This window comes from Muntiacus reevesi, chromosome 2, assembly GCF_963930625.1.
Source record: "Muntiacus reevesi chromosome 2, mMunRee1.1, whole genome shotgun sequence".
Taxonomy (NCBI): Eukaryota; Metazoa; Chordata; class Mammalia; order Artiodactyla; family Cervidae; genus Muntiacus; species Muntiacus reevesi.
In genome coordinates this window covers 277,349,491-277,411,592 of record NC_089250.1, presented here as the reverse complement: position 1 = coordinate 277,411,592, position 62,102 = coordinate 277,349,491, and the positions used below count along the sequence as shown (strand labels likewise).

General features: G+C 45.5%; 4 protein-coding genes across 4 annotated transcripts; 3 read left to right on the top strand and 1 right to left on the bottom strand.

Annotated features, from left to right (window-relative positions):
• Window positions 1-1,642: 1,642 nt before the first annotated feature.
• On the top strand, window positions 1,643-6,422 carry LOC136157671 (killer cell immunoglobulin-like receptor 2DL5A). The gene is given in 6 exon segments (XM_065919486.1): window positions 1,643-1,676; window positions 1,899-1,938; window positions 3,247-3,527; window positions 5,411-5,569; window positions 5,572-5,709; window positions 6,364-6,422. Coding segments are annotated over 6 exon segments (711 nt in total).
• Window positions 6,423-14,802: 8,380 nt separating this feature from the next.
• Window positions 14,803-26,793, top strand: FCAR (Fc alpha receptor). The gene is made up of 5 exons (XM_065919485.1): window positions 14,803-14,836; window positions 15,703-15,738; window positions 18,579-18,863; window positions 23,624-23,911; window positions 26,570-26,793. Exons 1-5 carry the CDS (start codon window positions 14,803-14,805, stop codon window positions 26,791-26,793), a joined length of 867 nt encoding a protein of 288 aa, XP_065775557.1.
• Window positions 26,794-34,844: 8,051 nt separating this feature from the next.
• NCR1 (natural cytotoxicity triggering receptor 1) lies at window positions 34,845-39,215 on the top strand. Its single transcript, XM_065926823.1, has 7 exons — window positions 34,845-34,890; window positions 34,973-35,008; window positions 35,185-35,469; window positions 37,549-37,827; window positions 38,086-38,133; window positions 38,658-38,705; window positions 38,813-39,215. The coding sequence occupies exons 1-7, from the start codon at window positions 34,857-34,859 to the stop codon at window positions 38,977-38,979; spliced, it is 897 nt and encodes a 298-aa protein (XP_065782895.1). The 5' UTR covers window positions 34,845-34,856; the 3' UTR covers window positions 38,980-39,215.
• A 6,632-nt stretch (window positions 39,216-45,847) lies between these two features.
• On the bottom strand, window positions 45,848-58,881 carry LOC136157669 (NACHT, LRR and PYD domains-containing protein 7-like). The gene is made up of 7 exons (XM_065919484.1): window positions 57,308-58,881; window positions 56,690-56,860; window positions 53,204-53,374; window positions 51,403-51,573; window positions 50,553-50,723; window positions 48,227-48,394; window positions 45,848-46,257 (listed from the first exon to the last, which is right to left on the bottom strand). Exons 1-7 carry the CDS (start codon window positions 58,879-58,881, stop codon window positions 45,954-45,956), a joined length of 2,730 nt encoding a protein of 909 aa, XP_065775556.1. The 3' UTR covers window positions 45,848-45,953.
• Window positions 58,882-62,102: the final 3,221 nt, after the last annotated feature.

Sequence of the window (62,102 nt, the reverse complement as noted above, 5' to 3'; positions counted from 1 at the left end):
TTACAAGACGGAAACAGACTTGTAGACTTAGAGAACAAACTTAGAGTTAGCAGACGGGAGCAGTAGGGGGACAGATAGATTGGGAGTTGGGGATTGACACGAGCACACTGCTATGTTTAAAATAAAATGCTTTCCATGAAAAACTAATGATGCTATTTGGCAAAATAAAAAGATGAATTATACTGTTTGATATAGCCAGTATGGTGCCGCTAACCATATGAGGCTGAATGCATGCATGCTAAGTCAATTCAGTCATGTCCGACTCTTTGCAACCCATGGACCGTAGCCGCCCAGGCTCCTGCGTCATGGGATTCTCCAGGCAAGAATACTGGAATCAGTTTCCATTCCCTTCTGCAGGGGATCTCCTCGACCCATCGAACCCGGGTCTCGCATGTCTCTTGCAATGACAGGCGGATTCTTTACCACTGAGCCACCAGGAAGCCCCCTCAGCTTTTTAAAAAGAACAAAGTCCTGTCTTTTGAGAACATGGATTGACTTGGAGAGCATTATGCTTAGTGAAATAAGTCAGACAGGGAAAAAGAAATGCTGTATGTTTTCACTTATATGTGGGATCTAAAAATCAAAATAGGGATTTCCTTGATGGTCCAGGGACTAAGACCCCCATTGCAGGGGGTCAACTTTCAATCCCTGGTCAGGGAACTAGATCCCACAAGCTACAACTAAAAAGGTACCATGTTCCACAACTCAGATCTGATGCAGCCAGATAAACAAAAATAAGTATTAAGAAAATAAAAATAAATGAACAAATATAACAAAAGAGAATCAGACTCACAGACTCAAAGAAGAAGCTAGTGGTTACTGGAAGGTAGAAGAGAGAGGGGTGGGTGTGAGGGGCAACAAAGCATGTAGAGTGGATTAAGAAAAATCAATAACCATTTATAAAATAAATAAGTCACAGGGTTATAATGTCCTGCATAGGGGATACAGTCAATATTTTATAATATTTTGTACTGTGTGTAATCTATGAAAATACTGAATCACCCTGTAATACACCTGTAACTAATATAATATTGTAAGCCAACTAAACATAATCTTTTTTAATTGTAACATATTCAAAGAACTTGACAGTGCATACATACAGAGAAAAGAAGATACAATATAGGAAAATCCATAAACTAAAAAAGAAATCATGAAATTAGCATTTCAATAAAGACATTTTTACTGCAGATGTCATAGAGATAGTTGAACATTAAAGATAAAATATAATGCTTAGAAATTTTTTAATGTAAGAATGAAATAAGAAATTCTATGAAAATCATATCAAGAGTGAAAACAGAAAATAATTCAGTGCATCAGAGTCGTAGCAGATTAGATACTGCAGCATACATTTTTGGTAAACTTGAAAACGTAGCCACAGGTGGGTTGGGTCAGAGGTTGTGGTTCAAGTTTGTTAAACAATCTGAAGAGACAGTACTGGTCTGAAAATGTTCCAGTAAGCCCAGTTCCTCCCTCAGTCTGGGCCCCCACACACTGCCTTTTTTAAGGTAAGAAGAGACTGTGTGAGTCACCTTTCCGTCCTGTGGTCAGCCTGCACATGACATTAGTTTGGGTGTCATCATAGCATCCGGTGTACTCTTCAGGCCTGCTGAGCTGCTGCCTCCCGCTCAGCAGAAGCAGCACCATGCTGTCCGCCATCGTCAGCCTAGCATGTCTTGGTGAGTCCTGGAAGGGAATGAAGCCTGGTGCAAATATTGACCTGGAGTGCTGGGTCCTCTTAACAGAGAGCCCTGCCTCCACGGGGGCAAGGTGAACCTTGATGGTTGGGTTCAGCAAGGCTGAGCACCGTCCTTGCCAATGAGGCCTATAGAACAGGCCAGGGGAGTAGGAGGCCAGGTCTGACATGAGATGGATCATCCATCATGAGTCATTCTTTCCAGGGTTCTTCTTGATCCAGAGCATCTGGGCACAGGAGGGTGAGTCTTTCCCCCAAACCATGGTTGCCATCCACCTCAAGGAAGACTCTCCTGTAATAAGAGGGGGCATGGCAGAGAAGGTAGGGTGACAGGTCAACCATGGGAAGTCATAACCATATAAGGGTGAGTCTTTGGAAGTAGAAAATGGGAGCCCAGGGTGGCTCGGATGGTAAAGAATCTGCCTGCAGTGAGGGAGACCTGGGTTCGATCCCTGGGTCGGGAAGACCCCCTGGAGAAGGAAGTGGCAACCCGCTCCAGTGTTCTTGCCTGGAGAATTCCACGGATAGAGGAGTCTGGTGGGCTATAGTCCATGGGGTCACAAACAGTCAGACACGACTGGTTGACTAACACGTTCAGGGAAATCTAGTCCCCAGTTCTGGTCCAGAGACCCTCCCCGAAACACTCTTCCCCCTGCTGAGTCAGGCTCTATGGGCACCTACAGGAGGCTGTGATGGTCAGAGCTGCGGTGACTGGAGGGACTGGTGCTCTCTGTAGACTGAGGGAAGACAGCAGGGCCAGGGACAACAGACCCTTGGAGGACAGTGTGATGACTCAAGCTCTCCAGCAGTTCCATGGGGTGGGCATTGCGGAGAACTGCTGCTGCTGTCCTCCATTCAGAAGACGGGGAGAACCATACGCCCTGCCCCCTGAGATTCCAGAAGGTTCTACCACAGGCTCCATCACGTCCTGCATTTCTCATGTAAGCTGACATCATTCCACCCACACAGGTTATTCTTCCATTGGGTGTCTACTCCGTCTTGTTTTATAAAACGAATTTTACATGATCAACACCCAGGAAGTCTGGAAGTCTGCTCAAAATTCTCAGGCTTCCCCAGTAGCTCAGTGGCAAAACGAATTTTACATGATCGACACCCAGGAAGTCTGTAAGTCTGCTCAAAATTCTCAGGCTTCCCTGGTAGCTCAGTGGCAAAGAATCTGCCTGCAATTCAGGGGCTGCAGGCAATGTGGGTTCAATCCTGGGGTTGGAAGATCCCCTGGAAGGAAATGGCAACCCACTGCAGTATTCTTGCTTGGAGAATCCCCATGGACAGAGGAGCCTGGAGGGCTACAGTCCATGGGGTCACAAGAGTCGGACACGACTGAGCACACACACATACTCAGAATTCTCAGCAGACATTTTTCATGTAGGAGGTGCTGTCTCTGTGGTGTGGGAATCTCCATGGAGCATGGGTTCCCCTGGTTTGAAAAGGAGCCTTAGAGATGTGGGAATGGGGAGGGTCCTCTGAGCCCAGCGAGGGGAATGGGTTCCCCATCTTCTACTGCAAACCATGCATTCTTCTCCCCCACGTAGTCACGACAAGCCCTCACTGTCAGCCTGGACTAGCCCTGTGGTTCCTCAAAGACAGCATGTGACTCTCCGGTGCCACTCCCCTCTCGGATTTGACAGGTTCCGGCTGCACAAGGCTGAGAGAACCGATGTCCCTGAGCTCCAGGGTGTCACATTCTGGAAGGAGTCCCTGATGGGTACTGTGACCGAGGCACACGCAGGGACCTACAGGTGTCATGGTTGCTACAGTCGCCTCCCCACTGCATGTTCAGCACCCAGCGACCCCCTGGAGATTGTGCTCACAGGTCAGAGAGCTCTTGTCCAGACAGGCCACCTGTTGTCCCAGTCTCCTGGATCCCAGAGTTTTCTGGTGGGAGTGTGAGTCAGGGTCCAGTCAGAACAACAGGAAGTGCTCCAGGCATTCTAGATAAAAGGATATTTAACAGAGGAGATTGGGTCCCGCAGCAGGCAGAACGATGGCACCCCTAAAAATGCCCACATCCTAATACCCCAAATCTATGACTAGTATATCCCATTCCAAGGGAAATGCGGTTGCATGTTGAACTTAGGTTGGTAAGCAGGTGACCTTGAGACGGGGAGGTTTTCCTGCAGATGTTTCTGTGCTTTAAGTCTCTCCCACTCTGAGTGGTCAGCCCCTCAATGACCCTCTGGACACAGTGATCACAAGTGAGAATGTCAAGACCTGGCATACCGACTGGATGTATCAGGACTTCGAAGCCCCAGTTGGTGGTGTGGGAGAGGAGAAAATGGTGCTTTTTACAGAGAGAAACCGACTTGGTGAGAGTTGCATCCGAGAGACAAAGAAAGAGGAGAAACAAGTACAGACCACCTGTTACAACAGAAAAGACAGGTGCAGGGGCAGAGACAGAGGAACTCAGAGATGGAGATAAAGAGGGAAGTGAGAGATGCAGACAGGCGGGCAGGTAGCAGAGAGGGTGCCTTCCACCCTGACTTTGCTCAGAGACCAGGAGCAGTTTAGGAGCTTGGTTTCCATTTTAACGCTACACTCTCTTCTCTATTCAAAGAACCCAAGGATATGCCACGTATCTGCCCAGGACTTCATGACCGATTGGTCTGTCTCAGGCTGTTTCCCCAGGAGCCCTGTGTCCTCATGCCCCAGGTGATGCACAGATACTGTGTCCACTCTGATGTGACTTCCTTCCAGGTGGTTGAGTCACACTCTGCCCCAGGACACCAAGGTCCCTGGTGACAGAACCAAATGCCAGCTCCTGTATGTAGTGTGTTTCATGGGTTCTCATGCTGTATGCTCAGGCCCAACGTGCAAGCTCACACCAAACGTTGTAAGATTATGGAGGTCAAAGCCCACAGAGAGATGGAATCAGAGAGAAAACAGTCAATGAAAAGCAGAGCCAGAAACACAGGTGCTGTGCGTACACATGGAAAATAAGCCAGAGGGACTGGGGGCAGTGGGAGAAACGTTAAAAAAATAAAGGTAAATAGAAAGAAAAAAGGATAGAGAGAATTAATGAGAAAGGAGGGAGGGGACAGAGAAGCCCTAAAAATCAGAGACCTGGGAAGGGGGATGGGCAAAAAGACCGAGAAAGACCGTGATGTAGGGATGGAAAATAGAGATTCCGAAAGAGACCCAGAGAGACAGAGAAGCAGAGGAAGTCATGGAAGTGGGAATAGATGATAGGTAAATAGATAGATAGATAGATAGATAGATAGATAGATAGATAGATAAAATGATGGATGAACGTATACATAGATGATAAAATGTGTAGATAGTTACATACATAGAAAACTAGATAGATGGTGGAATGATGGATGGATATATAGATAGATGATAAGATGGATAGATAGGACTGCAGATGGAGGTAGAGACAGATAATAAGACAGATAGATGGATAATGCTGAAAGATAGAGACGAGATAGAGAATGCGAGTCTCAGAAGGAAAGAAGACAGATCAAAGCAACCAATCCAAGGAGAAGTAGAGAGATTAAAAAAAAATACAAGAAGGAAAACAATTAGGAGGGAGGCCATTTCAGAGACCTAGAGAGAGAAAGTAGGAGAGAGAGGGGAGAGAAGAAGAGTGAGAGCAAGAGAGAGTTGAGAAGAACCGCAAGTGTGAATTCTCGGTTCAGGGGTGAAGGACATGGGATTCGGGAAGAGCCTCTCTCACTAAACTGCCTCTCCTCCTTCCAGGTCGGTCCGAGAAACCTTCTCTCTCAGCCCAGGGTGGGGCCGTGGTGAGGTCAGGAGAGAACGTGACCTTGCTCTGCAGCTCCCAGCGCACCTTTGACCAGTTCCATCTGCTCACGAAAGGGGAGAACCTTGGGCGCTGGCTCTCTGGAGGGCGGGGCCCCCCGGGGCACTCCAGGCTGAGTTCCCTCTGGGTCCTGGGACCCCAGCCCACAGCGGGGCCTACAGGTGCTACGGCTCCTTCACTCGCTCTCCCTACGCGTGGTCAGACCCCAGCGACCCCCTGCTCCTGTCTGTCACAGGTGAGGACCCTCCTGATTCAAATTAAAATTTTTTTCATAATTTTATTTATTTATTTTTGGCTGCAGTGGGTCTTGTGGCTGCATAGGCTTTTCTCACGAGCAGGGGCTCCTCTCCAGCGGCGGTGCACAGGTTTCTCATTTGTGGCGGCTTCTCTTGCTGCGGAGCACGCGCTCTAGGGTGTGCGGGTTTCAGTCGTTGCTGCAGGCGGGCTCGGTACTTGTCGCTCCCGGGCTCTGGAGCGCAGGCTCGGTAGTTGTGGGGCATGAGCTTAGTTACTCCTCGGCATGTGGGATCTTCCTGGATCAGGGATCAAACCCCTGTCTCCTATATTGGCAGGCGGATTCTTAACCTCTGAGCCCCCAGGGGAGCCCTGATTCTTTTAATGTTTTGGTTTTCTGACCTCGAGACCTATGGGATCTTTGGTACCAGTGATGGAACCCACACCCCCTGCACTGGAAGGCCAAGTCTTAACCACAGGGCCACCAGGGAAGGCCACCTCTCCGCATCTTGAAGCTCAGGGAGGCAGTCAAGTCCCCAGGGATTAGGGGAAGGGCTGCTAAGACACTCGGGACCTCAGCATTAGATGACAAAGAAGCTTCCATGAAGTGAAAGGCAGCCTCCTTCCCTCGTCTCTCTCCTATTCCTCTTTCTAGGAAACTCTTCAAGTAGTAAGCCATTACACACAAAGCCAAACTCCAACAGCGGTGAGTAACTGGTTCCTCTGATCTCTGTTTGCGGAACCCTGGGAGGGAGACACTCCTGAATAGATCATGGACTCAGCTGGGCTCCCAGGTGGCTCAGTGGTAAAGGACCTGCATGCCAAGGCTGGAGACACAGGTTTGACCCCTGGATCAGGAAGATCCCAGGAGGAGGAAACGGCAACCCACTCCAGTATTGTTCAGTTGCTAAGTTGTGTCTGAGTCTGCAACCCCACGGACTGTAGGATGCCAGGCTTCCCTGCCCTTCACTATCTCCTGGAGTTTGCTCAGACTCGCTTGGGTATTCTTGCTGGAGAACCCCACGGGCAGAGGAGCCTGGCGGGCTACAGCCCATGGGGTCAAAAAGAGTCAGACACGACCGAGTGACGGAGCCTGCACGTGTTGACTCAGCCACCTCTCCAGCTCTGTGCTCTTGGGCTTGTCATCCGCCCTGTCTGAGCCCCAGATTCTCCCGCATCAGAATGGGGTTCGGGTCTGTGCGCGGTCCAGTTCGGTTCAGTCGCTCAGTCGTGTCTGGCACTTTGCGACCCCGTGGATTGTTGTCCAGTTAGGACTCAGTATTTTTTTTATTGAAGCAAAGCTGACTTAGTGTTGTGCTGATCTCTGCCATACAGTGAAGTGACTGAGTTATACACATACGTACATTTTTCCCAGCGAGGGCTCTTAATCTCTAATTTCCTGCAGCTGAGGTCTCCTCCAAGCGAGGAGGATGAGAATAAACCTGACCACCCCCACCCCACCCCCACCAGGAATAATACCACGACTAACCTCTCCACAGTGCTAACTGGAGATGAGAACTGTGAAGGCTTGAGGAAGGGAAAAGAAGGCAGCAGCTGGTGGGGGCAATGGCCCAGTTCTTTGAGAAGTTCTGTTTGCCAAGAAATGAGCACTGGGACTTCCCAGGTGGTCCAGTGGTTAAGAATCCGCCTTCCTTCAGTCATAAAAAGGAACGCATTTGAGCCAGTTCTAATAACATGGATGAACCAAGAGCTGGTTATACAGAATGAAGCCAGTCAGAAAGAGAAAAGCAAATTTCGTATATCAATGCTTATATATGGAATCTGGAAAGGTGATACTGATGAACCTATTGACAGGTGGGAATAGAGACGCAGACACAGAGAACAGACTTTGGACACAGCAGGGGAAGGAGAGGGTGGGACGAATTGAGAGTGTCATTGAAGCATAGCCAACACCATATGCAAAATAGACAGCTAATGGCATGTTGATGTGTAACGCAGGGCGCAGCCAGGTCTCCGTGACAACCCAGAGGGGAGGGATGGTGTGGGAGGTGGGAGGGAGGTTCACCAGGGAAGGGACATACGCGTGCCTACGGCTGATTCATGTTGACGAATGGCAGAAAACAACACAACATTGTAAAGCAATTATCTCCGATCAAAAGTAAATTTTAAAAAATAAATCAATACATTTGGATATATATACAAAAAGAGAACCCCTCTTCCAGTGAAGAGGGTGTGAGTTCGATCCCTGGTTGGGAAACTGAGATCCCACATGCCTCATAGCCAAAAAAGCAAAACATAAAACAGAAGCAATATTGTAACAAATTCAATAAAGACTAAAAAATGATCCACATCAAAAAAAAATTTTTTAATCTTTTAAAATAAAAAGAAATGAGCTCTTGTCTGTCAGGATAAAACCAAAAGCTCTCAGTAGCACAAAAGCTACAGTAAGACAGAACTGAATCCATCCACGTCTATGGTTCCTTCATTAACGTACTCTTTTAAGTACTGTTCCAGTTTAAGTTCTTACTCGTTAAGTACTCGTTTAAGTAACGCACAATATGCATTGTGCGTTCATTTCCTATTGCTGCTTCAACAAATTTCCACAGGCTCAGGGGATAATAATACCATGGTATTTTAAAGTATTTACAGTTCTATAAATGGGAAGTCTGAAATAGGTAAAAGTTAAAATGTTAGTTGCTCAGTGGTGTTTGACTCTTTGTGACCCCATGGACTGTAGCCTGCCAGGCTCCTCTGTCCATGACTATTGTAGTGGGTTTCCATGCCCTCCTCCAGGGGATCTTCCTGAACCAGGGATCGAACCCAGGTCTCCCACATGGCAGGCAGATTCTTTACCATCTGAGCCACCAGGGAAGCCCTCTAAAATGAACAGGTGACACGGGGCTAAACTCGGGGCAGGGGGATTGCATTCCTTCTGGTGGTTCTGGGTAAGAATCCATTTCCTTGCCTGTTCCAGCTTCTAGAGGCTTCTTACATTTCCTACATCTCATGGTCGCTTCCTCCATCTTCACAGTTACAGTGATTGGTCATGTCTACCTGACATCGCCTCACTCTGACCCTCTTTCTTTCATCACATCTCTCTCTCCAACTCTCTTCTTGTCCCTCCCTCTTTCTCTTGTAAGAACTTTGTGATTACACTGGAATCGTCCAAATAATCTAGGATAATCTCCCTATTTTAAACCTTTTTAAAAAAATTGACTGTTCCACGTTGGATCTTAGTTTCCCTGACCAAGGATCAAACCTGCACCCCCTGCATTGGAAGCCTGGCATCTTAGCAGCTGGTAGTGGTGGTTTAGTCACTCAGTTGTATTCAACTCTGCAACCCCATGGACTATAGCCCGCCAGACTCCTCTGTCCATTGGATTCTGCAGGCAAGAATACTGGAGTGGGTTGCCATTTCCTATTCCACAGGGTCTTCCCCACTCAGGGATCAAACCCATGTCTCCTGCATTGGCATGCAGGTTCTTTACCACTGAGCCACCCGGGAAGCCCGTCTTATAAAACACTAGAATGCCAAACATACTTGGGTTCAAACCATCATTAGTCTACTTTGGTAAGATTACCTTTTTGACTCTCTATTTTATCCACGACAGAGCCAGATTGAACCTCTTCACCTTGAGGCTCTCTATGAGGATGGGATCAAATCAAAAAGGTGAAAACATTACTCCCCCCACCACCACCCTGCACAGCCCAGGTCCTGGATCAAAGAAAGTGCTGTATCTTCACCCCAATTCCAATTGTAAGTGTAGACGCAGATAGATTCTGGGAGTTGAATGCCAATGTTCTTTTTTGTTATTTTATGTCTTTATTTATTTTTGGCTGCACTGGGCCTTTGTTGCTGTGTGCGGGCTTTCTCTAGTTGCAGCACGCAGGCTTCAGTAGTTCAGTAAGGGCTTAGTCGCTCTGTGGAATCTTCCTGGCCCAGGGATGGAACCCATGTCCCCTGCATTGGCAGGTATATTCTTAACCTGGACCACCAGGGAAGACCGCTAGTATTCTTTTGAGTGAGTTCAGATCTTGGACTCAGAGGTGGGAAACAACAAACCTCCCAATCAACTTTCCTCCTAATTTCCAAAAGACTGGTTTTGTTGGTCGGGGGATGGACAACAAAGTTTATCAAACTGATAAACTCCTAGAAATCATTATATATTTAATCAATGAATTAATTCCTCCAACAGTTTTCTATGGAGGCATAGCCTATTCTAAGTCTCTAAACAAATATTAGTGAAGAAAACTTCATCATGTTGTGGATCTTGGTCCAGTGGGAGATGCCAACATGTAAGACCATTGAATGCTATCTATAGGAGAGAAAGGGGCTTCCCAGATGGCACAGTGGTAAATAATCCACCTGCCAAGGCAAGAGACGCAGGTTCGATCCCTGGGTTGGGAAGATCCCCTGGAGGAAGAAATGGCAACCCACTCCAGTATTCTTGCTTGGAGAATCCCATGGACAGAGGAACCTGGCAGGCTACACTCCATGGGGTCTCAAAGAGTCAGACAGGACTGAGCAACTGAACACACACATATCTACCCATCTATCTATTTATCTATCATCTCCCGTCCCTGTTGTTATTGAATTTTCATCTGCATAAAATTATGTAATCTGTGTTTTCATGATCAGATGTTTACATTGTATGTCTGAGATATAATCATACATTTACGTCTGAGTCTATTTTTTCTCTTCACTCCTATGTAGGAATCCATTGTATGAACATGTCACATTTGTGCATCCAGTCCTGGTGAGTCTCCCAAACTCTGATGTCTTAATTTCATGTACTCTTTTATCCTGTTGGAATCTTCCGGATTTGTTGCTGTTCAGTCGCTCAGTCGTGTCTGACTCTTTGCAGCCCTACGGACGGCAGCATGCCAGGCTCCTCTGTCCTCCACTATCTCCCAGAGTTTGCTCAAGTCCATGTCTATCCTCCGTATAGATCTACACATGTCTCCTGGGATCTGAGAGGTCATGCACAGGCAGGCCTGGGCATCCTCAGATGAGAGACCCCTGACTGCCGGAAAGGGCCCTGCTGGCACTACCAATGTGGGGTGTAACTCACCACCTTCGCAGCCACCACCTCACCCGTGGACCCTGTGTCTCTATTCTTTATTGATAATTACCCCAAGGCTCAAAACAAGGAGCTCCAATACGAAAGGGTAACTGTATCTGGATGATGCTGGAAGAACAGAATAGTAGAAGAAAGTAAGGCATCAGAGTTTAGGAGATGTTTTTTAAAAAGTCCTTCAAACATATTAACCAATGGGTTATGCAAAAAAAGAAAAAGACAAGAGTTTTGGAAGGATGTTAAATTTCCATGTGGGTTTGCTGACAGCATTATGAATAAGTATGACAAAGTCATTTCTTTCTCCAGACTGCAAAGTCCTCATTGTTGTCAGAGCAGCAAGGGACTCCTGCAGGAGCTGGAAGGAAAGAGAAGTGTGTCTAGGCTGGGTTTGTTTCTGAGAGTACGTGTGTTGGGGCGGGACTTGGATGTTCAGACTCTAGGTCACATCAGATTAAAGGAATTCTTTGGGGATTTGTGCCTGGAAATACATTCTAGGGAGCTTCCCCTGGGCTGATCTTTGTGTGGGGCCCATGTCCTGTAGAACCTTATAACACATCCCAAGAAAGGGATGTGGGATGCTGCGGAGTGCACAGAGGTTTGTGATATCTCTGGTTCTTCAGCCTGTACGTGTCAGCAGATGCCACAGACAATGGTTCTCAGCTGGGGCAACGTTGCCCATAGGGGCCATTCACTGTTGTCTGAAGACAGTTTTTGCTTGTCATGACCATGGGGGAGGCTGCCGGAGCACCTGTGGGTAAAGGCAGGGATGCTGCTCAGTACCCTCAATGCAAGAACAGCCCACCACCCCCAAGAGAGAATCATCGTCTAGCCCCAGATGTCAGGAGTACCGAGGTTGAGACGCCCTTATCTAGGATGTAGTGTCTGTGCCTCTCTCAGTATTATAGAGCCAGCAGGTCAGTGTACCATAAACCCCTACAACATGGAGCACATCCTGGGATAGGCTCATTTTTTACAATGAGAAAGCCATAATTTTGTTTGCTTGTTAAAATATATTTGTTTGTTTATTTATTTATTTGACTGTACCAGGTCTTCGTTGCTCATGAGGGATCTTAGTTTTGGCATGTGAGATCCAGTTCCCTGACCAGGGGTTGAACCCAGGCAACCCCTGCATTGGGAGTGCAGGGTCTTAGTCACTGGACCACCAGAAAGTCCCCAAAGTCATATTTTATCGGATGAATGGATAGATAGATGTGCATGCATATATATACATATACATATGTTGCTGTTTTTTAGTCACTGAGTTGGACTGTTCAGTTCAATCACTCAGTCGTGTCTGACTCTTTGCGACCCCACAGACAGCAGCTTGCCAGGCCTCACTGTCCATCACCAACATGCAGAGTTTACTCAAAACTCATGTCCCTCGAGTCGGTGATGCCATCCAGCCATCTCATCCTCTGTCGTCCACTTCTCCTCATATCTTCAGACGAGATCAGGCGCATTCAGGGTGGTATGGCCGTAGACCACTTCTCCTCATATCTTCAACCTTTCCCGGCATCAGGGTCTTTTCCAATGAGTCAGTTCTTCACATCAAGTGGCCCAAGTATTGTAGTTTCAGCTTCAGCATCAGTCCTTCCAATGAACACCCAGGACTGATCTCCTTTAGGATGGACTGGTTGGATATCCTTGCAGTCCAAGGCACTCTCAAGAGTCTTCTCCAACACCACAGTTCAAAAGCATCAATTCTTTGGTGCTCAGCTTTCTTTAGTACTCTTGCCTGGAAAATCCCATGGACGAAGGAGCCTGGTAGGCTGCGGTCCCTGGGGTCACTAAGAGTTGGACACAACTGAGAGACTTCACTTTCACTTTTCACTTTCATCCATTGGAGAAGGAAATAGCAACCCAATCCAATATTCTTGTCTGGAGAATTCCAGGGACGGGGGAGCCTGGTGGGCTGCCGTCTATGGAGTCGCACAGAGTTGGACACGACTGAAGCGACTTAACAGCAGCAGCTTTCTTTATAGTCAAACTCTCACATCCATACATGACTACTGGAAAAACCATAGCTTTGGCTACAGTTGGACTGTATATATATTCACATTTGTAAGAGGAATACATACATGGAAATATACACATACATATATATCATATATAAAACATATATCTTAAGATATATACATCTTAACCCATACTTCCCTTTATTCTTTGGTATAAATATCAAAATATACCTAGAAAAGCATCTTTAAACACTTCTCAAAACTCTCAACTTGATTTTCAGGAACCCGTGCTGGGCTCACCCCCAGGTGAAGAGTACTCTCTAGCACACAACCAGATGCAGACATATACTCTAATCTGGGATAAATTACCTTTAAAAAATGCAACAGAGGGGACTTTCCTGGTGGTCCAGTGGTTAAGAGTCTGCCTTCCAATGCCACTGAGTCCCACATGCTGCAACTACTGAGCTGGAGCTTTAGAGCCTGTGAGCCACAAAAATAGATTCCATGTGCGGCAACTAAGAACTGGCGCAGCCAAAAAATAAAAATAATTTTTTTAAATGCAAAACAGGAAAGACCCTAACTGGTCATTCTCTGTCTGTATCTCTGAGGTCAGTGCATGACTCAGTGATAAAGAATCCATCTCCAAGCAGGAGATGCATATCCAGTCCCCAAGTTGGGAAGACCCCCTGGAGAAGGAAATGGCAACCCACTCCAGTACTCTTGCCTGGAGAATCTCCATGGACAGAGCAGCGTGGCCTGCCACAGTCCATGGGGTTGCAAAAGAGTCAGACATGACTGAGCAACTAAACAACAATAATGTATAGCATGGTGAGAATAATTAACAATATTGTATTCTATATTTAAAAGTTGCTGAGAGGGACTTCCCTGGTGGTCCAGTGGCTAAGACTCTGAGCTCCCAATGCAGGGGGCCCAGGTTTGACCCCTGGTCAGACAACTAGATCCCACATGCTCTGATTAGGAGTTCACATGCCACAACTAGAAAGATTCCACATACCACAACAAAAATCAAAGATCCCACATGCCACAACTAAGACCTGGTGCAGCTCTTCAATGAATAAATAAAGCTTTTTGAAGTTGCTGAGAGAGTAAATCTTAATGTTCTCACCACAAAAAAATAATATTTTAAAAAATAGAAGAAAAGGAAATGGTATTATGCAAGCTGGTGGATGTATTATCTAATGCCACAATGAACATCACTGTGTAGCAAGGAAGTGGATCAAGTCAACCTGTGGTGCACCTTAAACTCACGTGATGTTATGTCAATGACATCTCAATAAAGTTGAAAAAAAAAGCGATGTCTTGCAATGAAAATGAGACAGACAGTAGAAAGATTGATGTGAAATATTTGACTTCTTATACTTGAAGAACTAGTGATAGCCAGGTAGGTGTCTGTAGCCAAATTTATCTATCCATCCATGTATCTGTTTATCTGTCTACCTACCTACCTGACTATCTATCTAATCTATACTCTCTATCAATCCATCATCTATTCATAGACTACAGGTTTAGATATAGATCAGATATAGGAGGCTCATTCTTCAGACATGCATGAAAAAAACATTCCTCTACATGCCGCCATTGAGATAATTCCCAACATAAGAGTACACTGCCTGCCTGATCAAGACCAAATGGGTATATTTGGTCCATGAATTCCGTGGAGGCTATGTGGATCCATAGCCATCAAGACCACATGGCTTTGGACTGATGGATCAACGAAGGAAAATCTCTGTCTGTTTGGCACCCATTTAATAATTTTCTGACCCCAGCCCTTCCCCTGGGATGTGTGATCTTGTCTGAAGGAGGATTTGAGCCCCGTTCAACACTGGTGGAAGAAAATACTCACTTCTCATCTGAAATATAAACAGGAAGGTTGATCTTCTCTTAGACTCCACCTCAGGGCCCCCGAGAATGAAGTTCTTTGGGAAGGAAGCATTCTTCTGGGGCAATAAGTGTAGAAATTCTCTGGCGAGGACCTCTGAGTTCATACTTCCTGTGGGTCTCACTGTCTCGTGAAATTCTGTCATCTGTTGATGCTCACTGCCAAGAGGCTAAGTGGGCTGAGGCTGGCCGTGCAGAACCATGGCCCCCAGAGATACCACCTTCTTCTGTCTCGGTGAGTCCCCAAATGCAGGTGGGTTAGAGGGGAAGATAGGGGGGAATCCGAAATAGTCAAGGTTTCTCTTAACTGATGACTCAGACAGTAAATAATCTGCCTGCAATGCAGGAGACCTGGGTTCAATCCTTAGGTTGAGGAGATCCCCTGGAGAAGGGAATGGCAACCCACTCCAGTATTCTTGCCTGGAGAATTGCATAGACAGAGGAGCCTGGTGGGCTACTGTCCATAGGGCGGCAAAGAGTCAGATGCTACTGAGCAACTAACATTTTCACTTTCTCTTAACATAAGAACTCAGTGATTTCAGTGGCTGCCAAGAAGACTCTGCTCTCCTGAGTGGAGAGGTGGTCTTTTCCCAGGTGTGTGTCTGCCCAAGCCCATGCTGGCTTGTAAGGCTCAGTGGTCCCGCTGTCAAATTGGCCTTGCCGGGTTCGTTCAGCCCATGCCATGCTGTCTGGCAGTGCACAATGGTTCCAGAGTTCCTGCAGAGGAGAGCCTTAGGGGCTGGAATCTGGAAGATAAAACTAAAAATGGGCCTTGTTTTCTGTTGAAGAGAACAAATGGCACCTGTATGTCTTTATGTTGTTGTTGTTCAGTTGCTCAGTCGTGCCTGACTCTTTGTGACCCCGTGGACTGCAGCACGCCAGGCTTCCCTGTCCTTCATTATCTCCCAGAGCTTGCTCAGACTCATGTCCACTGAGTCAGTGATGCCATCCAACCACCTCATCCTCTGTTTCCCCCTTCTCCTCTTACCCTCAATCTTTCCCAACATCAGGGTGTTTTCCAGTGAGAGTCTTTCTGTTGAGTAATTTGTAATAACGGTTGGAAATTGGCGGGTGGAGTTTTCATGAATGTCTCTCTTCCAGTGCTCTGTCTTGGCCAGAGGATTCAGGCCCAGGATGGTAAGTGTTTCTCTAAGTCTCCTCCAATCCCCTTGCATCCTCACGGCAACTCTAGGATAGAAGAGTCTGAAGCTCAAAGGGATTCCAATTTTATTTCCTGTTCTGTTGATTGCTATCTCTGCTGCATTCCTTTCGCACAACTTCTACCTCACTTTGGAATCTTTGGATCCCTCAAACTCATGCTCAGACCAGGATTTAGTCTTTGCCTCCAGTAGGCTGACTGGCCATCCAAGATGCGTGTTTTACTGAATGTTCACAATGGCAGGGATGAGGAAGTCAGGAACCACCTTCCATTTCCCAATGTTCTTCCTACATCAAATGTTCTCACAACCTAACTCTGCAGTCCATCCACTTTTCTTCATTTAAGGGGACACTGTCTTAGAGAACTTTATGTAAGTGGCTTCAACTCTCAGAACCAATTTCTTTGTCTATAAAGGTGGCTCAGATGGTAAGGAATCTGCCTGCAATATGGGAGACCTGGGTTGAACCCTCGGGTCAGGAAGATCCCCTGGAAAAGGGAATGGGTACACCACTCCAGTATTCTTGACTGGAAAATCCCATGGAAAGAGGAGACTGGTGGGCTACAGTCCATGGGGTTGCAAAGAGTCCAACATGACTGAGAGGCTAACATTTTCACTTTCAAAAGAGAAATAAAAATAACAATGAAAGCAGATTGGATCATGGGAGGGTGGGATCATTGTGATCCAGTTGTTGGGATTAATCGAGATAAGGCATATGAATTATGTACATGGTAAGTGTATTAGCTGTGATGGGTTTCCCAGGTGGTTCAGCGGTAGGTAAAGATATGCCTGATGATGATGGTGGTGATCATGAGGGAAAAAAGTCTCTGAACTCTATGAAGGGCCCAGTCTCCACTTTCCTTGATTCATTGAAGTGTGTGAAGTCACTCAGTCATGTCTTACTCTTTGCGACCCCATGGACTGTAGCCCACCAGGCTCCTCTGTCCATGGGATTCTCCAGGCAAGAATACTGGAGTGGGTTGCTATTTCCTTCTCCAGGGGATCTTCCCAACCTAGGGATCAAACCCGGGTCTCCCGCATTGCAGGCAGACGCTTTATCCTCTGAGCCACCAGGGAAGCTACCATTAGTTTCTTTTAAAAAATTATTTATTTGTTTGGCTTCTCTAACTGCTTTAGGAGACAGCTTTCCCCATATGCTGAGGAAAGAGCAGAGAATCTGGGGTGAGATAGCCCTAGTTTCCAAACCAGGTTGGAGCACTCTGCAGTTTGTGATCTTGAGCACCTGGCATGGTTTCTCCAAGCTTCAACACCCTCACGCTAGGGTGAAAAGCAGAATTGCATGTGGATAAGGGTTACCATGACAACAAAACACCAAGCAAACCGCCTGGCAGACTAGGGGGCACTCTCCCGCGCTCTTAGTCACTCAGTCGTGTCTGACTATTTGCGACCCCATGGACTGTTGCCCATCAGGCTCCTCTGCCCATGGGATTTCTCAGGCAAGAATACTGGAGGGGGTTGCCATTTCCTTCTCCAGGGGACCTTCCCGACCCAGGGATCGAACCCAGGTCTCCCACATTGCAGGCAGATTCTTTACCGTCTAAGCCTTCAGGGAAGAGGGTAGAATTAATGTGTATGGGGTCTGCTTTGAGGGCAATGAAAATGGAATAGACAGAGATGATGATTGCACAAGATTGTGAACGTACTAAGCTCCACTGAATTGTATACTTTCAACAGGGTTAAGTTTATGTTATATAAAGTTCACCTTGATAAATAAATAAATATATATATATATGTATGTATGTATGTATACACACACACACACACATATATATAAAGGAAGGAATTTTGTTCCTCAAAAAATCTTTCAATTCCTCAAAAACCTAAATGCCCAATCCAGCAATTCCACTTCTATACATGTAACAAGAGAAACTAAAGAACAGATTCTAACAAGATACTTGTACCTCCATGTTCATAGCAACTTTATTCACAATAGCCAGAAGGTGGGAAAAACTCAAATGTCCACTGACCTGAATGTATAAGCAAAATGTAGTGTATACGTACAGTGGATTATTATTCAGCCATAAAAAGGAAACATATTCTGATACATGCTACAACGTGGATGAATCTTGATGACATTGCACTAAGTAAAAAAAAAAAAAAAAAACACCAGACACAGAAAGGCAAATACTGTTTATTCCACTGATACAAGGCGTCTAGAATAGGAAAATTCATAGAGACAGAAAGTCAATTAGAAATGACAAGGGCCTAAGAAAACAGTGAAGAGTTATTGCTTAGTGGTTTTAGGGGTTTGTTTGGAATCCTGAGAAAGTCCTGGAAATAGATGCACAATAGGGTTGAGTTGCACAATATGGTGAGTATAGGGCCTTCCCCTGTGGCCCAGTGGTTAAGACTTCACTTTCCAATACAGGGAATACAAGTTGGACCCCTGGTCTGGGAGTTATGATCCCACATGCCTTGTGACCAAAAAACCAAAACATAGAACAGAAGAAATATTGTAAAAAGTTTAATAAAGACTTTAAAAATACTCCACATCTATCCATATCTATACCTATACCTATATCTATATCTATATCTGTCTATCTATCTATATATGCACACACACATAGTGAGTGTAATTAAGGCCACTTAACTGTGTACTTAGAAATGGTTTAAATGATAATTTTAATCTTTACATAACACATTTCATTTTTGCCACAATTAGAAGTTATCCCAAAAAATTTTGAAGAAGGAGCTATAAGTCTGTCACACCCTTCATTTAGTTGTTCACCTCACAGAAAAAGAAAGATGTATGGTTTCTCCAAGGCAGGCCACCTGAGTCTGGGCCCTGTTTTCTTTTAGGGAACTTTCCCATTCCTAGCATATCTGCTATGCCCAGTTCTGTGATTCCCTGGAATGGGTCGGTGAAGATCTTGTGCCAGGGAACCCTTGAGTCTTACCTGTACCAGCTGGAGATCCTGGAAAACCTCACCTACAGAGTGGTGGAGAAGAAGCTGGGATTTCAGGAGGTGGCAGAGTTCGTCATTAACCACATGGATACAAACACCGCAGGGCGTTATCAGTGCCGGTATGGGAAAGAACACCGCTGGTCAGCGCCTAGCGAAGCCCTGGAGCTGGTGGTGACAGGTGAGGCCCTGTGCAGGTCTCTGACCCTCAAGTCTTTTTCTTTTCTTAGTTTTTCAGAGATGTTATTTTTAGAAGTTTCAAATTTCCAGGGAAATTAAAGTGATGTAACAGACAGTGCCCATATACCTTAAACCCAGTTTCCCCTACTCCTTTTTTTTCCCCCATTTATTTTTATTAGTTGGAGGCTAATTACTTTACAATATTGTAGTGGTTTTTGTCATACATTGACATGAATCAGCCATGGGTTTACATGTATTCCCCATCCCGATCCCCCCTCTCACCTCCCTCTCCTCCCAATTCCTCTGGGTCTTCCCAGTGCACCAGGCCCGAGCACTTGTCTCATGCATCCAGCCTGGGCTGGTGATCTGTTTCACCCTAGATAATATACATGTTTCAATGCTGTTCTCTCAAAACATCCCACCCTCACCTTCTCCCACAGAGTTCAAAAGTCTGTTCTGTACATCTGTGTCTCTTTTTCTGTTTTGCATACAGGGTTATCGTTACCATCTTTCTAAATTCCATATATATGTGTTAGTATACTGTATTGGTCTTTATATTTCTGGCTCACTTCACTCTGTATAATGGGCTCCAGTTTCATCCATCTCATTAGAACTGATTCAAATGAATTCTTCTTAACGGCTGAGTAATATTCCATGGTGTATATGTACCACAGCTTCCTTATCCATTCATCTGCGGATGGGCATCTAGGCTGCTTCCATGTCCTGGCTATTATAAACAGTGCTGCGATGAACATTGGGGTGCACGTGTCTCTTTCAGATCTGGTTTCCTTGGTGTGTATGCCCAGAAGTGGGATTGCTGGGTCATATGGCAGTTCTAGTTCCAGTTTTTTAAGAAATCTCCACACTGTTCTCCATAGCGGCTGTACTAGTTTGCATTCCCACCAACAGTGTAAGAGGGTTCCCTTTTCTCCACACCCTCTCCAGCATTTGTTGCTTGTAGACTTTTGGATAGCAGCCATCCTGACTAGCGTGTAATGGTACCTCATTGTAGTTTTGATTTGCATTTCTCTGATAATAAGTGATGTTGAGCATCTTTTCATGTGTTTCTTAGTCATCTGTATGTCTTCTTTGGAGAAATGTCTGTTTAGTTCTTTGGCCCGTTTTTTTATTGGGTCATTTATGTTTCTGGAATTGAGCTTCAGGAGTTGCTTGTATATTTTTGAGATTAATCCTTTGTCTGTTGCTTCATTTGCTATTATATTCTCTCAGTCTGAGGGCTGTCTTTTCACCTTGCTTATAGTTTCCTTTGTTGTGCACAAGCTTTTAAGTTTAATTAGTTCCCACTTGTGTATTTTTGCTTTTATTTCCAATATTCTGGGAGGTGGGTCATAGAGGATCCTGCTGTGATTTATGTCGGAGAGTGTTTTGCCTATGTTCTCCTCTAGGAGTTTTAAAGTCTCTGGTCTTACATTTAGATCTTTAATCCATTTTGAGTTTATTTTTGTGTATGGTGCTAGAAAGTGTTCTAGTTTCATTCTTTTACAAGTGGTTGACCAGTTTTCCCAGCACCACTTGTTAAAGGGGTTGTCTTTTTTCCGTTGTATATTCTTGCCTCCATTGTTGAAGATAAGGTGTTCATAGGTTCGTGGATTTATCTCTGGGCTTTCTATTCTGTTCCATTGATCTATATTTCTGACTTTGTGCCAGTACCATACTCTTGATGACTGTGGCTTTGTAGTATAGTCTGGTCAGACAGGTTGATTCCTCCAGTTCCATTCTTCTTTCTCAAGATTACTTTGGCTATTGGAGGTTTTTTGTATTTCCATACAAATTGTGAAATTATTTGTTCTAGATCTGTGAAAAATACCATTGGTAGCTTGATAGGGTTTGCATTGAATCTATAGATTACTTTGGGTAGTATAGCCATTTTGACAATATTGATTCTTCCAATCCATGAACACGGTATATTTCTCCATCTGTTTGTGTTGTCTTTGATTTCTTTCATCAGTGTTTTATAGTTTTCTATGTATAGGTCTTTTGTTTCTTTAGATAGATATACTCCTAAGTATTTTATTCGAAACTCTCGCTGTTTGCAGATGACATGATCCTCTACATAGAAAACCCTAAAGACTCTACCAGAAAATTACTAAAGCTAATCAACAAATATAGTAGAGCTGCAGGATATAGAATTAACACACAGAAATCCCTTGCATTCCTATACACTAACAATGAGAAAACAGAAAGAGAAATTAAGGAAAAAATACCATTCCCCTACTCTTAACACATTGTTGATCAAAGGCTTATCAATAGGTCTTTTGTTACCCAAACGTTATTGACTGCAGACATATTGACACATTTTTAGTGAGTGATACAATTAACATCACCGGTGCAAAGTTGTTAGAGGTTAGAATTGATCAAGGATTCACTCAACAACTTATGACTGACGTTATCATTCACATTTTGCTTCATTAGGTTTTCATTCTAACCTTGTGTATATTATAAATGCAAGTTTATTACTGTAAATTTTTCAAAAATGATGCACCAAGAAATTTTGAGTGAAGAATTTTTCGGTGCATTTTATGCAATTACTTTCTCTGTTTGTCTAAGCAACACATATACTAGTGTCTCAGAAGATGATAGTTATTCAGCATAAAGTTCTGATTCAGACAAGGTGAATATTAGATCAGCAAAAAAGACAAAACAAAACAAAACAAAACAAAAAAAACCTTAGTGATTGATTCTGATGTAGAAAGTGAAAATGAAACTCATGGTGCTGGAGAACTTTATAGGTGTGTCAGTTGTAACTATTAAATGTAAAAACCTGCAAAGTCTTATGAAATAACAGAATTAATTTCTGACCTGCCAAAATAAAAATCTCTGGCTCCTTTGTCCATGGATTTTCCCAACCAAGAATACTGGAGTGGGTTGCCATTTCCTCCTCCAGGGGATCTTCCCAGTCCAGGTATCCAATCCTGGTCTCCTGTATTGACAGGCAGATTCCTTACTATCAGAGCCACCAGAGAAATCTCCTATGATTCCCTAAGTGGTTAGCAATTAAAATATCTTCATTTTCTTAAGAAATCCCTTTCAACCACACCTGATTTTATGTAATTGAGGTGACTTTTGGAAAGCACCTAAGGATCTGAGCTGGTTGCCAGGTGAACCAACCAAGTAATTGGTGGGTTAGAATGCTCAGCCCCGCCCCACCCCCACCTGACCTCCAGGGAGGACAGAGAGGTGGGAGGTTGAATCCGTCCCCAAAGGCCAATGATGAAATAATCAGTCTCGCCTAGGAAATGAGGTCCTATAGTCTTCCAGTTCTCCCCTCTGGCTGTTCCTGACACGTGGTCTCATAAGTCAGTAATCCAGTAAGCAAGCTGGCTCCCTGAGTTCCATCTGGCTCTCTCACAAATGAATTGAACACAAGAACTGCGACCACACAACTTCTGATTTATTGCCGTTCAGTCAGAAGCACAGGTGACAACCTGGACTTTTGATGGGCTCTGAAGTGGGACGCAACTTGTAGGACTGAGCTGTTAGCCCAGAGCCCCAAACCACAGGATCTGACGTTACTGCCAGGTAGAGAGTGTCAGAACTGAGGTGACTCGTGGGACGGGGAGACAGTGGAAACAGCATCAGACTTTATTTTGGGGGGCTCCAAAATCACTGCAGATGGCGATTGCAGCCATGAAATTAAAAGACGCTTACTCCTTCGAAGGAAAGTTATGACCAACCTAGATAACATATTAAAAAGCAGAAACATTATTTTGCCAACAAAGGTCTGTCTAATCAAGGCTATGGTTTTTCTAGTGGTCATGTATGGATGTAAGAGTTGGACTATAAAGAAAGCTGAGCACCGAAGAACTGATGCTTTTGAACTGTGGTGTTAGAGAAGACTCTTGAAGGTTCCTTGGAATCTCAACCAGGAGATCCCACCAGTCCATCCTAGAGGCGATCAGTCCTGGGTGTTCATTGGAAGGACTGATGTTGAAGCTGAAACTCCAATACTTTGGCCACCTCCTGCAAAGAGTTGACTCATTGGAAAAGACCCTGACGCTGGGAGGGATTGGGGGCAGGAGAAGAAGGGGACGACAGAGGATGAGATGGCTGGATGGCATCACCGACTCAATGGACATGAGTTTGAGTAAACTCCGGGAGTTGGTGATGGACAGGGAGGCCTGGCGTGCTGCAGTTCATGGGGTCACAGAGTCGGACACAACTGAGCGACTGAACTGAACTGAACTGTGGGACACCCAGCTAGCATCTCAGAATCGCTCAGCGGTCTGGGGAGGAAACCCATAGGTTGGAACTGGGAACAGAACCATGTGGCCCTTCTGGCTTTAGAGACTAGATCACTGTCCCTGGAAGATACCAGCTCATCTGCTTGCTCACTCAGCTCCAATTGGGATAGAGCAAGGGTCCTGCAGGGGGCTCCCCAGGTGGCTCAGTGGTAAAGAATCCATCTGCGATGCAGGAGATGCAGGAAACGTGGGTTCGATCCCTGGGTCGGGAAGAACCCCTGAAGGAAGGCATGGCAATCCTCTCTAGTGTTGTTGCCCGGATAGTCCCATGGACAGAGGAGTCTGGGGGGCCACCGTCCTTAGGGTCACAAAGAGTTGGACATGACTGAGCACACACACATGGGTCCTGTAGTAGTGAAATGGGATGTTACCACCTCCCATTCCTTTGCATCAGGAAAACATGAGCTTCTGCCCTTCTCTTAGCATGGACCCAAAATGAGTGGTGGGGGAAAAGGGAAAGACAGAAGTCTTGCCAACAGCTCACTCTCTTCTCTTTCAGGCTTGTACGACAAACCCTTTCTCTCCACTGATGGGGGCCAGGTGGCGATGCCAGGGGAGAATATTTCCCTCCGGTGCGGCTCAGCACACGTGTCGTTCGACAGATTTTCACTGAGCAGGCCGGGAGGAGCCACCCTGTCACGGCACCGAGATGCGAGACTCCAGGGGGACTTCACTCTGGGTCCTGTGAACCTCAGCTTCTCAGGAGTCTACATGTGCTATGGCTGGCACAGTGGCCGCCCCTATGTATGGTCAGCCCCCAGCAATGCCCTGGAGTTGGTGGTCACAGGTAAGGGTACCCCCCACCCCCGCCAGAGACTTCCATCCTCCTCCTCAGGGCTCTAGCTGGCTGTCCAGGGCCTTGGCATCAGGCAGGAGAACAGAGAGGCACCAAGAAAGAAGATCGGGGCAGGAGAGACTCATGGCTCAGAGAACCACGAAGAGAGAAGACCTTCTCACGCATGTGACATGTGACTTTCACAGCGTGTCCCCAAGCTCTCCAGTGTCCTTCAAGACACATGGCCTGTTAAGAAAAGAGAGGCCCATGTTCAGAATCATCTTTAGGAGTGTCGTTGAGCCAGCAGATACCAGACACAACCTGTGATGAACTCACTTTCTTTTATCACATGCTTAGTCATAACAGGGAATGCTGACATTGACTTCTAATACTAGAAGCCACTCGGAGAGGTTGATTGGTAACTTACCACTCATCAGGACGACTCTAAAAAACTCTATCAAGCGCTTCATTTAGGGAAACTCACTGGCCCTCCAGGGATTAAGACTCAGGACTTTGGGACCTCCCTGGTGGCCTGGTGGCTAAGAGTCCGAGCTCCCAGTGCAGGGGACCTGGGTTCAACCCCTGATCAGGGAACTAGATTCCACATGCTGCAACTAAAGATCTCACAGGCTGCAACTACAGACCCAGTACAGCCAAATAAATAAGCAAGTATTTAAGAAAAAAAAAACGGGGGAGACACTTCCCTGGTGGCTCAGTGGTAAAGAGTCTGCCTGCCAGTGCAGGAGATTAGGGTTTCATCCCTGATCTGGGAAGATCCCACATGTCTCAAAGCAACAAAGAGCCTATGCCATGATTACTGAGGCTGTGCTTCACAATGAGAGAAGCCACTGTCATGAGAAGCTGGAGAACCATAACTAGAGAGTAGCCCCCACCCACCCCAACTAGAAAAAAGCCCAAGCAGCAGGGAAGACCCAACAGAGCCAAAATTAAATAAATAAATAAAATTATACATATATAAAGACTCAAGGCTTTCACTACTGTGGACCTGGGTTGATCCCAGGTTGGGGAACCAAGATCCCATAAGCCACAGTGAAGTGTAAAAAGAAAAAAATTCAAAAAGAGCTTCATTTTTATATTGTTTGCATGCATCACTCTGCCCAGAGGGAGCAAACAGGAGTTAGAGCAGAGGAAAGCAACCTCTGGTGACTGAGTGGGATGACCACATTTCTCTCTCACATTTGTCTTGTCCAGTCATTCTACCAGCTAAGCAAATGTAGTAGTCATGGCCTTATAAGCTCATATGGCCAAATGGTCTTTTCAATTAATGATACAGGGACAACTGGCCACCTGTGGAGGAGGGCTGACTTTATTAGCATTTTCCTTTAATGTAGACAGTCACTGTATCTTGTTTTAGAAATCACCTCCTATCCCAATGTCAGGATGATCCTTTCTTATATTATCTTCCTAGACTTGAAATATTTTGCACTTTGCAATTAGGAATTGATGTTGAATTCCAAGGCTTCCCTGGTAGCTCGGTTGGTAAAGAATCCACCTGCAATGCAGGACACCCAGGTTCGATTCCTGGGTCAGGAAGATCCCCTGGAAAAGGGATAGGCTACCCATTCCAGTATTCTTGGGCTTCCCTGCTGGCTCAGATGGTAAAGAATCCAGCTGCCTAAATCCACTTGGAACTGATTTCTATGTTTTAACAGAAGAGAGTTACTAGGATTTCTGAGCATTGTAATTTCACAATATTTTATTACATCCTTGAGCCCATGAGGTCCATAAAATAAATGGATAAATTTTTTAAAGGTGCAATGAACAGAAATAACTAATGAAAGGTCACACACCAGTGGAACAAGGTCACACTTAGCTTCCCTAAGTTTTCTGTATTTTGATCACGCCACATGGCATTCAGAGATCCTAGTTCCCTGACCAGGGATTGAACCCATGTCTGCTGCAGTGGAAGTGCTCAGTCATAATCCCTAGATCGCCAGGAAAGTTCCAAATTTTTCCTAGGTTTGTCTTAACTTTTTTTTCCTATTTGCTTCCCAGATACCAATCATTGTATGAGAAAGGAACACACACTGTTCCGTGGGGTGAGACGATGTAGAGGAGAGAGTTCGGGGCTCTGGATCTATGAAGATGTTTTGAGGATATGATTATATATTCAGTGAAACTGCCACATAGGGAGGGGATGACAAGCAAACAGAACATCCTCATAACCACCTCCTCCCCCATTTATAAGATACCTCTGGGGACCACAGCTTTGGACTCGGGTTTAAGGTGAAGTATAGAGACTCACACACAGGGGTAACCAGCTTAGCAGTGCCGAGCGCTGCCTGCGTGCTCAGTCGTGCCCGGCTCTTTGTGACCCCATGGCCTATACCCCACCAGGCTCCTCTGTCCATGGGGTTTTCCAGGCAAGAATACTAGAGTGGGTTGCCATTTCCTTCTCCAGGGATCTTCCCGACCCAGGGATAAACCCGCATCTCCTGTGTCTCCTGCATTGCAGGTGGATTCTTAAACCAGTTAGCCATCAGGGAAGCCCAAGATGAAGTATGGTGCTCACGAATGCATGCATTGCCTGAGGAGGGGGTCCCAGCGAACACACAAACTGGGGAAATGAGCTCCCTTCCCAGGGCTCTTGGTCGGGAGGAAATGAAACGTGACCAGTGATCATTCATTTCCTTCTAATGACATCTCTAGGTACCACGAGCCAAGATCACACGACAGAGAACTGGATTCGGTTGGGCATGGCAGGGCTGGTCCTCATAGTCCTCTTGGCCATTCTGGCTGAAAATCAGCGTGGCCCTCAGGTTCTACACCAGAAAGACCAGCAAGATCTTCCTGACCTGAGCTGGAGTCGACAGGAAAGTCAGACAGAATGGACCTTTAGACTAACTCCTAAGGACCACCAGGGATATTCCTAGAGCAGATGCTTCTTAGAAGAGCCAGCATCTGTGGAGTCCTATGCAGCTGCTTGCAGAGCACAAGGGGGATGGAGGTATGAAGAAGCTTGGATCCCCTTTCAAACCAATCAAATGGTATTTTCTTATATGCATCTGATATATTTGCATTCCATCTTTCTAGACATAGTTGAGAATATTCTCAGTATCATCTTGGCTGAACTCATTTCTTGTGATAAAATTAATCCTGTGATAAAAATTAAAAAACTCATCCTCAGTTCTCCTTGCTGTTTTTTACCCTCCCTGTATAGACTTTTGGGCTTCCCAAGTGGCTCAGTGGGTAAAGAATCCACCTGCCAATGCAGGAAATGCAGGTTCCATCCCTGTGTCGGGAAGATCTCCTGGAGGAAGGCATGACAACCTACTCCAGGATTCTTGCCTGAGAAATCCCAAGGACAGAGGAGCCTGGAGGGCTGCAGTCTGTGGGGTCGCAAAAACTTGGACATGACTTGGCATGCACACACACACACTGTAACACTTTGAATTTGAATTTAATCAATTCTAATTCAGTCAATCAGGTGATAACCAATTATATCACATGAGCAAACAGAGGCTCAGAAATCATATGATTTGAATAATGGTAAAATGCATGGATACAGAGTTTCAGTTTGGGAAGATGAAAAAGTCCTGGAGATAGATGGTCATGTTGGTTGCATGATGATATGAATGTCCAGAATGCCAATGAAATGTACACTTAAAAATGGTTAAAATGAAACTCTATGTTCATTAAATAGCAATTCTCCTTTGGAGGTATAGAGTTTCAGTTTTATAAGTTGAGAAAGTTCTAGAAATTTGCCTCACAACAATGGAAATATACTTCACACAACTGAACTGTACACCTAAAAATGCTTAAGACATTATGTTTCATGTATGGGGGGGGGTTACCATAGTAATAAAAAAAAACTTTTTAAAAATGGTTAAAATGGTACATTTTGGGTCATGTATGACTTACCACAATTTTTTAAAAGTTCTTTGTGGTCTATAGAAACTGAAAGTAGGTTAGTGGTTCCCCAATGCTGGGAGAGAGACAGGGTATTGTACAGTGAGTGATAGTGGGTAATAGGGTTTTTTAGGGGGTTGGGGGTTTAAAAAGTTCTGAAATTAGATTGTGGTGATGGTTGAGTGACTGTGGAGATATAATAAAAAAAACCATAGAATTATACACTTTAGATGGTAAGTTGTAGAGTATGTCAATTATGTCTCAATACAGTTGGGGTTTTTAAAGCATTGAGAAGGATTAGAGGGGTCCTAAGATGGCAAAGGAATAGGACAGGGAGACCACTTTCTCCCCCACAAATTCATCGAAAGAACATTTGAACGTTGAGCAAATTCCACAAAACAACTTCTGAACTCTGGTAGAGGACATCAGGTGCCCAGAAAGGCAGCCCATTGTCTTCAAAAGGAGGTAAGACTAAATATAAAAGACAAAGAGAGAGACAAAAGAGTTAGGGACAGAGACCCATCCCAGGAAGGGAGTCTTAAAAGAGGAGAAGTTTCCAAACATCAGGAAACCCTCTCACCATAGGGTCTGTGGGGAGTTTTGGAATCTCAGAGGGCAACATAACCAGGAGGACAAAATAAATAAATAAATAAATAAAACTCACAGATTATGTCAGTTAAGTTCAGTCCAGTCGCTCAGTCGTGTCTGACTCTTTGCCACCCCATGAATCGCAGCACGCCAGGCCTCCCTGTCCATCACCAACTCCCAGAGTCCACCCTAACGCATGTCCATAGAGTCGATGATGCCATCCAACCATCGCATCCTCTGTCATCCCCTTCTCCTCCTGCCTTCAATCTTTCCCAGAATCAGGGTCTTTTCCAATGAGTCAGCTCTTTACATCAGGTGGCCAAAGTATTGGAGTTTCAGCTTCAACATCAGTCCTTCCAATGAACACCCAGGACTGATCTCCTCTAGGATGGACTGGTTGGATCTCCTTGCAGTCCAAGGGACTCTCAAGAGTCTTCTCCAACACCACAGTTCAAAAGCATCAATTCTTCTGCCTTCAACTTTCTTTATAGTCCAACTCTCACATCCATACATGATCACTGGAAAAAAACAATAGCCTTGACTAGACGGACCTTTGTTGGCAAAGTAGTGTCTCTGCTTTTTAATATGCTATCTAGATTGGTCATAACTTTCCTTCCAAGGAGTAAGCGTCTCTTAATTTCATGGCTGCAATCACCATCTGCAGTGATTATGTGCCTAACGCAATTCCCAGCAGAGAAGTAGCCCAGACACTCGCGTCCGCCACCAGCAAGCGGGGGCTGGACAGGGAGGCACGGGCTGCGTTGCTTAGGGTAAGGACCGGGACTGAATGCCCAGAGGGCAATCTAAGGGAGCTAATGTGAGATAGCAACCCAAACTGTGGGATAGCCAGAGAGAGAGAGAGAGAAAAGAGAGAGAGCGAACTATCCCGTGAAAAGCCCTAACCTAGGGCACTGCTGGACCCATTCTCAGAACAAAGGACTGAGCGAATACCAGAGGAGAGCTACTGGCTGTGGACCGGCACATCCCACTGGAGGCAGGGAGGCAGGTGACGGGCAGCCAGAGCCAGAGAGGGGCAATCTCCCAGAGACGGCATCCTCTACCAAACTGCGAGCAGGCTCCCAGTTGCTAACCAAGACCTGGGATTCTGGATGGTTGACATCTGCCAGGAGGGTCACAGCCAGAGATCAGCTCCCCAGAGGAGACAGGCAGCACATCTGAGAAGGCGTGCCCACTGCACCCCCAAAAACCAAGCAGCTGGGACCGGGGTGGTGATAAGACGCAGCCCCCACCTGGGGAGAGTGCACTCTCCAAGAACCTGGTCGCCTGAGCTGCTTGGACCTGGAAAGCGCACAAAACGCAGACCCAACCAAGTCTGCGCCTTTGTGGAGTTCCCGAGAGCCTGAACCCGAGCGGCTTAAACCTGGGAAGTGCATGCAAAAAGCAACCTGGGGCCTGAGCAGTGTAGATCTGTAGACCGGGAAAGTACACACACCATGAGCAGGGCAAACCCAGTGCGGCTGAAACACTGTGTGCACTCCCCACACACGCCAGTGATATTTGTTTAGAGTATTCCTCCCTCCCCACAGCACGACTGAACAAATGAGCCTAAAAAAGTGACCACCTTTGCCCCCTGTGTCAGGGTGGAAATTAGACACTAAAGAGAGCTGCAAACGGAAGAAGCCAAAATAAACAGAGGGAGCCGCTTTGGAAGTGACAGGTGCAACAGATTGAAGCCCTGTAGTTAGCACCGACTACACTAGAAGGGGCCTACAGATCTTGAGAAGTATAAGCCGCAACAAGGAACTATCTGAAACTGAACTGACCCGACACTGCCCGCAACAGCTCCAGATATATATACATATTCCTAGATATATTTTTACTATTATCACTTTTTAAATTAAAAAATTTTTTATTTTTAAGTTCTCTATTAATCCTTTAATTTTCATTTTTATAACCTACTATTATTCTTGCCAAAAAAGACCTATTTTTAAAGCAAACTTCATATATATTTTGTTATAATTTTTGTGATTTTGGGTTTTTTTTTAATAGTGTATTTTTGAGAGTCTAACCTCTACTCTAGATTTTTAATCTTTGCTTGTTGGTATTTGTTATCAATTTTGTACCTTTAAGAACTTAATCTTCAGTACCCATTTTTACTGAGGAGTGTGATTACTGGCTTGATTACTCTCTCCCCCTTTTGACTCTCCTTTTTCTCCCCCAGGTCACCTCTTCTCCTCCCTCCCCCTTCTCTTCTCTACCCAACTCTGTGAATCTCCGTGTGTTCCAGGCTGTGGAGAACACTTAGGGAACTGATTACTGTCTAGATCTGTCTCTCTCCTTTTGATTCCCCCTTTTCTCCTGCTCACCTCTATCTCCTTCCTCCCTCTTCTCTTCTCTATGTAACTCCATGAACCTCTCTGAGGGGTCCAGACTGTGGAGAGCACATAAGGAATTGATTACTGGCTAGATTGCTCTCCCCCCTTTTGATTCCCCCTCTTCTTCTCCTGGCCACCTCTATCTCCCTCCTGCCTCTTCTCCCCTCCATGTAACTCTGTGAACCTCTCTGGGTGTCCCTCACTGTGGAGAATCTTTTCATCATTAACCTAGGTGTTTTATCATCAGTGCTGTATGGATGGAGAAGTCTTGCAGCTACTGTAAGAATAAGACTGAAAACCAGAGGCAGGAGGCTTAAGTCCAAAACCTGAGAACACCAGAGAACTCCTGACACCTGGGAGCATTAATTGATAGGAGCTCATCAAACGCCTCCATATCTACACTGAAACCAACCACCACCCAAGAGCCAACAAGTTCCAGAGCAAGACATACCATGCAAGTTCTCCAGCAACGCAGGGACATAGCCCTGAGCTTCAATATACAGGCTGCTCAAAGTCACATCAAACCCACTGACATCTCAGAACTCACTACCAGACACTTCATTGCACTCCAGAGAGAAGAAGTCCAGCTCCACCCACCAGAACACCGACGCAAGCTTCCCTAACCAGGAAACCTTGACCAGCCACTCGTCCAACCCCACCCACAGGGAGGAACCGCCACAATAAAGAGGAACCACAAACTGCCAGAATACGGAAATGCTGCCCCAAACACAGCAACATAAACAAGATGAAAAGGCAGAGAAATACCCAGCAGGTAAAGGAACATGATAAATGCCCACCAAACCAAACAAAAGAGGAGGAGAGAGGGAGTCTACCTAAAAGAGAATTCTGAATAATGACAGTGAAAATGATTCAAAATCTTGAAAGCAAATTGGAGTCACAGATAAATAGCCTGGAGACAAGGATCGAGAAGATGCAAGAAAGATTTAAGAAGGACCTAGAAGAAATAAAAAAGAGTCAATCAATAATGAATAATGCAATATATGAGATCAAAAACACTCTGGAGGGAACCAAAAGTAGAATAACAAAGGCAGAAGATAGGATAAGTGAGGTAGAAGATAGAAATAAATGAAGCAGAAAGGAAAAAAGAAAAAAGAATTAAAAGAAATGAGAATTGGAAGAATTAAAAGAAATTAATGTAACTAGAGGCCCTCAGAGACCTCTAGGACAATGTTAAATGCTCCAATATTTGAATCATAGGAGTCCCAGAAGAAGAAGACAAAAAGAAAGGCTGTGAGAAAATACTTGAGGAGATAATATTTGAAAACTTCCCTAAAATGGGGTAGGAAATAGTCACCCAAGTCCAAGAAACCCAGAGAATCCCCAAACAGGATAAACCCAAGGTGAAACACCCCAAGACACATATTAATCAAATTAACAAAGATCAAACACAAAGAACAAATATTAAAACCATCAAGGGAAAAACAACATATAACACACAAGAGGATTCCTATAAGGATAACATCTGGTCTTTCAATAGAAACTCTTCAGGCCAGAAGGGAATGGCAGGACATACTTAAAGTGATGAAAGAGAATAACCTACAACCCAGACTACTGTACCCAGCAAGGATCTCATTCAAATATGAAGGAGAATTCAAAAGCTTTACAGACAAGCAAAAGCTGAGAGAATTCAGCACCACCAAACCAGCTCTTCAACAAAGGCTAAAGGATCTTGTCTAGACAGGAAACACAGAAAGGTTGTATGAACGTGAACCCAAAGCAACTAAACAAATGGCAATGAGACCATACTTATCAGTAATTACCTTAAATGTAAATGGATTGTATGCCCCAACCCAAAGACAAAAGATGGGCTAAATGGATACAAAAGCAATACCCCTATATATGCTGTCTACAAGAGACCCACCTCACAACAAGGGACACATACAGACTGAATGTAAAGGCCTGGAAAAAGATATTTCATGCAAATGGAGACCAAAATAAAGCAGGAGTAGCAATACTCGTATCAGATAAAGTAGACTTTAAAATAAAGGCTGTGAAAAGAGACAAAGAAGGACACTACATAATGATCAAAGGATCAATCCAAGAAGATTTAATAATTATGTAAATATATATGCACCCAACATAGGAGAACCACAGTATGTAAGGCAAATGCTAACAAGTATGCAAGGGGAAATTAACAATAACACAATAATAGTGGGAGACTTCAAACCCCACTCACACCTATGGATAGATCAACTAAACAGAAAATTAACAAGGAAACACAAACTTCAAATGATACAATGGACCAGTTAGACCTAATTGATACCTATAAGACATTTCACCCCAAAACAGTGAATTGCACCTTTTTCTCAAGTGCACACGGAAACTTCTCCAGGATAGATCACATCCTGGGCCATAAATCTAGCCTTGGTAAATTCAAAAAAAATTGAAATCATTCCAAGCATCTTTTCTAACCACAATACAGTAAGATTAAATGTCAATTACAGGGGGAAAAAACTATTAAAAATTCCAACATACGGAGGCTACACAACATGCTTCTGAGTAACCAACAAATCACAGAAGAAATCAAAATATGCATAGAAATGAATGAAAACACAACTACCCAAAACCTATGGGACCCTGTAAAAGCAGTGCTAAGGGGAAGGTTCATAACAATACAGGCTTACCTCAAGAAACAAGAAAAAACTCAAATAAATAACCAAACTCTACACCTAAAGCAACTAGAAAAGGAAGAAATGACAAACCCCAGGGTTAGAAGGAAAGAAATATTAAAAATTAGGCCAGAAATAAATGCAAAAGAAACAAAATGATACATGCATCCCAATGTTCATAGCCACACTACTCACAACAGCCAGAACAGCAATCCAAGTGCCCATCTACAGATGATTGGATTAAGAAGATGGACTATATGCATATACAATGAAATAGTACTCGGCCATAAAAAGAAATGAAATTCTACCTTGTGCAGCAGCATAGATGGACCTCAGGGGCTTTATGCTTAGTAAGATCAGTCAGACAGAGAAAGAGAAACACTGTATGACATCACTTACATGTAGACTAGAAAATAATATAAATGAATGTATAGGCAAAACAGAAGCAGAGTCACAGATAATGGAAAATAAACTCGTGGTTACCAAGTGGGAGAGGAAAGTGTAGGCACACGCTAGGGATATGGGAGTAAGGGACACAAACTAAATGGAGAAAACATAAGCAAGAAGAATAGACTATATCGCATAGGGAATCACAGTCATTATCTTGTAATAAATTATTATGGACTATAATCACTGCTATACACCTGAAACTAATAGAATATTGCACATCCACTAAACTTCAACTAAATAATTTATTTATTTAAAAATTATTTAGACCCTTTAAAAGGAACAACAGACACATTTTTTGCTTAAAATATGTTAATGTACTTAATATTTTAATATTCTGCTTTATAGCAGACTAAAGGAATGTTATTATGTAAGAAATATATTTTTGCTTAAAAATAGTATTTTATTAAAACATTGTAATAAATCTGAAGGAGACTGTTTTATCATTTTTTTTTTTAGTCTTTATTGAAAGGTTAATTTTTTATTTAGTCTTTATTTGTTACACTATTGCTTCTGTTCTCTGTTTTGGCTTTTTGGCCATGTGGCATGTGGCATGGATCTTAGCTCCCTGACCAGGGATGGAACCCACACCCTCCACGTCAGAAGGTGATGCCCCAACCACTGAGCCACCAGAGAAGTCCCCCTGTCATTCCATCCTGATGAAATCAATTAACATCCCCGCACATGAATGCTGGATGCAGAGGAGCCAAAGTCAAGCATATATTTTTAAAATGACTTTAAGGGTTTTGCTCTGTACACTGCCCTATGCCTTCCCTGGGCATAACATCCCCATTTCAAAATTTACCGGTTGACCTAGAAATGAGTTTCAGCCAGGGACCAGACCATGGTCAGAGGCTCTGGTTAGAAACCACAGATACACTCAGATGCATCATGGGAACTGCATCTTTTCCTTACTGCCAGTGGCCAGAGGTGGAGGGAGACCTTTGAATCATCAGTAAACAAGTCAGTGTGAAAGCCCCTGGGCGAGTGCTCCTGGGCTTCACTTACCACATCCTGCGCATCCCCCTGGCCCGCAGGGCTCCATCTCCACCCAGCTGTCCACATTCACCAGGCAGAATCTGAGCGATGCCTTCCATACTTGCTGTCCTTCTCATCCTTGGTGAGTTCTCACATGGAAGAGAGATGGAATTGAGGGGTCTAGCATAGATGGGGCAACATATCTCATCGTTCCTGTCTTCCAGGGCTGGGTCTGAGCCAGAGGACCACCACCCAGAAGCGTAAGTCCTTCCTTCAAAGCCCCAAAATCAGATTCAGCCACTGTGTCTGCTTGAGAACAGTTGAAGGAAAGGCCAGGGACCCAGATTGGCTAGGAAGGCTCACAGCCAGCAGTTGGGTGGACGGGAGGCTGGACAGGGGGCTTTCTCAGGGACTCCCACCTCTGATTCCCTTCCAGAGATGCTCTCGAAACCTGCCATCTGGGTCAGACCCAGTTTCATGATCCCAAAGGGAAGACCAGCTGTCATCGGGTGTCAGGGAGCTGGCGAGGCTGTGGAGTACCAACTGCACTTTGAGGGGGGCCTTTCTGCCTTGGAGAGACCGAAGTCACCCCCACTGATGAACTTGGTGAAGTTCCCCATCCCGGCCATGACCTCGCACACTGCAGGGCAATACAGGTGCTCCTACCGAAGTGGGGAGCTCTGGTCAGAGCTCAGCGACCCTCTGGAGCTGGTGGTTACAGGTAACTGTCCCATGGTGCAGCTATAGGGTCATCTCGTCAACCTGAATCCTTCAGAACGTCCTCACTTGCTCATCTCCCTCTGTCTCTCCCAAGCCTCACTCAGATATTAGTTTGTCTTGGGGGCAACACAGGGAGTTGGTTAATGCCTACGGGGTTATCTTTAGAGAATTGTCTCTATGTCCTAGAAGCAGATTGGTCTTAGTTTCTTCGGAAAAGAGACTCTAAGATGGATGTTTGTGCCCAGAGGGAATCACCGTTGAGTGTCCTTAAAAACGGCACCTGTGGTAAGTGAGCGGCACAGGCCCTCACTGCTCACAGAAAGGGCAGCTGGACAGCAGTGCGGCTCCACGGGAGGCCTCAGGGACTTTCCTGCTGGTCAGTGCAGTGGTTAAGACTCCACGTTTCCAATGCAGGCGATGAGAGTTCCATCCCTGGCTGGGGGACTAAGACCCTGCATGCCGTGTGGTATGGCCAAAAATATTTTTTAAATAAAAATATTTAAGGACAGAGACTTCAACTGAGCAAATGTGGATCTCTGGACCTGGCTGACCTTTCAGCATAGTCTTGAAATGAGGCTCGAAGCTCTGTATTCCTATCAGGCAGGGGTTGTGTGAGAACCACTCCTAGGGAGATTCCAGACAAATAGTCTTGCTTTTGTGGTTCTTGGGTTCTAGCAGAAGACAGACTATGAGTCAAAGTCAGGAAATTCAAATCAGTGACACATCATGTGAGGGTGGAATGGTGGTGTGGAAAAAGCAAGGTCGATGGGGTGGAGGTAGCCAGGTAATCTTGGGCCAGGCAGTTCCCTTCCACTGAGGGCTGTGGATCTCAAGTTTAAGTCAATATCAGAGTCACCTGTGGACTTGCAGAAGCACAGACGACTTTAGTAAACCCACATTCATGGAAGCAGTATTCACAACAGACAAAAGGTAGAAACAACTTTGCCTACCAGTGAATGAGTGGATGAAGAAAATGTGGTCTATTCATACAACTGAATATTATTCAGCCTTAAAAAGGAAGGAAATCCTGAGACTGGGTAACTTGAGGATGTTTTATTGAGTGAAATAGGCCCATTATCAAAGGATCAATAAGTGTACATCCCACTTCTTTGGGGTACTTAAAATAGTCAAATTCAAAGGCATAAAATAGAATGGTGGTTGCCAGGGGGAAGGAGGAAATGAAAAGTTAATGTTTAACATATAGAGTTTCAGTTTTGCAAGATGAAAAGCATTCTGGAGATTAATGGTGATAATGGTTGTACAACAGTGTGGATGTATTTAATATCACGGGACTATACAATTGAAAATAGTTAAGGCGGTAAATTTATGTATATTTTACTACAACTAAAAGCAGCAATGAGGTTTTAAAGATTTTTTATTTTTTATGTGAATGATTCTTAAAGTCTTTTCTGAATGTGTTAAAATACTGCTTCTGTTTTATGTTACGGAATTTTGGCCATCACGAGGCGTATGGGATTTAGCTCCCTGGCCAGGGATCGAACCTGTACGCCCTGCACTGGAAGGCGGAGTCTCAACCGCTGGACTACCAGGGAAGCCCCAACAAAAAGGCTTTAGAACACAGGTGGCTGCCCCTCCCCCAGGTTATGATGCAATAGTTCAGGGATAGAGCCTGGAAGTGTGCATTTCTAACAAGTTTCCCCAGGATGCTGACATGGCTGGTCCCAAGGATCAAACACTGAGGACCAGTGATGTAGGGAAATTCCCAGAAAGAGATTCCTCTTAACTCTCCTGGCAGCTGGGGGAGGGACCGTCTCAGTCTTGAAGGGAGAATTCAGGGAGGGTGTATCCATGACCAAGACAAATTTAGGAATTAGAAGAAGAGACCGAGATTCTGAGCAGTGATATCCTGGCCCTAAGGACTAGAGGGATGCTCAGAGATGCAGGAAGCAGGATACAGATGCTCTGTACCGGGACTTCCCTGGTGATTCATTGGTGAAGACTCCACCCTTCAAGTGGAAAGGTTTCGGGTTCGATCCCTGGCAGGAGAACTCTGATCCCGCATGGTGCATGGCCAAAAAAAAAAGAATGCTCTTACCCTACTAGCCGCCTTCTCTCACAGGACTGTATGACACACCCACACTCTCAGTTGAACCCAGGTCTGAGGTGACCTCAGGAGAGAATGTGACCTTCCGTTGCCAGCTGGAGACAGCTACAAGCACGTTCTTTCTGCTCAAGGGGGGACGATCCAGCCGCCCCCAGCTCAGATACGGGAACCTGTGGGCAGAGTTCCACCTGGGCCCTGTGACCCCAGCACACAGAGGGACATACAGATGCTTCGGCTCCTACAACAACCACGCGTGGTCTTTCCCCAGCAAGCCTGTGAAGCTCCTGGTCAAAGGTGAGGACCTCCCCCTCAATGTTCCCCCGTGTCCTTTCTGGATCTCTAAATGACCAGTAGAGATGAGGATGGCAGCAAAGAGGCAGGTGGGGAGACGCAGAGAGGGTGCTCTGCACTAGTGCCCTCATCCACATCGATTCCCAGAGGTCCAGGTGCTAGCGAAAGCATCGCCAGGGAGATGGTGGACAGAGGAGTGGGGAAGGGAGAGGAAGCAGCTGGGAAGACCAGACCCCTTGATTTCCTTGTCTCCATGGCCAGGAGACGCCGGGGACACCACCTTCGCGCCCACTGAGCACACCTCTTCTGGTGAGTAACAGATACTTCTAAACTCGGGGCAAGGACTCAAAGCCTCCCAACCATGCTAAAAAGTGGGCATTCATTCACAATATCCCTTGAGTGCACAGAGCAAGCCATCAACTGCAGTTCTGTCAGCCAACCAGTCGAAGACCCTTGCTGGTATGGTGCTCATAACCTAGAGTCAAAGTCATTGTTCAGTCGCTGAGTCAGGTCCAACCTGACCGCAGCCCCATGGACTGCAGCACACCAGGCTTCCCTGTCCTTCACCATCTCCCGGAGTTTGCTCAGATCGTGTCCATGGAGTCAGTGAAGCCATCCAGTCTTCTCATCCTCTGGTGTCCCCGTCTCTTTCTGCCCTCAACCTTTCCCGGCATCAGGGGACCCTTAGTTGGGGCAGGCGGGATCTGGTTCCCTCCCAGGGATCACACCCAGGCCCCCTGCACTGGGAGCAGGGGGTCTTAGCTACTGGACCACCAGGGAAGTCCCTCACACCATCTCTTTTCCTCACTTCTTCACTTCCTTATCCCCCGCAGACTACTGGGACTCCTACGAGTTAACCACAGGGACCCAGTCGCAGAAAGGTAAGCCGGCAGCAGGGCCTGTCAGCCCTCGCAGGAAAGGGGAGAGACATGGGGTGAGGCGGTCTTGGTAGCTCCCCGTGAGCAATCGCTCTGTTCTTCCGACCCAGACCATTTTCTCTGGAATCACACGGTCCAGAATCTCACCCGGCTTGGCCTGGCTGTCCTGGTCCTGACGGCCCTCATGGGGCTCCTGCTTGAAGACTGGCTTCACAGGAGGAAGTCTGGAGAGAGAACCCATGGGGCTTCACGTCGGGGGTGCAGGAGACGGCTCTGAGCACAGAGAGCTCTGAAGACATGACCGAGAGGCCCAGCGGCCACAGGTGGGGCTGAAAATGGCCCCGACCCTGGACTGTGGGAGCTCCGTGTGGAACCCACAGAGGAAGGGAGTCACTGCAGAGAACTAAGGGAGGACTGCGTGCAGTTGGACGGAGGGAGATGCAAACGGCACGTTTCTCCTGAAAACCAATCCCATTGTCTCCTCCAGATTCGAAGGACTCTTGTGCTTCCTTCCTGCAAGCCAAATTTTCAACCACCCCCATCTTTCCTGAAAACAGCTTTAACATCACGGCCATGGGAATATTTCCTTCTTCCTTTTGTCTTTATCCTTACTTCTTTTTATAAATGTATTTAATTTTAACTGGAAGATAATTGCTTTACAATGTTGTGATAGTTTCTGCCATACATCAACATGAATCAGCCCTAGGTATCCATATGTCCCCTCCTTTTTGAACCTCGCTCCCACCTCCCACTCCTCTAGGTAGTCACAGAGCCCCGTGTTGAGCTCCTTGCATCAAACAGCAAATTACGACTGGGGATCTCTTATACACATGGTAGTCATGTTTCGATGCTGCTCTCTTAACTTGTCCCACCCTCTCTTCCCCTGCTGTGTTCACACGTCCATTGTCTGTGTTTGTATCTCTATTCCTGCCCTGCAAATAGGTTCATCCATTCCATTTTTTCTAGATTCCATATGTATATGCTTTACTGCATGAAATTTGTCTCTTTCTGACTTATTTCTCTGTATAACAGGCTCTAGGTTCATCCATCTCACAAGAACTGACTCAAAATTCATTCTTTTTTATGGCTGAGTACTATGCCTTTGTATATATGTACCACAGCTTCACTATCCATTCATCTGTCGATAGACATCTAGGTTGCTTCCACATCCTGGCTATTTGTCCCTCTTTCTTCTTTGCTGTCTCTGCAGATGTCATTCAAAATATTTAACCACCAGTACAGAAAAGACATTAAGAGCTAGAGAAGCAACAAGCCAGTAGCCAATTCCCAACCATTGCTATTGTAAATGAACCATGACAGGTGTGATAAGAAAAGGATACATTTGGGGCAACATCAACAGACTCTGGAGAACCTTTGTCATCCCAAACTGAAAAGTGCTTTTTAATTTTTAATTGGTATGTTTTTGACATAGAACTCTCTGTAGGTTTAAGGCATGCAATCTGTTGATCTGATACATTAATCTATTGTGAAAGGATTGCCATTATAGTGTTAGCTAACACCTCTCTCGCATCACATTATCAACATTTCTTTTTTGTGGCTGGAATGATTAAGATATGGTCTGTTAGCAAGTTTGAGGATTATCGTGTGACACTGTGGTGTATCATTACCACACTGATCATTAGGGCTCCAAGACTTATTCATCTACTGGTTTGTTCCCTTAAATGTCATCTCTCTGTTTCCTCTGCCGACCAGTCTTTAGGAACCACCATTCTGCCCTCTGTCTCTACGGGCTTGGCTTTGTTTTTAGATTCCACCTTTAAGGGATATCACACAGTATTTGTCTTTCTTTGACTTATTTCACTTAGCATAATGCTGTCAAGGTCCATCCCTGTTGTCAAAAATGGCAAGATAACCTTCTTTCTCTTGGCTGAATTATATATATTTTTACCATATATAAATATAATATATCTTTATGTTGGACCATAAAGAAGGCTGAGCACTGAAGAACTGATGCTTTCTAATTGTGGTTATGGAGAAGATGCTTGAAAATCCCTTGGATGGCAAGGAGTTTAGGATCAAACCAATCAATCCTAAAGGAAATCAATCCCAAATATTCATTGGAAGGACTGAGGCTGAAGCTGAAGCTCCAATACTTTGGCCACCTGATGCCAAGAGCCGACTCATTGGAAAAGACCTTGATGCTGGGAAAGATTGAGGGCAAAAGGAGAAGGGGGCAGCAGAGAATGAGACGGTTGGATGGCATCACTGACTCAGTGGACATGAGTTTGAGCAAACTCCAGGAGATAGTGGAGGACAGAGGAGGCTGGTGTGCTACAGTCCGTGGGGTCACAGATTCACACACGATGTAGCAACTGAACGATCCCAAAGAAATCTATATTTTTAAGGAGGCACATTCATCACTCCAGCCCAGGACCAGTCTAATCCATCTTCACTTCTTAAGGCGCCCACGTGCTTGGAGATCTGTTCCTGCTGGTTGATGCTGGTCTCATGGAGATCGGGAAAGGTGAGCTTTGAAGACTGAGAGGGCATCTCATTCTCCTCCCTCAGCTCAGCCTCTCTTCCTTAAAGAAGAGAGGCTTACCCCCAGTTTATTTCATTTTCCAAATTACAACAATAAGACAAGATCTCCAGTCTGCCTTTCCTGCCTGCTTTCTTCATCCCATTTCGTAAAACAGGTGCACTGCCTAATCAGGAGGCAGGGAGAAATGATGGAATTTAAGCTCCATTAACATCTGTGTTCCTGAGGCAAACTATGTCCTTTCTGTTTTTACCTTCCATTGGCCAAAAGGTGGGGTCGATAACTCCTCCTCAGTAATACATGAGCTCATGACGTCATTCTACAGATTTAAAACAAAAAAATTTTAATGTGTACTGTTTTAAAGTCTTTATTCAATTTGTTACCATATTGCTTCTGTCTTGTGTCTTGGATTGTTTGGCCCCATGGCATGTGGGATGTTAGCTCCCTGATCAGGAACCAAACCCACACCCCCGGCTTTAGAAGGTGATGCCTTAACCACCGGACCACTAGGGAAGTCCTAATTCTAGGAATTTATCAGTACTCCACAGTTATTACATCACCACCAGTACCAGAGTTCTTTCACCCTGAATCAGGAATAGGAACAAAATCTTCAGAGCATGGATATGCTCTTTCGGAGAAGGTCCACCCCCTTCCACTCTTCCTGGTCTGTGGATGGGGTGACTGATTGCCCTGAGACATCACCCACCTGGGCAAGGCTATACTCTACCCCTTCAGGCTGAGTCCTCAACCACTAGAAGCTGGTTCTCACCTCTCACTTCCTCTGAAGCTGTTTTTGTAACATAATAAGTTTCCTGGAACTCTCAGTGGACACCTCTCAGCTTATCTTTGCTCTTCTGTTAATTATGTATGACCACTTCCTTCCTGAAAAAGTCACTTCACTGGCTTTCTCTGACCCCTCCCCCTACTCACTCTGACTCTCCCTACACTGCCGGGTTTGGGGGGCTCCCCAGGGCCAGAGTTTTGAGGTTCTGTGGTGGACTTAACATTTCTCTGGACACAAGTCTGGGTTGACTTCATTTAACACCATGGTTTCGATTTCTCTACAATCAGATGCCCAAATCTGTTTCTCTTCTGATTACAGTCACATTGGTGGTGGGCGGGGGATTGGGGGGAGGGAGTTAGGGCCTCAGTATGTGCTTTCGAGGGGGATACAATTCAGCCCAGAGCAGGGACCATCCTCAGCTTGGTGTTGAGCAGCACCCCTGGCCTCTATGCCCTATGTGCCTGGACCACCAGACACCTAACCTATTACAACCAAGAAATCTCCAAGAGCTGAGCTGAGCAAGGATGCGTGCTCAGTCGTAGCCAACTCTTGGTGACCCCATGGACTGTAGCGAGCCAGGCTCCTCTGTCCATGGGACTTTCCAGGCAAGAATACTGGAGTTAGTTGCCATTTCCTTCTCCCCAGGGGATCTTCCTGACCCAGGGATCAAACCTGTGTCTCCTGCGTCTCCTGCATCGGCAGGCAGGTTCTTTATCACCATGCCACGTGGGAGAAGTCTCCGTGGACGTTGCGAAATGTCTCCCTGAGGACAAACTGAGGAACTACCCGGTTAAGAACCCCTGGCTTGGAAGGATATAAATAGGGGTGATGGAAGGAGGTGGCTGTGATGGGGGAGGGGCCTCCGTGAGATCCAGTGGTCAGCTAGGTGAGAAAGTGTTGATGGTGCTGAGAAGGACAGCCACGTGAAACGCTGGAACACCTCCCGGAGCCTCACCCCCCAGGCAGAAACAACCGCAGGCGCAGGGCTCGAGGCAGAGGAGTAGCAGGACACCCCGCATGGCTGGGACAGAGCGAGTCAGGGGAGACCCGACTGAAAGGTGAGCCCAGGGGTCTTTATTTTTTATTCTGACTGCACTGGGTCTTCACTGTGGCACAGGGGCTCCTTGCTGTGGCTTGCAGGCATCTCCAGGTGCAGAGCACAGGCTCTAGGGTGTGCAGGCTTAGTTGCCCTGTGGCATGGGGATCCCAGTCCCCCAAGCAAGGTCAAACCCACATCCCCTGCATTGGAACGCAGTTTCTTAACATGCTTAACACCACCAGAGAAGGCCCCAGAAGTGACTTTTGAACTGCAGATCTCTCTTTTGCCATCACCTTGTGCAAAATGAGTTCAATAATTATAACTTTGGAGGAGGGGCTCACCTTCCCAAACCTGGATCTCCTGGCTCATACACACAGCTCTGGAAGAGAGCCCTGGTGAGGTGAACCCCAAAGTCAAGTTTGCCTCTACTTTGAGGCATCAAGGGGTCCCCATCTACTCTCTGGGACTCAGCAAGGCTCAGCAGGAGGGTGAGAGGAGGAGACATGACTCTGGAACCATTCGGCCCTCTGGCCCCAGCAGAGCTGAGCTACAATGAGACTGAGGCTGAAGGGGAGGGGTCCAGGAGAGGAACCAGATGGAGAGCGGGAGGCCCACCTAATACCACAAGGCTGAGGTTTTTAACAGCTGCCAAAGGAAGAGTCACGCCCCCACCTAGATCTCTACCCAACTGGGAACCCGTAGGAGGTGCAATATCCTGAAGACAACGCTCACTCTCCATCTGCCATGGGGTTTTCAGCCTCTGGGTGATGACTCTTGTGGGACTGTGGTGTGAGCTGTAGAAGGTTTCACAGCACCTTTGGTCTGTACCCACTAGAAGTTTGTAGCATAGCCAGCTGTGACCTCCCTCCAAAATCCAGAGTAGTCAAATCTGTAGAGACAAAGTAGATGAATGGATATGGGGTTTCCTTTTGGGGAGATGTGGATGTCAAGGCTATGGCTTTTCCAGTAGTCATGTATGGATGTGAGAGTTGGACTATAAAGAAAGCTGAGCACCAAAGAATTGATGCTTTTGAACTGTGGTGTTGAAGAAGTCTCTTGAGAGTCACTTGGACTGCAAGGAGACCCAACCAGTCCATCCTAAAGGAAATCAGTCCTGAATATTCACTGGAAGAACTTATGCTGAAGCTAAAACTACAATACTTTCACCACCTGATGCAAAGAACTGACTCATTTGAAAAGACCCTGAGGCTGGGAAAGATTGAAGGCGGAAGGAGAAGTAGACAACAGAAGATGAGATGGCTGGATGGCATCACTGACTCAATGGACATGAGTTTGAATAAACCCCAGGAGCTGGTGATGGACAGGGAGGCCTGGCGTGCTGCAGTCCATGGCGTCGCAAAGAGCTGGACATGACTGAGCAACTAAGCTGAACTGAGACATTCTGGAACTAGATGGTGGTGATGGTCACAACAGTGGTGTGAATACCCTGAATGCCACTCAACTGTGTACTTTATGATGAAAACGGTAATGTTGATGTGATGTGTATTGCCCCACAATTTTTTAAGTTTCTGGACTTTGCCAGATTGAGGGGCGGGGTCGGCAAAATCAGGCTTCGTTGAGGACCACTGTCTTATTCTATAGCAATGAATGGCTAGACTGTAAGCCAATCTCAAGTGAGACTGTCTCTCAATCTCAGCACTATTGAAATTCTCGGTGGGGTAGTTTTTTGTTGTGGTGGGGCTGTTCCGTGCATGGTGAGATGTCAAGCAGCTCCCCTGGTCTCTACCCACTGAATGTCAGGAGCGCCCCCTTGTTGTAACAAACAAACAAAAAAAAATACTTGCAAACACTGCCCAGGTGTCCTTGGGTGGCAAAATATCCCCCCTAGTGAGAACCACTGATCTTCAATGTCCTAAACTCCATAAGACTTTTTAAAAATTTCTGCACAAAGTGAGCTATAAGACAAGTCACAGGCTTTCCAATTTGTAAGAACTCTGTTTTCAAAACTCAGTCTGCTTCTCAGAGGCCATGCCATATAGGGTCATTGAGTCCTCTTACTGTTTCCTTATTTATAGATAGATAAAAATAACAAGATAGCTGGGAGGGGGGTGAACTGCTGCAAAGTGTCCATCAGAATGTATTTAAAATACCCAGAAGAGGGTGTGACCCAGACACAGTCCATCACAACCTCCCTCGATTGTATCATTTTTAAAAAATGTAAATCCTACCTGTAAGCTTTGTACTCAAGTAGAAGCCTGAATTTTTAATCACTCAGCTTTGCCTCAAATAACCTGAGCAGTCCTGATCCATACTCAATTCCTCCATTGTCTATTGCTTTGAAATCCTTACCTAGCTGTGTCCCCCTAAACACTGGTATCCAAAAGTCTTATTCAAGTTACTACATGGGCTTCCCTGGTGGCTCAGTGGTAAAGAATGCACCTGCCAATGCAGGAGATGCAGGTTTGATCCCTGGGTCAGGAAGATTTCCTGGAGGAGGAAATGGCAACCCACTCCAGAATTCTTGCCTGGGACATCCCATGGACAGAGGAGCCTGGCAGGCTACAGTCCATGGGGTCACAAAGAGCAGACATGATTGAACACCCATGCATAGGGAAGAAAAACAGAAGGAATGCACAGAATCATCTATGAACTTCGTAATATTTTTTTCCTAGACTAAGTACGCCAGGAATGACGTTTACTCTAAGTTAGCTATTGGGTGTGTGAATAAATTCAGCAACAAACAAAATGCTTTGCCTTTTATTATCCTTGTGAAAGAGAACATTTTAACATAAAGTGGGTACGTGACTTGTGCAGATATTCCCAGAAACCAGAGAGTGAAAAACCAGTGTTCAGTTCTACACTCTGATCCAGTGATTGACATTTGACATTCTGGCCTTCATGAATGAGATGTCTTAGAGATATCAGATCACCCCTGTGGGGACACGTGAGAGAAACATCTCAGCGCGTTCAAGAAAAGAAGTCACAACATGAGGATCTGGTTGTTCTGGCATCACTGCATTCGATGGTCAGTCTGGGATTGTTCTCCTTCACATCCTTCAACAGCCTCTGGATTTCTACGGTAGATTTGTCCATCTTCAACCTGAGCGTCTTTAAGGAGCCATTGTTCTGCTTTAAAGCCTTAAGGAGCACCACGATGCCACTCTGTCCCCAGGCATTCTGGTCCAAGTCCAGCGTTTCCAGGCTCCGGCTGCTGACTAGAGCGGAGGCGAGATACTGACAACTGCAAGGGGTGATGGAGCAGCCCCAGAGCCTGTTGAGGAAGTAGAGGAAGCCACTCATGTAAGCATGTTCTTAACGGAGAACCTACCGGGTGGCCGGGCACACCCTTACTCCCTGGGGACCTAGTAGGGAAGACATGCAAGTTATTTTCTTCGTGGAGCTTATTTTAGCCACATCAGGTCCTGTTGTGTTGAAGATGGGATAACAGTACTGAAACAAAATAAACAGGATTAATAAAACAGAGGAGGATTGGGTAGATTGGTGATAGTCTGTGAATTCCACGTTGGAAAGATGATGTGAGAAAAAAGAAATAGAATACAGAGTGAACCACGATGATAACTGAAGGGGTGGAAGCCAGTATAGCTGAGATGCCAAGCTGGCATGGCAGTAGAAAGAGTGGCCCACAATTACACAGAGTGAAGTAAGTGAGAAAGAGAAAGACAAATATCTTATACTAACACATCGATATACATGGAATCTAGAAAGGTGGTGTGGATGAACCTGCTTGCAGGGCAGAAATGGAGACGTAGAGAACAGACCTTTGGATACAGTGGGGGAGGAGAGGGTGGGACGAATGAAGAGAGTAGCATTGAAACATATACATTACCATGTGTAAAATTAGAGAGCCGGTGAGAATTTACAATAGGACACAGGGAGCTCAAATCCAGTGCCCTGAGATAACCTAGAGGGGTGGGAGGGGCTGGAAGGTGGGAGGGAGGTTCAAGAGAGAAGGAATATACATACACCTATGGCCGATTCATGTTCATATGTAGCAAAAACAAACAGGATATTGTAAAGCAATTATCCTCCAATTAAAGATAAAAGTTTTAAAGTATCCAATAAGCAATTTAAAAAAGAAAGAGTGGCTCATAACTAACTATAGGATCCCATAGATTCTTGTTGGAGAAGGCAATGCAACCCACTCCAGTATTCTTGCCTAGGAAGTCCCATGAACGGAGTCTGAGCCTGGTGGGCTACAGTCCATGGGGTCACAAAGAATCAGACACAACTCAGCAACTGAGCACATAGACTCTTGTGGGCTATCATGTTGGGTTGGCCAAAAAAGTTTATTTGGGTTTTTCTGAAAGACGTTATGAAAAAACCCAGGTGGAAAAAAGCCAACACAAAAAACCTTCAGATTTTTAATCCACAGTGACCCAAGGAACTTTTGTGTCTTGAAAGACATGTGCTGTGGCCTGGCTTGCAGGTTGAAAGACATCTTGGGGTGATGGGTTGAGACCCAATGTCAGGAAATCAAGAATCAAAATCCACAGGCTAGTTCAGAGACAAAGCCATAATCACTATGACGCACTGACTGGGGCAAGTCAGAGAAAGACACGTCATGTGATAATGCTTATATGTGGGACCCAAAGAAATAGTACAGAAGGGCCTATACAAGACAGAAGGTGAGCCACAGGTATAGAAAACAAATTACGGTTACCAGAGGGGGAACGAGGCTGCAGGGGGGTAAACTGGGAGCTTAGGACTGATACAGACACACTACTATGTATAAAATAGATAACTAATAAGGACCTACTGTATAGCACAGGGAACTCTGCTCAATACTCTGCAATAACCTATACAGGAAAAGATAACTAAAAAAGAGGGGCTATATGTGCAACTGATTCACTTTGCTGTACAGTAGACATTAGCACAACATTGTAAATCAACTACACTCAATAATCTTTTAAAAGGGGTGGGGAGGGAGGTGGGAGGGGGTTCAGGATGGGGAACACATGTACACCCATGGCGGATTCAAGTCAATGCATGGCAAAACCAGTACAATGTTGTAAAGTAAAATAAATAAATTAATTTTTTAAAAAAGCAAAATCAAAAGTAATTAGCCTCCAACTAATAAAAATAAATGAAAAAGAAAAAAAAGAAAGAAAGAAAAAGAGCTATAATGCCATGAAAAGACAAAATTTCAGTTGTTCATTGCTGGCAAAAAAGAAAAACCAACAATATTTTCAAACATCTTTAAAATGAAGAAAATGACTTACCCTAGACATTTCAGGTTGCAGTCTGGTTTCTTCAAAGCTTCATAGAGAAAACACAGTCCAGTGGCTATGGGGTTGAAACCCAGGTCCAAGCTGGTGAGGTTGGAGTCTCCTTGGAGAACCTTTGAGATGTACTTGCAGCCATGTCTGGTTATGTTGCAATGACGCAGCCTGCCAAGACAGTTGTATGAAGAACTTCTGTTATCCCTCTGTGACACATACCCTGTGACGTGGCGGTTACATCCAGCTATTAATACTTATTTTCTATCTCAAGTCACATGCTTTCAGGTAGGCTTGTACATAAAGACATGCAAATGGAAGGACTTCCCTGGTGGCCCAGTGGTTAAGAATCTGCCTTGCAATGCAGGGGACACAGGTTCGATCCCTGGTCAGGGGAGCTAAGATCCTACATGCTGTGGAGCAACTAGCCCCTCCAGCCCATACCCCAAACCACAACTACTGAGCCTGCGCTCCAAGATGCAGCCAAATTAAATAAATACATTTTTTTAAAAAAAATGTATGGAATGATGAGCATTTCCACCCTGCCTGGGTGGTAGAGTGTTCAGCTGGCCTCTTCTTCCCCTTTTCATTTTGGAGGAAAAAAACACACATCCGAGATACAGGCTTTCTTTCCATGACAGTATGTCATGCAGGTGAAGGGGTCTGGGTTTAGACAGACCTGAGACAGAATCTGAAGCCTCCTTTCTTTCCTGCATGATCAGGTCTTTGAGATTCCATGCTCCCTGTCTCGTGTTTTATTTCAAGCCCCATAAGGTGTCCCAGAATAAGGCGGTACACCAAAATCTCCACATTCCTAACATTGAGGGGCTGTGTTTCTCATTTAAACACTGTAGACTCTCCAACAAGCTTAGATGCCTACAAGTCCTTCTGACCACAGAGAAGGGTGTTCCTGTGATACAACTAGACAGGTCTCCCCTGAACATCTTGTGCCCCAAGCATGGCGTAATAGCAGCAGGGTAGAGTCTGAACTGACATGACAAGGAGCAGGTGGATGGTAACTGGACCAAAAGATGCCACGATTTGTACTGTGTGAGACCCTAAAAAAGTCATACTTGAACCTGGGGAGCTTGGGGAGAGGAGCTGAAGCAAAATCCAAAATTCCAAGTTTTGACAGCCTACAAAATGAAGGTCTGGTCAAACAATGCCTTTATGTTTTTAAGATAATGATCGTTGACATCTGGACGGATACAGGGGGCTTCACACCTGCTACAAAGATGCGACCATGGGCAAACTCAGTGACTAAACTCTGACTTTCTAATTAGCTAATTAGCACAACTGAAATAAAGGTAACTATGGCATGTGCTTGTAAGGATTTTTTTAAATTCTTGTAAAATTTACTAGAATACCTGATGCACAGTAAGTACTACCTAAGTATCAGACACTTTGTTTTGATTAGACAACTAAATCATCTCTGCCTTTAGAACAGGGAAGTCTAATGTACACACCGCAGTATTTAAGATGGACAACAAGCAAGTTCCCTGTACTGCACAGGGAACTCTGCTCAGGGTCGTGTGGCAGCCTGGATGGGAGAGGAGTGTGGGAGAACAGATACGTGTACATGTAGGGCTGAGTCCCTTCACTGCTCACCTGAAACTATCACAGAATTGCTAATTGACTATAACCCCCCAATACGAAATAAAAAGTTTTGAACAAAACTATCACACCATTGTTGGTTGACTATATTCCAATATAGACTAAAGTTTAAAAAGTAAAAATCTAGGAGGCTAGATCTCATGTTAAGCAGTCTTACAATAAAATTAGTAATCACAATGAAAATGATAATACATTTTTTAAAATTCAAAAAATGAAAATGATAAATTCTTTAAAATTCAAAAAAAAAAAACAACGGGGCAATCTGTGTGACATCATACAGGAAGTTTTATATTCTTCTAATGAACACTATTGAGGCAGAAATGACCTTTTCATTTTCTCTCTCTGCCACTATAAACTGAATTCCTGATTCTGCTTTCCAGTCTTAAACCCTACTGTGTAACTCAATCCACCCCAATTGCTGCCAGATGTCATGTGAATTTTCAGAATATACACAGAACATCAGGCCTGAGAATTAACTGCTTATCTTGAATTCTCAGAATAGAAAGAGGCTGGCAGGTCAACCTTACTCTTTAAAGACAAGCAGACATTAGCATCTATTTCTATCTGTTCTTTTCCTGATTTCCACCAGGATCTTGCTGGTTTCATTCAAGGGGAATTATTAAGTGCTCCAGGGTCTGTCCTACTTGAATCCAGGTGCGTATATGTATATACAACACATAGACACACACACACACAGAAGCCAGCAGGGACTTACACCAAGGTCTGTAGCTGACATTCGGGGTAACTCAAGCCCTCACACAAAATCTTCACCCCGCCATCCCCAAGGTCATTCTTGGCCAAACACAGGTGGGTCAACCTCTGGTTGACAATCAAAGCAGAAGACAGCTCCTTACAACAGGCTTCTGTAAGCTGACAGTTCTCCAACCTGTGAAAAAGCACCACCTACATGGTGAGACATTTCCAAAGTTCAGACTTCTCAGCTGACAGCCCTTCTTGAGAGTCTCCACCTGCTCTATCCTATGCCAGTGATCAAAGCCTGAAGGCCCAGGAATGAGAGAAAGGCAGGCAAACTTCCCCAGTGGTCCAGTGGTTAAGACTCTGCACTCCCAATGCGAGGGGCGTGGGTTCAATCCCTGGTCAGGAAACTAAGAGTCCACATGCTGTAAGCAACTAAGACCCAGCACAGCCTAATTAATTAACAATATTTTTTAAATGCAGGCTTCCCTGGTGGCTCAGTGGTAAAGACTCCACCTGCCGATGCAGGAGATGTGGATTTGATCCCTGGGAAGATCCCCTGGAGGAGGGCATAGCAACCCACCCCAGTGTTCTTGCCAGGAAAACCCCATGAACAGAGGAGTCTGGTGGGCTACAGTCCAATAGTCGCAAAGAATCAGACACAACTGAGCACGTGCACACACACACACACACACACACACATTTTTTTAAAGCATGCATCACCCACCTGGGACCAAAAAGGGGAATCAGGACTCTCCCCAGTAAGAAGTCCCATACAATGTGCCCTGTAAGTCTGGTCTTACCACTGCTCTTCTCTATGTGACTCCAGGCCTAAGATGAAGACACTCCCCAGGAAAAGAGGGACTTACGACAATTTCTGCAGGACGCACTTCGGGTGTCTCAGAGTCAAACACAATAATCTGACACCCTCATCCAGGAACTCACTGGCCGTGAGATCCAGGCATTTCAGGGACTGGTTGACCTTGAGCGCCGAGGAGAAGTCAGCCCACTGCCGGGTGGTGTCAGAATAAGACCCCAGCCTGTGGGATAAACAGGGGCAAGTCATTCTTCTGGGAGGGCAGATATCTTGTCAGCTTATTATCCTTCCCTGAAGACTGTATCTCTGACTCTTATCTCATTCTACTCCAACACGTGTCAAACCCTGGCCTGAAGTATTAGAAAACGGATCTCCTTTGTTTGCTCAAGTAGCACCATGCCTATTGGATCAGCATCCAGCCTCACTGCTAAGAAGAGAAAAACTCCATGATACAATTCTACATGAAGTTTCACCAACGTGGTCTGCTATTTCTCAAACCCCACCTTTTACATCATCATTTTTCTTGAACTAAGTCTGTCCTAATTCCACTTATATTTTTTAATTAATCGTTATTGGACTATAGTTGCCTTTATGATGTTATATTAGTCTACTGTATGACAAATGAATCAATGACCTTCCACTTAAATTTAAACGTGATTCTACTGGGAAAAAGTTGATGCCTGATACTCAGACTTCAACTTCAGAAGTTACTAGAGAATATGCTAACTAAAACAAGGAGAAACAATTGGATACTTAGGCAGCTGGGTCCAAAGTTTGAAGTTTGTGGTGCCAGAATAATTGGAAACTTCTGTGGATCAAAATGAATGTGATACAGCTATTTTAGAGAACATTGGGGCAATCGATTAACCCATCACATGGGGTCTGAAGCTCAGCTGCTCTTGTAGATACAGATCAGAATACAGGACTTTAGGACAAGCTTGTTTGAATCATGGCTCTGCCCCTTACTACATTCACAATATTTATAAGTTGTTGTTTATTGCTCAATCGTTAAGTCACGTCCGACTCTTTGAGACTCCAGGAACTGCAGCACACCAGGTTTCCCTGTCCTTCACTATCTCCTAGAGTTTGCTCAAGTTCACAAGTTAGTTGAGCTTTTTAATATTCATTTTTTTCCTTCATCTGTACTTTGGGGAGAGAGGATACTTTTTAGGTCAATCAAATAAAGAATATAATCAATCCATACTCTGCCTACTAGAATATATGTCATAAGTAAACCTGGAGTTCTTAAAAATCAGTACCTTTCCTCCCTCAAAGTTTAACCTATAAAAAGGACACTGTAAGTTCACTTAAATAATTTGAATACAAGGCAAAATGTAAAGTGTCTCAAGTCAATGAGCAAAACCAGGAGACTGTGCACCAGCCATTTGTCATTTTGGAGATCTGGTAATCCACTTAGAAACATCATTTATTGAGGGCAGGAGGAGAAGGGGACAACAGGGGATTAGATGGTTGGATGGCATCACCAACTCAATGGACATGAGTTTGAATAAGCTCCTGGAGTTGGTGATGGACAGGGAAGCCTGGCGTGCTGCAGTCCATGGGGTCACAAAGAGTTGGACACAACTGAACGACTGAACTGAACAGAGTAATAGATTTTTTTTCTAATTTAATGAAATTCTGAGTGTTTCTTTGCACTCAGGGCTCACTATTCAATCCAGAAGACTAGCTGGCTAGGGGAAGATTGTTGGCTGACATAGCATCGGTATTCTGTTAATATCTGGGAACATGCTCCCCTGTTTAGCATGGTGCTCAATCAGCATGGCAGTCCTCTGTTTTGCTCAGAACTCACAGCATCCTTCCCATGCTGAGGATAGCAGTGACATAAGACCCACCTCAGACACTGAAGGTTGCATCTTGGGTGCTTCAGGACCTCACACAGCAGCAGCAGCAGCATCTTATCACCATGGAAACTCCCTTCCAGAGCCAGGTGTGTCAGAGTCTTCTTACCGACGAGAGCCAGACAGAAGTCCCGGTAAGCACTGGCAGGAGAGACGTTTTTAATCCTGAAAGTGAGAGTGTTCGTCACTCAGTTGTGTCTGGCTCCTGCAACCCCATGGACTCTAGCTTGCCAGACTCCTTTGTCTATGGGATTCTCCAGGCAAGAATACTGGGGTAGGTAGCCATTCCCTTCTCCAGGGGAATCTTCCTGACCCGGGGATAGGGAATATAAAAAGAAGCGGTTCTGTTTCGGGTGTTGTAGATGGATGGTGCTGAGAACGCAGAGCACAAGTCAAGTCACAAGTCAAGATGGGGACAGGGAGACACTTCATGCAAAGGTGGGCACAATAAAGGACAGAAATGGTATGGACCTAACAGAAGCAGAAGATACTAAGAAGAGGTGGCAAGAATACACAGAAGAACTATACAAAAAAGATCTTCATATAATGATAATCACAGATTATCACAATGATAAGACCCAGATAATCACAATGGTGTGATCACTCACCTACAGCCAGACATCCTAGAATGCAAAGTCAAGTGGGCCTTAGGAAGCACCACTATGAACAAAGCTAGTAGAGGCAATGGAATTCCAGTTGAGCTCTTTCAAATGAACTTCCAGATGTTCAAGCTGGATTTAGAAAAGGCAGAGGAACCAGAGATCAAATTGCCAAAATCATCTCGATCATCAAAAAAGCAATAGAATACCAGAAAAACATCTACTTCTGCTTTATTGATTATGCCAAAACCTTTGACTGTGTAGATCACAGCAAACTGGAAAATTCTTAAAGAGATGGGAATACCAGACCACCTGACATGCCTCCTGAGAAATCTGTGTGCGGGTCAAGAAGCAACAGTTGGAACCAGACATGGAACAACAAACTGGTTTCACATTGGGAAAGGAGTACATCAAGGCTGTATATTGTCACCCTGCTTATTTAACTTATATGCAGAGTGCATCATGTGAAATGCTGGGCTGGATGAAGAACAAGCTGGAATCAAGATGGCCGAGAGAAATATCAGTAACCTCAGATATGCAGATGACACCACCCTTATGGCAGAAAGTGAAGAACTAAAGAGCCTTTTGATGAAAGTGAAAGAGGAGAGTGAAAAAGTTGGCTTAAAACTCAACATTCAGAAAACGAAAATCATGGCATCTGGTCCCATCACTTCATGGCAAATAGATGGGGAAACAATGGAAACAGTGACAGACTTTATTTTTTTGGACTCCAAAATCACTCAGATGGTGACTGAAACCATGAAATTAAAAGACGCTTGCTTCTTGGAAGAAAAGCTATGACCAACCTAGACAGCATATTAAAAAGCAGAGACACTACTTTGCCAACAAAGGTCCGTCTAGTAAAAGCTATGGTTTTTCCAATAGTCAGGTATGGATGTGAGAATTGGACTATAAAGAAAGTTGAGTGCTGAAGAATTGATGCTTTTGAACTGTGGTGTTGGAGACAACTCTTGAGTCCCTTGGACTGCAAGGAGATCAAACCAGTCAATCCTAAAGGAAATCAACCCTGCATATTCATTGGAATGATTGATGCTAAAGCTGAAACTCCTGTACTTTGGCCACCTGATGTGAAGCACTGACTCCTTGGAAAAGACCCTGATGCTGCAAAAGATTGAAGGAAGAAGGAGAAGGGGATGACAGAGGATGAGATGGTTGGATGGCATCACCAACTCAATGGACATGAGTTTGAGCAAGCTCCGGGAGTTGGTGATGGACAGGGAAGCCTGGAGTGCTGCAGTCCATGGGGTCACAAAGAGTCAGACAGGACTGAGTGACTGAACTGAACTGACTTGAAGAACCAGTCAATGGAATGATAGCTGGAAAGAAGAGAAGGACAGACCACTAGTGGAAACAGTATATGATGATAAGAAGGAAGATGGAATTGGATGGTAAAGGGTCGGTGCTCTGTTTTCTTTGCTTATGCTGATCTTCAGATAAACTATCCCTATCCTTTTTTATTGTAGGAGAAAAAAATTTGTCACCCCAAGATGTCCCTTTGATGTGAAGATTATTTCAAGTTGAGAACAAACAAGGACTGAAAACACTTGGGAAGACACTTTGATCTTTCCCCTCACTTCCTGAAGAATTTAGATAGTTCTGTTCCTGTAACCAGGCTTCCCTTGGTGGCTCAGTGGTAAAGAATCCACCTGCCAATGCAGGAGATACAGATCTCACCCTCTGTCTACCAAACATTTGATTTCCATCTCCAAGTGAATTGCCTTCCTCCCCTTTGGGGTCCCAAACCACAACCCTCATCATCCTTTATTGTCTTTAATGGAAGGCTGTAGTTAACATGAGGATTTCAGTTACTGGGGTGGTTGCTCAGTTTTATTGGGTCTCTCCCATGTATAGATGCTATTAAATGTTCTATTTTCTTTTCCTAATCTGTCTCATATCAATTTCATTTTCCAACCAGCCAGAAGTATAGAGAGAATTTTCTTCCTCTCAGACAGCATTATGTCCTTTATTTCTTTCAGCATTCAGTCCACACACAACTTTCCCTCCTCCTCAATGCCTGACTTTTTCTGGTAAAAAAAATAAATCACTTCCTACTATATCCCCATGTAGTCATTTGCATTTCCATACAGTTTTCATTCAAGCCACAGTAAGTTATGGACTATAAGTCAGTAAATAAGTTACAGACTCCTTGAATGTATGGACCATTAAGGGCTGCGAGGGGGACTTCTCTGGCGGTCCAGTGGTTAAGAATCTACCTGCCAATGCAGGGGACGCAGGTTTGATCCCTGGTCCAGGAACACTCCACATGCCATGGGACAACGAAGCCCACACACCACAACTACTGAGCCTGCACTCTAGAGCCCATGCTCTGCAACAAGAGAAGCTACCGCAATGAGAAGACCCCGATCTGTGCAACATCAGAAAGCCTGTGCAGCAGCAAAGACCCGTCATAGCCATAAATAAGTAAATAAATCTTTTTTTTTTAAGCAACCATTCCAATTCTTTGTATTCTGACCACCTTGCTGGATGGAGCCTAATTGGACATTCCAATACTGCTCTCACATTTTAAATCCCCATTTCAGTCCATCCTAAAGGAAATCAGCCTTGAATATTCATTGGAAGGACTGATGATGAAGCTGAAACTCCTATACTTTGGCCACCTGATGTGAAGAGCCAACTCATTGGAAAAGACCCTGGTGTTGGGGAAGATTGAAGGCAGGAGGAGAAGGGGACGACAGAGGATGAGGTGGTTGGATGGCATCACTGACGCAATGGACATGAGTCTGAGTAAATTCCAGGAGTTGGTGATGGACAAGGAGGCCTGGAGTGCTGCACTCCATGGGGTTGCAAACAGTCAGACACGACTGAACTGAACTGAACTGCAGGATCAGCTGCCACTTACACGACTTTCTGAAGATGACAGGTGACATGGGTTATCTGCTCGCAAAGAATCCTCACCGAGGAGTGACTCAGGAAGCTTTCCTTCACATCCAGAAAGTTCAGGTTCTCATTTGAACTGAACACAGAGCAGAGATCCGCCCAGAGTTGGAGAGAATGATGGTCGTGCTGTGACCTAGGAGAAACACACAGACGGGAACATCTATGAAAGAGAACCATCAACAAAAGGGCAGGGGTGGCGGAAAAACTGGTGAGCACTTCAAAAGGCACAAACATCCGGTTGTAAGATAACAAAGTCCTGGGATGTAATGGATGGCATGGTGACTATATATGAAAACAAAATTCTAGAAAAGAATTGGCAGGAGGGAAATTATATGAAATGTCTAGAGCGTGCTGAGCCCACATGTCAACAATGACAGTAAAAGGTTCCAAAGCCCCCATTCCTCATTTGAATATCGTGTTTCTCAGCTTTAATGGCAACGTGGCAAGAAGAATTTTCAGTGAGAATTCAGACCCTAAACCAGGAGTCATAGGAGACTCCGTCCTCTTCCTAAAACAGTGTGAAGCTGAAGATGGGAGAACTAGTAAAGTTTAAAAAAAAAAAAAAAAAATGGGTTCTTACATCTCATTCTGAGGGTCTGATTTCAATGCAGGATCATTCTCCAGGAATATCTTCTTTCCCACCTGCAGTGAGATCTTCTGCAAGTTGGCACAATGTTTAAGGCAGAAGGAAGACTGCATCATTTCAGATGTATTCGTCAAGTGAATGGACATCTCCTTGACGTGGGCCATGGCATCTTTCACGAGCTGCTCCTCCTGAGACTCGTAGAGACAGCGCAGAACCTCCTTCGTGTCCGTCGCCGAGAAGGATGTCTTCCCCTGGGGCATCAATGTGTGTTTCAGGAGCTCCCACTTGACCGCCGTTGATACCAGGCAGCCGAAAGTCTTCTCCAGCTCCACGGCCCTTCTTTCGTTGCAGAGGCCAAACAGGAAGTACCCGACGTGGGTCAGGCTGGGGTTCTCCAGCCTCTCCTCCTGGGACAGCAGTTTCCGCACATCCCCAACGCGCCCCCGGCGGCCGCCCGGCCCTGCCGCCTCCTGCTCTTCCGGCTCCAAGACGTAGAATACGGCGGCCAGAAACTGCTGGACGCTGAGATGGATGAAAGAGTAGCAGGCCTCGCCGTCTTCGCTCTTCTGCAGAATATTCCTGTCCAGGAAAGGACAGAGGGCAGACGGGTCCACCCCAAGGCGCCTGAGGTCTTCCCCATCGAACGCAGAGCTCCGCGTCCACACGCCCTCCGCAGCCAGGAGGCACAGCGGCCTGAGCGGAGCCTGCAGGCCCGGGCTGGGGCCGCCGCCGGGCGGCGCGGAGAAGCGGCCGCAGAGGAAGCGCAGGAACAGGCCGGTGGTGGTCCGGCAGGTGGCGGCGGGGTCCGCCCCGCTCTCCATCTGCTGCCTCAGACAGGTGCAGACGAGCCAGCACACGGAGGGCGCCGAGCCCAGCTGGAACAGGGCCGCGTTGTTCCTCATCAAGGCGAAAGCTCGCAGGGCCTGACTCTCCTCCGCAAAGTGTTTCAGGAAATACGCCTTCCGCTCCTCCTCCAAGAACCCCGCGATCTCTATGAAGAGCGGCTGTTCTGTTAAGAGCCGCAGCTCCCGCAGGGCGCCCGGTCGGGTGGTGATGAGCAAGGTGGCCTTGGGCAGCATCTTTCTCTTCAGTAAACTTCCCAGGAGGACGGGCACCGGCTTCTGCTCCTTCCAGTCACCACATAGGTCGTGGATGAGCGCCCCAGAGGGGACCTTCAGCTCATCAAAACCGTCGAGGATGAAGAGGACTTTCTGTGCCCCGGCGAGGATTGCCAGTATGTGCTCCTGCGCATGTGGCCAGTTGGCAGATAGCAGCTCTGCAAAGGTGCACGGCCCCCTGTGGTTGAGCTCCTTGCAGCTGAGGTAGAAGGCGGAGTTGGAGGTCTCTGCCAGGTCATCCTGCGTCCAGTCCAGCATCAGCTCCTTGGCCAGTGTGGTTTTCCCGACTCCGGCAGGACCATGCAGCACCATGGTGAGTGGGGTGAACTCTGGGAGTGGCTGCGGGTTCAGGTATGTTATCAGCTTGGGGCTTCTCTGGGTGATGTTGTAGTGGAAACCACCATCATCTCCTGACCACAGTATATCCTTCCAGACTGAGAATTTCTCCATCGTGTTTCCGTCTCTCCTCTTCACCTGTATTGATGTGCAAGGGGAGAGCACTGAAGTGAAAGTGATTATACTCAACTGGAACATTCATACTGTAAAGGACCAGCGTTAGGGAGGAAGAAATGGGCTTCCCCCCTCCTGGGTTCTTCTGACTGGTCTAAGAATTAAATTGACATGAGATGGATTAACAAGAGAATAAAAAAAAAATTTTAATAACATATACAAGAACAAAAACCCAGGAAAACTGAATTATCCAGGAAAGCACCACCAAAATGGCTGAAACCCTCCCCTTAAAAATTATCTTCAGCTTAAACAAAAAGAGGCTGCTGAAGGTAATAGCTTGGAACTCAGAGGGGAGGAGGGAAATACAAGTGAAGATGGAAAAGCAAACGTTTGGTAAAGCATTGTTTGTGGGGCCAGCAGAGACGATGGGACCCAGGGCAGACTCTGAGCGCCAAGTCCTGCTGGTTTCTCCCACTTTCCTCCACCCATGTTCTTTGCAGACCTCTCTGGTGATAGAGACCCTATTCCCAGAATCATGGTGGTTGTTGTTTTAGTCGCTCAGTTGTGTCCATCTCTTTGTGACCCCATGGACTACAGCCTACCAGGCTCCTCTGTCCATGGAATTCTCCAGGCAAGAATACTGGAGTGGGTTGCCATGCCCTTCTCCTCTTAAGCCCTATCCCAGGCCTATAAAATCAGTATCCCTGGAGATGGGCTCAGGAAACTATATGCTTTTAACAAATCTTCCAGGTGATTATGATAAATGTTAGTTACAGGATCATGGGCATAGGGAAACAAAGACCCAGGTTCTCACAGTTGCTCAAGTTGAAACCAAGATTATATCCATGAGCTTAACTCAAAAATCTGTGCTCTCAATCACTGACATTTCCTCACTGAAGTGAAAGTCACTCAGTCGTGTGACCCCATTGACTATACAGTCCATGAAATTCTCCAGGCCAGAATACTGGAGTGGGTAGCCTATTCCTTCTCCAGCAGATTTTCCCGACCCAGGAATCAAACCAGGGTCTCCTGCATTGCAGGTGGATTCTTCACCAACCGAGCTATCAGGGAAGCCTCAGTGAAACAAGCAGCAAATTAAAAAAATCCTTACATCCTCATGCATTAAATGGGCAACTGAGCTATCAGGGAAGCCTCAGTGAAACAAGCAGCAAATAAACAAAAATCCTTACATCCTCGTGCATTAAATGGGCAACACTCAGGGATGATTCACAAGATGGAAAACACAGTTTAGTAAGTACACGGTAGGGTGGGGAAGAAGTACACCCAATCAGATTTATTATGCAAAATATTTCAAAACACAATGTATGATAAGGGCACATGATCGTTAAAAGATATTTAACATAAAAACGCTCATGCTGGGACTTCCCCGGTGGTCCAGTGGTTGGGACCTTGCCTTCCGATGCAGGAGGCATAGGTTTGATCCCTGGTCAGGGAGCTAAGATCCCCAGATGCCTCACGGCCACAAAAACCAAAATATAAAAAAAAGGAAGCAGAGGCAATATTGTAACAAACTCTATAAAGACTTAAAAATAGTCCACATCAAAAAAAAAAACTTTTAATAAATTAAAATGCTAAATCAGAAAAGCACAATAATCAAAAAGCATCACCACACCTGAAATGTGCCAATTAAAGCAAGACAATCAGAAGGGAAAAAATTACATAGGAAGTCATTGGCAGCTAACCCCGTCCAAGTCTTTTCTCCACCTAATAAAGAGAGAGCTCAGCTTGAGGACTGCAAAAAATCCTCCTAAGGAACTTCTCTGGCACTCCATTGGTTAGGACTCAGTGCTTCCACTGCAGGGGGCATGGGTTCCAAGATCCCAGAGGCTGCTGCTTGACCAAAAAAATGACAAAAGCCTTATGCCAGCCATTAAAACTTGCAATGTTCAGTGCTACAGACTCGACCAATGGTTGCCACTGACTTAAAAGACAAGATAGAGAAACAGGCTGGATAGTTGGTACTCACCTCCCTCCAGCTAGGACCCAGTTGCAGCCTGTGGGTATTTCACACAAATGAAATCTCCAATAAGAAAAGTCCCCCGCCAGCCTGTGCTCTGGGATTGGCCCCTAGGCCCCGGGGTGAGGGCTGGACTTCCTGCCCAGGCTGAAATGGCCCTCCTACTAACAGTGGCTGGTTCTCAATCTTGAAATGCAATCACATTGCAATCACCCAGGTCCTGCCCTTGGTGATCCTAATTGAATTGGTCTGGGGTGGGCTTTAGGAAGTCAGGAGGCTTCCAAAGCTCCTCAGGTGATTCTTACATCCCCCAGAGCCCTTGACCTTCCCTCACTAACAGAAACTGATCAGAAGTCAGACAGGAAGTTCAGGCGTGACTTGACCGGGGTCCCTGCTACAGCAGGGGGAAGTGAAAACAAAAAACAGTTTCCCTGGACAGCTTGCTTATTCCTGAGGAGGGGAGGATGAGCTGGTTCCTTATATGGGGAGAGGGGAGAGTGTCCAGGGGTTGGGCTGGAGGGGTGGCTTGTGTGGTTTGCCCCCTTCTAAGGAGGTGTTGAGTGTAGGGGTAACGACACAGGACTCTGCTTTTGCTCCAGGCTCTTCAAAATTGGCAGTTGGGCTTTTGGGTCTCTTTGTATCTTTTGTCCAGAATTTGCCCCAACTGCACATGTACATGGTTATTTTTAGTCCCATATAGTTTCTTCGTGGCTTCCGCAGGTGGCTTAGTAGTAAAGAATTCACCTGCCAATGGAGGAGCCACAGGAGACCCGGTTCAATCCCTGGGTCGGGAAGATTCCCTGGAGAAGGAAATGGCAACCCACTCCAGTATTCTTGCGGGAAATCCCATGGACGGAGGAGCCTGACGCAGTCCATGGGGCTGCAGAGTCAGACTTGACTTAGCGACTGAGCACACGCAAGTTTCTTTCTGTTTTTTGTTGTTGTTGTTGATTTTTTTTCATGAGTCAGGTGTTTTTTTTTAACCAGCTTTTGAAAACATAATTAACAAATAGACATTTTATATATTTAAGGTGTACAATGTGATCTTTTGATATATGTTTACACTGTGAAATAATCACCACCATCAAGCTAACATATCCATCACTTCACACACTGTGTGTTTGTGTGTGTAAGAAGTGTTTTCTATTTTGCCCTGATTTGCTGAAATTGGAAGATTTTTGGCCAGAGACTTTCTGGATATTTTCACTCAAAACATAGAAGAAAAACCTTGATTACTGTTGTC

What these genes read in the sequence shown, in the direction of transcription:
- FCAR (XM_065919485.1), top strand. Translation starts at nt 14,803, where the DNA reads ATGGCCCCCAGAGATACCACCTTCTTCTGTCTCG. An exon ending in TACCACCTTCTTCTGTCTCG is followed by an intron (nt 14,837 to 15,702) that starts GTGAGTCCCCAA and finishes TCTCTCTTCCAG; the next exon opens with TGCTCTGTCTTGGCCAGAGG. An exon ending in GAGGATTCAGGCCCAGGATG is followed by an intron (nt 15,739 to 18,578) that starts GTAAGTGTTTCT and finishes GTTTTCTTTTAG; the next exon opens with GGAACTTTCCCATTCCTAGC.
- NCR1 (XM_065926823.1), top strand. Translation starts at nt 34,857, where the DNA reads ATGCCTTCCATACTTGCTGTCCTTCTCATCCTTG. An exon ending in GAGGACCACCACCCAGAAGC is followed by an intron (nt 35,009 to 35,184) that starts GTAAGTCCTTCC and finishes ATTCCCTTCCAG; the next exon opens with AGATGCTCTCGAAACCTGCC. An exon ending in TCTGGAGCTGGTGGTTACAG is followed by an intron (nt 35,470 to 37,548) that starts GTAACTGTCCCA and finishes CTTCTCTCACAG; the next exon opens with GACTGTATGACACACCCACA.
- LOC136157669 (XM_065919484.1), bottom strand. Translation starts at nt 58,881, where the DNA reads ATGGAGAAATTCTCAGTCTGGAAGGATATACTGTGGTCAGGAGATGAT. An exon ending in TGTCAGCTACAGACCTTGGT is followed by an intron (nt 48,395 to 50,552) that starts GTAAGTCCCTGC and finishes CTGTCTTGGCAG; the next exon opens with GCTGCGTCATTGCAACATAA. An exon ending in TGCAACCTGAAATGTCTAGG is followed by an intron (nt 46,258 to 48,226) that starts GTAAGTCATTTT and finishes CTTCCTCAACAG; the next exon opens with GCTCTGGGGCTGCTCCATCA.